This window comes from Nelumbo lutea, chromosome 6 (genome assembly GCF_056320005.1).
Source record: "Nelumbo lutea isolate HS-2025 chromosome 6, American lotus-T2T, whole genome shotgun sequence".
Lineage (NCBI taxonomy): Eukaryota > Viridiplantae > Streptophyta > Magnoliopsida > Proteales > Nelumbonaceae > Nelumbo > Nelumbo lutea.
This window is the reverse complement of record NC_142689.1, coordinates 66,226,374-66,298,462: the sequence shown is the minus strand read 5'-3', so window position 1 is coordinate 66,298,462 and position 72,089 is coordinate 66,226,374. Positions and strand designations below refer to the sequence as shown.

The window sequence follows — 72,089 nt, the reverse complement described above, 5'->3', positions numbered from 1 at the left end:
GTCACACCATAGAGATAGAGTGGCAAGGACGGAGCAATTGAGCATGAGTTAGTCCTTGACTTGTAGATCATCTGTCTAATTTATTTGTTTATTTTATTATCCTTTAAGAGGTGGAAATAGGTAAATTAAAACTGATTATCTAATTTCAACACAAGAGATTAAAAAAAATAAAATTTTGTTAATGCATCCCCACCGAATCCGATTTTCTCTTCACGGAGCGTGCCTCACCCAACCTTACAGTGCTTCTGTGCCATGGTTTTCAAATTGCCAATCATCTAAACATTCGAATCATTCAGCTCGGGAATCATTCAGGCAATTGGTTTTGTTTTATTTCAAGCCCAGTTCTTGACCAAAAATCATTGAATCAGTCAATGATCCGTTGATTTAAGAAGTTGAACCATTAATCTGTTCAACGGTTTTTTGCCATTTATTTTTTATTTTTTATCAGAATGGACTGTCCATTCAAACCAGTGGTTAAAACGGTTACACTTTTCAATCATTTCTTAAAACCATGATCTATGCACTATTGTACTTGTTTTTGTTATTCATAAGAAGATATTCTTAATGCAATATTGTGATGTGTTCTGAGGGTGGTGTGAGGGGGCTATTGTGAGGAGCAAATCCAATTTCATCCCCACTGACATATATAGTTGCCAGTTGTTTGTAAAGGGTTATATAACCAATCATGTGTTAATACTGTATAATGGAATGTTCGTATGTGATTGGTTGCGTAGGTTTTCACACACTGTGGTGAGCATCAGATCCCGAGTGAATTATAGCTGAGCCCCATTAGTAATGCACCTGGGAGCTGGGAGCATGTATTCAAAGGGTAGTCTAAGCTTGATATGAAATCAGATTTTATCCTTACAAAATTGGTCCTCACAACACTAAGCTGTGCATTGGGAATATCTCCATTCTTTATGCTTACATTCACGGGAAGATATTCCCAACACATGGCTGCAAGTGTTATGAGAACAGCGTGAGAACCAATGTTGTGAGGACAAAATCTGGATTCCCATGCTTGAAGGTGTTTTCCTATTAAGGATCCAGCTATAGATCTCACTCATAGTTAACCGGCAGATCTGAAAGTATTTCTAGATACAGCAGGACTTCAGAGATAAGGGAATTAGTAGATATATATATCGATCGGGTAGGGATCTTCTACCAACAAAACATTCCCAACATGACATTGCAGTCTACATTGGGAAAATATTCCTTGTCATTTATGCGAAGATATTCCCATGTCTGGCTGTAAATACTAGTTGGGACAGTGTTGGAAGAACTTGTTGGTAGCAGATCTGAACTACCAAAATCAAAGGTAATAACAGCCTTGAAGTTGCATTCCTACTGGGGATTCAACACAACTCAAAGGTTGCCTGTAGATCTGGGCTCTTCAATATTCCCTACTATTAAGGAAAACAAAGAAAGCACAACAAGTATTGAGATGTTCAAATTAGATGACTAATATACCCTGTCAAGGTTTGGAATCCATGATGGTGACCAACTTTTTTTTTTTTCTTTTTGGTAAAGAATGTCAATACGTCTTCCCTTCTACGTGACCGAGGGATCATAGGATGACCTTCGTTCCCTACAATTGACTCATTCAGAAAAAGTTCAATATCTCCCTCAATTCGAATTGATTCTAGTACCTAAGGTTGTGTTTAGTTTTAAGGAAAATGAAGGGAAGGGTAGTGAATCCTATACAAGGTTTGTAAAGGGTTCCTACCTTTCCCTTCCTTTCTCTACATTTTCCTTCAAATCAAACATAGCCTAAAAGAAAAAAGATTTATCCATACATGAAGAATGAACAGCTTATAATAGGTTTGCTAAAACTTGAAGAAGAGTCCTTCGAATCAAGGTTTTAAAAGGTTAAAAGGTGGAGATGAGGGATAAGCCTCAAAGAGTTTTATTTCTTTTTTTTTTTTTGAGGCATTAAAAGCCTCTATAAAAGAGATATAATTCATAAACAATAAAGACATGAAAACATAGAATTAAGATTTACACGACTTGTATGATATATTGGATTTTTGCATCTTATTAGTGTAGGATTTTTTTCCTCTTAGGCTTTGTTCACTTTTCAGTAAGTTATTTACCCGGATAAAATCACTTACCTGGGTAAGTGAATTTACCCAGCCATGTTCTTTTATTTCCTAGGTAAACAAGACAATGACCATTTTAGCCATAAAAATCCATTATTTAATGGGACAATTTTGCCCCTTCCAAGTGTTGGCAACTTTCCCCTTATGTGGGAAAGTTACTTACCCACCTAGGAGACGGGTATCGCTTACCTGGGTGGGAAAGTTACTTACCCATCTGGGAACAACTTTCCCTCTCTCAAAATCCAAAAATTTGGAGCCTAAAATCTACACACTATAAGAAAAAAAATCATATAATTCAGTTGTTCATAGACATGAACCAACAATGTTTTAAGAGCAAGTCATTCCAGCTTCATTTCTTACACCTGTATGAATGAGTTAAGGCCATGTTTGCTTTTTCGATAAGTTATTTACCTGGGTAAATGCAGTTACCTGGGTAAGTTTTTCCTTGGAAACATTTATCTGGGTAAGTGCATTTACCCATGTTTATTTCTCATGTAAATAAGGCAATGACCATTTTAGCCACAAAAATCCATTATTAAAAGGACATTTTTGTCCCGTTCAAGTGTTGGCAACTTTCCCCCTAAGTTAGCAAGTTATTTACCCACCTACGAGATGGGTATCACTTACCCAAAAAATAAATTTTCCCTGGTCCCACAAATCTGAAAATTGAACATGGGATTCTTGATCAATGGGAACCAAAACCCCATTGACCAACTTTCCCCCGTCTAAAATCCAAAAACAGAATTCCTCCTAAGAGTGACCACCCATGTTATTAATGTGTTTTAGAAGAAAATGATTATTAACTATAAGAGTAGATGGGCAAGTGGGTTAACAAAGCATGAATATATAGAACATGAACAATAGAACAAGCTATTTTCGTGCACGTTCGTATGTATTTGTTTTTTTCATATTTCTTTATTTGTTCAACATTCTAATACAAAACAAAGTATTTTTTCTATCTCAAATTTCTATTTTACTCCTATATAAACCTTTAGGCTGCATTTGGAAACGATGCAAATGGAGTGTAAATCCTGGTTCAGGGTAATTTTCCACTTTGGTTCATTTTTGCTTGTGCTTGGCAACATTACATTTATGCATTGACAATTGGCAGACCAATGCATATTTACATTGATAATAAGATGTAAAAGTACATCAATAAAAAAAGAAGTAAATTTACATTCAAATGGGCTTTTGATAAAAAAAAATGCATATGCTTTATTGGAATTCATGTTTGCATCCATTACAATTAAAAGTATGTTGGGTAAGAAGGTAAATTTGTCAATGCAAAACTAACCCAATTTTGCAATTTATATAAACCGATTTACACTCTACATATTTGCATTCATGCTTATTTGCATTGTTTTCAAACGCAGCCTTAGGCTCAGTTTGGTAGGAGTTCAAATACAAATATGTATTGTACAAATACATACAAAATAATACAAAATACAAGGTTTTGTACTCTACAAATTTGTATTTGTACTAGGCTCAGTTTGGAAGGAGTACAAATACAAATATATACAGTACAAATGCACACAATATAAAATGTAAGGTTTTGTACTCTATAAATTTGTATTTGTACTCCTTCCAATCTGAGCCTTACATTCAACATTAACATGCCAAATACTTGGTGCTCAATTTGGATAGAGTATAAGTACAAATATATAGAGTACAAAACCTTATGATTTGTATTATTTTATATGTATTTGCATTGTACATATTTATATTTGTACTCTTTCCGAATTGAGCTTGTGGCTTAAACGTTAGACATTTTAATGCCTAAAGCTTAAAGATGTAAGCTCCAAATCACTAAGGCCTAAGCCTTGCTAATGGTGGAGTCACCAGCTAAGGGGTGGCTAAATTAATATATTAGTTGGTAGATAAAACAGTAAGCAAACCAAACAAAAAGAGAAAAAGAAACTAACATACAAAACAAAGAACAATAAGAAAGACAATAGGACAAAAAAGAAAACAGAATAACTAACTAACTAAAACAACTAAGAAGGCTCTAAAACTTCAGGCACTAAGCAACTAGCTTCTATTGAAAGGAGAGGAATCAGCCATCAGGGGGACTCCTCCAAGTAGCATGCCAACCTAAACTTCCTTTAGAGGCCAACTTGTGAGTTACACCATTAACTGACCTACTAATAAAATTGAAAGCCACAAAAATATTAGAGAGGGAATGTTGATCCTACAACATAGGCCAAACCTAAGGTTTTTTAAATTGAATTGGATAATGAACCAGTTAGGGGTCCGATTCCTAGGTCAAATAGTATGACCATTTAAACTGAAAGGACGACCTGTTCTAACCAAAAAATAAAAAATAAAAAAATGACCAAAACTATTGGACGGTTTGAATGGTTTGACCACTTGAGTTAGCGGTTTGCTAACCAAATCAACGGCTTTTGGAAAAATAATGGTTCTAATGTAAAGCGGAACTGGTTTTCCAGTCCAACCGTCCAATCTGATATGGTTTTGAAAACCATGGCCAAACCATAGGAGAGAAAGCATGAGATCATTGATTTAAGACATTAACCAAACTAAGAGAGTCACTCTCTATACTAAGTGAAGATAATCCCAACTCTTTAGCAGTACAACAACATTCCAAAATAGCTACTAATTCAACATGTTCTGCAGAAACACCTCTACAACCCCCACATTTAGCAACCAAAAAAGACCTAGAGGCATCAACAATCTAACAACCATGTCCACTGGATTCAGAGGAACAAAAATTTCCATTTGTTCTAGCTTATACAAAAAGGAGGGTTTAAACTAGTAACCAAAAAGTTTTTTACATCTCAAGAATCATCTGAAGAAGAAACAATTTATTCTTGATGGGAAGCTTTCCACACTTCCCTCATCCTCCTATTCACATGAAACAAAGAGACAAACAGATTAAGCTGAATATCTTAAAAAATGAAACAATTTATTACCTTCCAAATAGGCTACAATATAATAACAGATAATTCAAAAGAATAATCGTGGCATTTAGCAAGCAAATCCTTCTATATCAACCTCCAAAACCACCACTCTGCAAAAAGAAAAACCAAAGGACTCAAAATTTGAACAAACAACAGTCAAGGAACTTCTAAACCACGTAGCCCTCACATGGTCACACAAGAAGAGAGCATGTAGGATGCATTCCTCTCTTTGAAATAAGGCATAGGTTGCATCATTTAAAATTTTTCTTCTCAAAAGAACTTGCTTTGTAGCTATACTATTGTGGCAGCATTTCCAAATGAGATGTTTTAACTTTGGAGGGACCTTTACAAACAAGAACACCAAAATCCCCATCCTTAAATATAATAGCCACATGGTATGCAAATTTGACAGAAAATCTACTATTAGAATCTGGGGTCCATATTATTTTGTCCTCCCCCCCGCCCCCAAATCTTAGAAGGTCCATCTTACTAATGGTGTTGGCAATGGCTTAATCAAACAACCTCTGAATTTTTCTAATCCCAACAGTTTTTTTGAAAGTCAATAAGATCATTAACCATACTGATAGATCCATTTCTGGGTCTAGGTTCCTAGGGTTTAAAGTTTGGCAACCCCAAGATCCATGGATCATCCCAAATCTGAATGTTTTCCCCTTTAGCTATGCTCCAACAAGCCCCTTCCTTTAGGATGTCCCTTCCAAATAATAGACTTCTAAATCCCCAAGAACACTTCCACACGACAGAAATATTCCAAAAACTCTTACCTTTGAAATACCTGCCATGCACTAATTTCACCAACAAGCTATCTTTCTCTGTGCAAAATGTCCATGCTAGCCTAGCTAACAAAGCCAAGTTAAAAAAAAAAGGTGGTCTCTAAAACCTAGCCCACCCATGGATTTACTTTGACACATCTTGGACCAACTAATTTAGGTCACTTTCTTTTGGATTTTTGAACTCCCCCACATAAAACATCTTTGGGTTATTTTTTTTTAATTGATTGTAGATGGATTTTTGGATCAAGAAACGTGACATTGCATAAGAAGGAATGGCAGTTAGCATGGCTTTTAACAATACCTCCTTCCTATAAGGGGATAAAAAATAAGTCTTCCACCCATTGGTTTTGTTACCCATTCTCTCACATAAATAATTAAAAATGTCATTTTTTTATCTAGCTAAGGATGAAGGAAGCCCAAATATTTAGAAGGGTTCTCTACTTTTTTAATGCCCATGACTTTTATTAGGATTTTTTTGAAAATTTGGGTATAAATTTGGAATAAAAAGGATATCAGATTTAGACTGAGGAAATACATTGCATAACCCCATTCTACCCAACTTGGAGGAAAATGAAGTTGTTGGGGCCTCACAACAACCACCCACAATATAAAATAACAAATACGAGAAATCTGATAGAAGCAAAAAAGATGAAATCCAAGCAAAGACAAATAAAACAAGAACCACAAAGACACAAAGATTTATGTGGTTCGGCCTTACTGCCTACGTTCATGGGAGAAATGAAATATGTTCTTCACTATGAAATAAAAAATTGAGAACAATACAAGTACCTTGCGCCTTGTAACCCAAATCAACCCTTAACCCCTGTACACCCGTTCTCCCTTTCCTCTCAACCTCAAGAACAAAAACAAGAGAAAAAACCCACTCTAACACCAAGAGCACTCTATGTTTTTCGTTTACACCTTTTCTCCTAAAAAAACTTACCCCTACATACAAAGGAAAACTTTTATATGTAAAACCTCCTTAACCTAAAGAGGGACCAAACCAACCGTTAGATTAAATTTAATCTAGCAGTTATAAAATAATACACAATCCCAACAATCTCCACCTTGGCTTATTTTTCAACCACCTTAGAGATATAATATTTGTGCCTCCACCTGTTTGCAAATACCGCAAACCTTCATTGGCCTTGTAAAACATTACCAGCTACACATAATTTGAATCATTCGGTCTTGACTCCACCTGATTCAAATAGGACGGCCAATGTACCTGTGCAACTATACCCAAGCTAACAATCCTAATTAATTTCAAAGAAGAACCTCGATCCTTCCTTTCTTCCAAAATGAATCTTCCTCTCACCATCATTTATACCTTGGAAACTTGCAGCACTTGTCTCCATTCTATCCACAAAAGAGACTCTCCGTGTGGCCACACTACCTTGTGCATTCCATTTCCAACATTCCATTGAGGTCTTGGGAACCACTGTATTCCCAACTAGATTTTTCAAACCTTTGCATTTTTCTCTCGTAATCAAGACCATACTGTCACGTGTAATTTCCATGACTCCACCTGCAGCAAAAACATTGCATCCCTTGGAGTCTAACCGACTAAGTGATATTAGATTCATGCACATTTTTTGGACATACGCTACACCACCCAAAGTGCAAACCACTCCAAACATTTTGATTTTCATTGTCCCAACACCCGTGATTTTACATGTAAATCCATCACCCAAGGGGACAACACTTGTCTTCCTCTCTTGGAACGTGTCAAAATATTCTTTTTTGGAGCTAATATGCATAGAACATCCAGAATCTAAAATCCACTCATTTGGAAAAAAATTGCACATACCTTCGGAGACTGTGAGAATGCCTCCATCATCATCAGATGCAATTGCCACGCTTCTGGATTCATCCCCACTCCTTTTTCGTGCAGGACAATCTCTCTTCATGTGACCGAATTCCTTGCATCTGTAACATTGTACCTTGCCCTTTTCCCTGGCCTTGGATATAGACCTGTTGCTCTCAAATCCCCTATCAGACAACATTCCTTTCCAATCCATTCCCACCATGACCAATGCAGTGTCTTGCCAGCTCTCATACTTGGACTTCCTCATAACCTCATTGGATAGAAGAGATGCAGTAATTTCTTATAGCTTCACTGTATCTTTCCCGTATAGAAATGTTGTCACCAAGTTTTCATACGAATTAGGAAGTGAGGTAAGAAGCAAAAGGGCCTTGTCTTCTTCCTCCACCATGACATCAACTTTCCCTAGTTGATCCAAGATACTATTGAACACATTTAGGTGTTTTAGGAGATTTCCACCTTCTTCCATCTTCAACCCATATAATTGCCGCTTTAGATATAGCTTTGTCGTTAAGTTTTTTTCGAAATAAAGCTTCTGTAGCTTATCCCACAATTCTGGTGTAGAATCTTCCTCCATAACGTTAAAATAATGTTATCAGCCAAGAGCAATCGAATCTTACTAACACAGTTTGACTCGATGTCCTCTCAATTAGCATCCTCCATGTCTTCTAGCTTCTCATCCTTTCGCTTCAACACTCTAGCCAAGCCTAGTTGAACCAGGATGTCCTTTACCCTTTTTTGTCATAGGGTAAAACTACCTTTGTCATCAAACCTCTCAATCTAGAACTGAGAACCCGTAACTTTTGCTACCATTATCTCTCAAGCAATTTCACAAACACCTTGTAAACACTAACCTGGATCTGATAATACTTTGTTAGGGCCTCACAATAACCATCTACAGTATAAAATAACAATTACGAGAAATATAATAGAAGCAAAAAAGATGAAATCCAAGCAAAGACAAATAAAACTAGTACCACAAAGACAAAAAGATTTATGTGGTTCGGCCTTACCACCTACGTCCACAGGAGAAACAAAATTTGTTCTTCACTATGAAAGGGTAAATTGAAAACAATACAAGTACCTTGCGGATTGCAGCCCAAACCAACCCTTAACTCTTGTACACCCATTCTCTCTTTCCTCTCAACTCGAAGAACAAAAACAAGAGAAAAAACCCACTCTCACACTAAGAGCACTTTATGTTTTTTTTCTCATACCTTTTCTCCCAAAAGACCTTAACCCTACATATAAAGGAAAGCTTTTATATGTAAAACCTCTTTAACCTAAAGAGGGACCATACCCAACCGTTAGATTAAAATTAATCCAGTAGTTGTAAAATAAGATAAAAAAAAAAAACAAGAAATCATGATGATGGAATCTGACGTCAAGCCTTTATTTTCCTTTCGCCTCCCTCAACAACCTTTTAAAAGATGCTTCAATTTGAACAAAGAACAATATTGGTATTATGGACATGGATCTTTGCTTAGTCATATGCCCTAACCATCGCCATTATCAACCTCTGTAATGCATATTACATCTAGATCTTAGGTAATTCGTGGGGTAGAAAGACAATGACATGACGAATTACTATGCCCACGTAATGACTCTTGATCAATCAGTCTGGGTTGGGTTCAAGTTCTTTGGTTGTTTTTAGTATAGCTGATCCATTGACATAAATAGGTAAGTTCCACTATGTTTGGTTGCAGTGCAATTTTATATGCACTAGTACAAATGCATGGGAATGCAAATGTAAAAAATGCAAATTCTTGTTTAATTTTGTTTTGGATTTTATTTTATTCTATTTCATGTATTAATTTACTTCATTTGTATTGTAATAAAACAAAAAAAAAAAGCTAAAATTTGAAACAAAAATAGGTCAGAATTTACACTCAAATCATTTGCACTACCATGGTTTTGCATCAGTGCAAATTTATTTTCATTGCAACCAAACACAGCCTAAGAGAAAGGAAAATGAAAAAAGAAATATTAATTTGTAATAAGCACAAATAACTTAAGAATAGAATGGATTGGCAAAAGGAAAAAAGAAAAACTCCTTCAAAAATGACCATTGGCACAAATAGTTAAGTTCCACTAAGAGAAAGGCAAAATTAAAAAAAAAAGTTTTTAATGAGTATAAATTTCTTAAGACTAGAATGGATTGGCTAAATAGGATTCATATAGTCAACTCCATATGGTTGGGAGACAAGGCATGAATAATGATGATGATGATGATGATGACAAGGAATAAAAATTAATAACTAAGATGATCGATCTATTCATTGCTCTTCTACATAATATGTAAGGATAAACAAACTCAATCTATTAAAAAATTAATCCTGTGTTTGGTTTGAAGGAAAAAGTAGGGAAATGAAGGGAAAGACAGGGAAATTTATATAAACTTTGTATAGATTTTCCTATCTTTTCCTTCAAACCAGACATAGCATAAAGAAAAACACAATTTTGTTCATGGTCAATCCCTTGTTTTACACCCTTGGATAATGTTTTTTTTTTTTTCAAGCCATTAACAAATGAACTCCCCTTAATAAGTTGATATTGGCTTTATTTGGCTTAGTCAATTATACCCCAAACATAAATCAACTCTTTTTTTGTTCAAACCTTGTATATTGTATTTTTAGATCTTGTATTTGTATCTGTATTCCTTCCAAATTCAGTCATGTGGAAGATTTCTTAGGCTGTATTTGGTTGCAATGTAAATAAATTTACACTTGGTTGCAATGTAAATAAATTTACACTTATGCAAAACTGTAGCAGTGCAAATGATTTTTAGTATAAATTCTGACATATTTTTGTCACAAATTTTAGTTTATCTTGTTTGATTGCAGCACAAAAGGAGTAAATTAAGACATGAAGCAGAATAAAATAAAACCCAAAACAAAATTAAACAAGAATTTTTCACTTTTTTTATTTGCACTCTCAGGCACTTGTACTAGTGCAAATAAAATTGCACTTCAACCAAACACAGCATTACGTTCACTCAGGTTTTGAATCCACACGTTACCACGTTGCATAGTTAATTGTAAAATTACCCAATGGGTTTTTCAGTTAGAAGAGCATATGTCAGTCTTTGGCATTGATTTTGCCTGTTCGGCATTATTAAGACCTGAATTAATTATAGGGTCCGTTTGGCATGTCTTTTCATACAGTCTTTTGGTTGTTTACAAGTTGGGCAGACCGATTTTCGGTTTATTCCCATTTGATTCATGGAAAATCTAGTCGCCAAAAGTCGGACCACCAAAAAGTTGTGAGAAACCCATTTTGGACTGATTTCGGGAAGCTCCAAATAAAGCTTTTCACATTTTTGCATCTTTCGCATGTTATTCTCATACGGAAAGAGACAAAAAGATGCACAGAAATATGTGTATCTACCAAACTAGTATTGAACTATTCAGATCTTCATACAAAAGTTCAATACATCTTTTGACCGTCAAAATTACCAGAAGATCTTCTCAAAAAAACTTGCCAAATGAACCCTATATAATCCTTGGGTTGATCAAGTCCAATCAGCCCTTAGCTCGAAAAATTACAGGTCTAGACATCCTGGGCGCATAAAAGCGTACGCATAAAGCCGGGGAGCCTACCATAGTCCCATAGTTAAAACCATATGCCCAAAAAACCCGGCCTCCTTAGTCCCTAAACAATATCAAACATGGGGGTGAAGAACAGGCTCAGCCCAGCCCAGTTGTTGATCATCCTTTTTCAAACTCAATAAGCCTGATTGACATAATGACATATTAGTCTAAACTTATTTTGGCGAATAAGTGATTTGAGAAACAACTATTTATTTTTAATTATTTATTACTGTTTGATAATTCTTTTGTCAAAACACTTGCATTTATTGGGGAGAGGATGTTTGACAACTCATTTGTATAAATTTTGCGGAAATAACATTTTTAAGCTCTATTTTATAAATCAATATAAATGTTGGTTTTTTAATAATATATTATTTGTTTTCAAGGAAATTACCACATTATTCCTTCAACACGCGCATCAGCCCACATGTAATGCATCTGAAATTAAACGTGGCCCATGTGGCACACACGTGGTATTATTACTATAATAATAGCATTAATAATACCAACAATAATAATAAAAATAACAATAACAATAATAATAATTCATATGCAGTAATAAAAATCCTAATAATGATAATAATGATAACAAAAATCATAACAACAACAACAAATAATAATGATAATAATATAAAAATGCTAATATTAAAATAATAATATATTAATAAATAACAAAATAAATTAATAAATAATATTAAAACTAATATGTAATACGTATAAAGAGTACTTTCAGGAAGCAATTTCATGAATTACTTTCTAAAAAAGAAAGTCCATAGAAGTACTTAAAAAAATACACTATGAAATAACTTTCAAAAAGTACTTTTACAAAGCTGTAATTGCAATAATTGATTTTCAGAAGTACTTTTAAGGAGTAATTTCTTGAAAGTACATTTAAAAAGTATTTTCAAAAAGCAACTTCTACGAAGCAATTGCATAAAAAAAATATCTGTTGACCTAAAGTACTTTCAAAAAAGCAACTTTCACAAAACTACTTTAGGAAGAACTATTATAATTGTGCTTCAAAATCTTTGTTTTCACTTAGACATTTGAAATCGCATGTCACTTGGGAGATCACATCTCCGTCCCACAATGCCCCGCCCCACAGCACATCCCCGCTGTGTATTGAGATCATCTCCCAATGATGGTATCATCGGTTCTTGTATTATCATCGGGAGATGTTCCCAATACATTGAGGGGATGTGCTGTGGGGCGGAGATGTGAACTTGTCACTTGGACATATACATCAAATCCAATGTAATCATACCAACTAGCAAAGCACACATGGACGCCTAAAAAATAAAATAATAATAATAACAACAACAACAAGAAAAATTCAGAAACTACATATTGTTCCAAAAAAAAAAGGATAGTGCATATCTGTCACTATATTATGCAAGAACATCATAAAAATGCATATTACTCAATGTATAGTGCAAAAAAAAAATAAAAAAAATCAAGAAAAACAAATAAGCACTTAAAATAAGCAGCTCAAAGATTGTTTATTTTTTTAGTACTTATTTTCGAAATAAGAACTTATTCCTTTATTTTGCCAAAGAGGAATAAGTGCTTATTTTCTACTTATTGTGTGGTCCCACTACTTATTTTAAGTATTTATTTGAATAAGTACTTATTTTAAATGATACCATTCATGGGCTAAAATAACTTGAAAAAACCTATACATTTAGGACTGGGATTGGTTTGACTATTATTTATGAGGTCAATTGATACTTCTAATCATAAATAAAATAATTTCAAAATACCTTTTATGAGACTTAAACCCATAATTATTTAGCAAATATCTTTAGATTATGTACCATTCAGCAAGTTTTTTAAGGAAGATCTTCCGACAACCTAGATGGTCAAAAAATGTAATGAGATTTTGAGGTCCTTTAATCTTGTCTTTAAATATATACTGTTTGGTAAGTATCCTAGTCTACTATGATCTACAAATCTATTGAGCGAAAGATTTTAGGTGCAGATAGACATGAAGCTTCATTTGAAGGTTCTAGATTTTTTACTACTTTGGGCTTTTATGAACTTTTTAGGATGTAGGTCTTTTTAGCTTCTTGTCTTTCACTGCCAAACCAAAAATTGGTCTTTTAAACTTTGAAAAGCTAAAAAAAACTCACACGAAAAGACTTACCAAATGCCTCCAGATTAGCAGATTGGAATATTTATCTATATTCGGCTCAATTATAAATAGATCAAATTCAGGTGAATTTAGTCTGATTCAAAATTGAATACAGACAAATGGATGAATTTGGATCTACTGACCACAATACATTGCTGGCCACATTCATCCAGCCGCGCATTGAGAATATCAATATCAATGACCACAATACAACCGATGTTTCATATGTGCAGCTGAATGAATGTGGCCAGCCAGTTCCGGACTCCAAATGGACACAACTTGCAGCCCAAACGGATGATCGTGGGCCTAGCTCGACTAGGCGTATAAGTTACAATTAGAATAGGCTTAATCTGGGCCCAGACCCAGTCCCAATTCCGGGCTGACTTCCAAGTTCCAACTCCTCGGCGTACGCTTTTGGATTTCTACTTTCTACACGAAAACAAGAGATGCCCGAGTTGAACTAGACGACGTGTTTTGCTCTCCATTCGATTCTGACCCCGAAGGCACGTCCTCTCTCTCTCTCTGTCTCTCTCTCTGTCTCTCTCTCTCTCTCTCTCTCTCTCTCTCTCTGTTGCTATTTGCAATACCGCGACTATGCATTCCGACCAGCAAAATTCTTAACTCACTTTTTGTTCATCTTTTAGGGTTTTGCTCCAGATGAAGAAAACCCATACTTTTATCATCCCATCCATTTCAATCGACGAGGAAGAAAACCTAAAACTAAATATTGGGTGCTTCTTGGTTTTCCGCCTCCTCCTTTACTGGTCCGTCTAAACCAATGAATCCTTATTTAGTATTGACCATGGCGTCTTCCCCCGCTTCACCCACCGTGGATTACGCTTTCTCTCTTCCCCCTTCTAGTTCCGGTGACGATGATGGTGAATTTGTAATGGCGTGGTACGGAAACATTCAGTACCTCTTAAACATTTCAGCCATCGGCGCATTTTGTTGCGTCTTTATCTTTCTATTTGTCAAGCTCCGAAGCGATCACCGTCGGATGCCCGGCCCCGCTGCCCTAATCACGAAGCTCCTTGCCGTCTGGCACGCCACCGGCCGGGAGATCGCCCGCCACTGCGGTGCCGACGCCGCTCAGTTCCTCCTTATCGAAGGTGGAAGCTGCGCCGTCCTTTTGTCGATCGCGGTCTTCGCCATCTCTGTCATTCTCCCTGTCAATCTTTATGCTGGGACTGCAGCGATGGCCGATCAATTTTCCAAGACCACCATCATTCACATTGAAAAAGGTTCGCCTTTGTTATGGATTCATTTTCTTTTTGTGACTGTCGTAGTTGGTTTGCTTCATTTTGGCATTTCCATGATTGAGGAAAGGCTTAGATATACTAGGTTTAGGGACGGTAATGGGAACCCTAGTAATCCCAATGCAAACTCCGTTGCGATCTTTACAATCATGATTCAGGGGATCCCCAAGACACTAGCGGCAGATAGGACTGCATTGGAGGAATATTTCCAACATAGGTATCCTGGCAAGGTTTATAGGGTTGTTGTCCCGATGGATTTGTGTGCTTTGGATGATTTGGTTACAGAACTGGTGAAGGTTCGTAATGATATTTCTTGGTTGGTGGCTCGTATAGACTCTCAAGTTCTATCTGACGAGGGTGAGAATTGCGAACCTGGGGGAGCTTCCTCTGAGGGACTTTGGAATTGGTTCCATTTTCTTAGGAGGAGATTAAAGGATCTCTGGGCTGAGGTTGTTTCTCGGTTGGGTTTTACAGACGAAGATAGGTTGAAGAGGTTACAAGATTTGAGAGCTAAACTAGAGACTGAATTGGTTGCCTACAAAGAAGGCCAAGCACAAGGTGCTGGAATTGCATTTGTGATATTTAAGGATGTCTACACAGCTAATAAGGCAGTGCAAGATTTTCGTACTGAAAAGAAGAGGCCAATTGGGAAGTTCTTCTCTGTCATGGAGCTGCGACTAGGTAGGAGCCACTGGAAAGTAGAGCGAGCCCCACCAGCCACTGACATTTACTGGAACAACTTGGGCTCAACAAAGATCTCATTGAAACTGCGTAGAGTTTTCGTGAACACGTGCCTTCTGTTGATGTTGTTGTTTTGTAGTTCTCCCCTTGCTGTCATTAGTGCTTTAAAGAGTGCTGGACGTATAATCAATGCAGAAGCAATGGATAATGCACAAATGTGGCTGGCTTGGGTCCAGAGCTCAAGCTGGGCTGCAACTGTAATTCTTCAATTCCTGCCTAATGTTCTTATATTTGTCAGCATGTATATAGTGATCCCATCAGTTCTTTCTTATATGTGCAAGTTTGAACGGCATCTGACTGTCTCTGGGGAGCAACGTGCTGCACTTTTGAAGATGGTTTGTTTCTTCCTGGTAAATCTTATCCTTCTGAGGGCTCTAGTTGAATCATCACTAGAGAGTGCAATCCTGCGGATGGGTCGGTGTTATTTGGATGGAGAAGATTGCAAAAAGATTGAGCAGTATATGAGTGCGTCGTTCTTGTCCAGATCATGTCTTTCTTCTCTTGCATTTCTCATCACAAGCACATTCTTGGGTATATCATATGATCTTTTGGCTCCCGTCCCTTGGATTAAAAAAAAGTTGCAGAGGTTTCGGAAGAATGACATGCTCCAGTTGGTCCCAGAACAAAATGAAGATTACTCGTTAGAAAACCAGGAAATAGATAGCCTTCGGATGCCTCTGGTGTCTGAAAGGGAGTTTGATGCTTCCATCCACAGTAATGGCATTCCACATGTTGCTCGATTGAATGGAATTGATCTACAGGGTCAGGACCTTTCTGTTTATCCAATCAACAGAAGCTCACCTGTTCCAAAACAAAATTTTGATTTTGCCCAGTATTATGCATTTAATCTGACTATATTTGCTCTCACCATGATCTATTCAGCATTTTCCCCACTCGTTGTCCCTGTTGGAATAGTTTATTTTGGGTATAGATACGTGGTTGACAAATATAACTTTCTATTCGTGTACAGAGTCCGTGGATTCCCTGCAGGCAATGATGGGAAGCTGATGGATAGTGTATTGTGTATCATGCGTTTCTGTGTAGACTTATTCCTTCTTTCAATGCTTCTGTTCTTTTCAGTTCAAGGAGATTCTACTAAACTGCAGGCAATATTCACATTGGGTTTGCTATTGTTGTATAAATTGTTGCCCTCAAAGAACAATGGATTTCAACCATCACTGCTGGAAGGCATACAGACTGTTGATAGTGTTGTGGATGGGCCTACTGATTATGAGGTTTTCTCACAGCCCAGGTTTGATTGGGATACCTATCAAATATGATGAGAGCTCAGGATACAACCAGACAATTTATTGACATGTAATTGTTTGTGCAACATTGTCCTTCTATCACTTGTCTTTAATCCATTTTATGGTTTTCATGTATAATTATTTGTGTTTGTAACTGGATTTCCTTGTTTAACTCATATAGTGCAAAGCTGTTCCAGAAAGGTAGGTCTTTCTAAAAACATAGATCAACAGGAGCTTTATTTGTACATGCCTTTCTAATAAGTACTACATGAACATACCAAGGCTTGGCTTACGCTGATCTTTTGCTGTTATTTTTTGTTATAACCATGTGATAGTATTGAAAATGATGATATGGATCATTGGAATGAATCCAGTATTCAGCTGCTTCTGTTTACTGGATATAGCATGATAACATTAGCATCTTTTAATGTCTATTGTCAAAATGTGTTGCTTCCAACAGTGATCCTGGAGTTAACAACTTAACATGTTAGGTATGATGTAACAATTGTATGGGTGTATTTTGTAGTTTAGGTTGTCAGTGGCTTCTGACTACTTAACCATCTGATCCACTTTAGATTAATCCGAGTTTTGCCTGAATATTTAATAATTGGCTCAGTTTTGGCCCCCTATTATAGAAGATTAGCCATTGCTAGACCTACTGTTTGACCATCAAACTGATTGGACCTTGTTGGTTCTGGAACCATTTCAGATCTCAACCAGTAATATAATGGGTTCTGGATACATTGGGTCTAGCCTTGTTAGTAGGTGCCCTATTTTGTCTATTTTACATGGATAGTTCGAAATGGATGACTGTGTCCATGAGAGACACTTCTATTTTCAGAGTCAATTCCTACTCTGAACCTTGTCCAGTGTTCTTGTGGTGTTCATGTTGCATGGTTTTATATTGCCTGTCTGCCAGAAATAAATGTTTTGAACACAATGGATACGTTTCTCTTTGTCGTGACAAGTGACAATCTATGAGCATATCAGTATTGTTGCAACTTGGGCGGGCCCAGGTTGGGATTTTGTTAAAATTTGAATAGGCCTGGCCCAGAAGCCCAGGCCTGATGTAATGTAAATTCTTCAAATCAGGTAATCCTATTTATTGGTAAAAATTCAAAAAAATTTCTGGTTTTATTCAACTCTTTTTTTCTTTTTCTTTTGTCTTCAATGTATGACTGGAAAAGGTTGGTGGATATTAGTGATGGGGAAGAACACTTGCATGGATATTTACTCCTTCCTGTTTCCCTTTATTCACTTACATTGATTTTAACACCTGGAGAAGGATCATTTTGGTTGGCAGTTGCATAAGAGGGACAAGGTTGCAGTGTTACGAAGTTTGGATGTTTCAAGCAAGGTAATATATGTATAGACTTAAGTGATCAGAAAATATATCATTGAAAGAAGATTCGATGACATCATACCTCAGGTTCTCCATAAAAAGACTGATTCTGGAGAGATGTATGATGGCTTTAGATAGCAATTTTTTGTTAATGAAAATTCTAAAAGAATAGAAAAAAGAGAAAGGTAAATTGAAGGAAAGCCTCAATATATTCTTTGTATCCTTTGTTGGCTTTAGGATTAGACAGGTCCATGATGGTGTCCTACACCAGACAATGTTAATGGCTTACATTTGTGCACTAATGAATTGTTTTTAATAGATAATTGGTGACTTTGCTCCATGCCTTTCTTTTCTAAGCCTCGGATCCACTGCTCACCCCACTGTTAAGTGCCCACATAACCAATTCCGAGTGAAGACACCACGACCCTTGAGTCACTTTCCATCATAATGCTCCAACCTCTAAATACATGAGCCAATTCATAGAGTTTACATTTGCGCCCCACAAAGCGTTCCTCACAATCGCCTCACATGCATATCTCAGTGTGCATTGGAAACATCTCCCCTAGTTGTCGGAGATGTTCTCAATACACGGTTGGGATGTACTGTGAGGTGCCAATGTGATCTCCAATTCATGATCATGGAAAGCAGCTCCACGTAGGGGTGTCAATTGGACTGGATTTGATCCGATCCAGTCCAATGTAAGTCCATTATAAATGGATCAGGTCTAATCTAGTCCAATGAATGTTTTGGACCAACTGGGAGGCAAGATCAGCCTGCACTAAACCCTAAGACCCCCTCAGGTACCATTGATCAGTTTACCATTCCCCTCACCATTCCAGGGGTATCAACGGTCCCAAGCCAGACATTTGCTACTCAGTCAATCAGCGCACCTATGCCTCATGGGAGTGCCACTCTCCCAACTGCAAAGCCCTCAGTGATTGTTGTTGGGGTAGAAGCACGGTAGCTCCACGAGCTGGTGCAAACATCCGGATCATGCAACTCTAGTACTAGTAGTTCCAACAATATCAATAGTACCAGTACCAATAGTAGCTCCCTCCACTTCACCAAACCAGTAGAACATGAACTAGCAACATGAGTGTCGGTCACCTCCTCGGGGACCGGTGACGTCTCAGGTCCCAACTCCTCCTTGGAACTAGACTCCACCTTGGGACCTAGAACTGGGTAAGTGTTCATCACCACCCCAGCAAATAGTCGACCAGAGGAACTAGCCACAGCACAGCCATCAAAGCGATCAATTGCAACAATCACGCAATGATCAGCAACACCGATGTCAGCTTGAAAGAGAAGTAACCGACAACTAGAAGGGGTGACGATCCGGTCCGGGACCTATCCAATCACCCCATCCAGCAAGATCCTGCTCGCGTTCATGAGAACATCAGTAACAAAGATCAGCTCCCTCCTCGTGACAGTGTCTGGGATCGGGAGCATACTAGAGTTGAGGTTTCGGCCAGTACCGAGGTGAACAACACCAACCACGAAGTAGCAAAGAAGCAACGTTGTCGCCGAGCACGCCGCAACTCGGGTAAGAGCAGCGCTCCTTCTACAACAACAGAGAAAAGGTGGGAAGAAGTGAGCTCGATAGCTGCACAGTCGGCTCCTATCTCACTGAGTCAGCCTTTCCCCTAGCACCCGAGATCCTTTTGGCCCCAAGACCGAAGGGCTTCAAGACACCCGCCCTGGAGACTTATGACAGAAACACAAATCCAAATGATCATGTAGATAGTTTCCAGTCTTTGATGCTACTCGCCGGGGCAGACAACGTCGGCCTCTGTATGGCCTTCTCGACAACCTTCAGAGAGACCGCCAAATCGTGGTATAGGATTTTACCTCAAGGATCGATCAGGACATGGCAGAAGTTCATCGACTTATTCACAACCCACTTCGTCACAAGTAAGAAGTGCCTGAAGTTCGTGACGAGCCTTCTGAACGTGGTCTAGCGGGAGAATGAGTCGCTAAGAGACTACACCAAGCGATTCAACTTGGAGAGGTTACAAGTACCAAACCTTGACCGCGTCGTGTAGCTCACTGTGGCCCAAAAAGGAGTCTGCCAACCAAACTTCCATTGGCATCTCGAGTTGAACCCACCTAAAAAATGGAGGCATTCCTCGATGAGGCTGACAAGTTCATCAAAGCAGAAAAGGTTCATGGGTCTCGGTTATAGCTGCACCAGGCCAGGAAAAGGAAGAGGGCAGAAGAAGAACCAAGTAGTAGCAAGCACCAGTGGCGAAAGAGCAAGTCCCCGTGCAACAAGCAAAGCAAGTCATAGAGAAAGAGACAGTCACCACCTCGAGGTTCTAGGTCAGGTCGGTGATATAGGACCCCCTCCCCCCAATCTAGAGATCTAGCTACACTGCCCTGAATGCCAAGCGGGGTGAAATCCTGATGGCAATCAAAGATACCGGCTACGTCAAGTGGCCACCCAGGATAAGAGGAGACCCAGCAAACAAGAAACCCAACATGTATTTCCATTTCCATCGAGACATTGGGCATAATACTGAAAGTTGTCGCAACCTAAAGAATGAAAATGAAGAGTTGATCCACCGCGGTTGTCTGGGGAAGTTTATCAAGTATGAAGACAGAGAAGGGGAGCACCGACCTGCCGAGCAGCGGAGAGACATGCCAGAACTGAGCAGGCAGAATGACCGTGATCAACAGCCACCTTGGCAACCGCCAGCAAAAGACAGACTGATCCGTGGGGTGGTCAACATGATTACCGATGGGTCCATTATAGTGGGTCACAGCATAGCAACGGGGAAGCTATCAGTTCAGGAGCTTGAGCATGAAGATAAGAACCCACCGAAGTGCCCTCGGGTAGAGGAGGTGATCTACTTCACCAAGGATGATGCTTGCGGGATCCAGTACCCACACGATGATGACATCGTCATCAAAATGATAATAAATTCCTTCAAGGTGAAGCGGATACTAGTAGACTCAGGCAGTTTTGTGGACATAATATTCCTGGAAGCATTCGATAAGTTGAAGTTGAAGTGAAAGGACCTTCATCCGGAAGACACCCTTGGCTAGGTTTAGTAGAGACATGGTGAAGCCCCTTGGTAGAATTATGGTAACAGTAGTAGCAGGAGCGAGGCCCAACACAGTCCGATTTGAGCACACGTTCCTGGTGATCGCCACCCCGTCCCCCTACAACGTGATCCTAGGCCAGCCCATCCTGCATGCACTACGTGCGGTAGTGTCAACCTACTACCTTATGATGAAATTCTCGACAAGCTACAGTGTGGGGGTAGTACGGCGCGACCAACTGGAGTCGCGAAAGTGCTACATCACGGCGCTGAAGGGCAAGGTGAAGCTTGTCAATGACATCGAGCTGGAACCTCCCCCCAAGCACACTGATGAGTGAGCTGCACTGATGGAGGACATAATCTAGGTCCCGATTTTTTATACTGAGCCCATGAAGACTCTCCAGATCGGCGCTCACCTAAACGAACCACTCCGCTCACAACTGGTAAGTTTTTTATTAAGTAATTTAGATGTTTTTGCTTGGTCGGCATTGAACCTAGTATTATAACTCACAAGCTTAACGTGGACCCTTTAGTAGATGAGGACGTCGGGAAGCTCCTTACAGCGAACTTTGTTAAGGAGGTCCAGTACCTGATCTAGGTAGTAAATCCTGTGCTCATGAAGAAAGCCAAAAGCAAGTGACGCATGTGCATCGACTACATCGACCTCAACAGAACCTGCCCAAAGGAGAGCTTTCCCTCCAAGGATAGATTTCCTAGTAGATGCGGCCTTGGGGCATGAGTTGCTGAGCTTCATGAACGCCTACTCCGGCTATAACCAAATCAAAATGGACTTAGCCGACCAGGAAAAGGCTGCCTTTGTAACCGATCTAGGCCTATACTGTTATAAACTAATGCCCTTTGGACTAAAAAAACGCTGGAACAACCTTCCAATGACTTGTAAATAAAGTTTTTGAGCCTTTTATAGGCAATAAAATAGAATGTTATGTTGATGACATGGTCATGAAGACCCAGTTTTCCCCTTCTTTGATTAATGATTTAGATTATGCTTTTCAAATTTTAAGAAAATTTAACATGAACCTCAACCCGAACAAATGTGTCTTCGGGGTCACGTCGAGTAAGTTCCTCGGGTATATAGTGAACTGGTGTGGCATCGAAGCCAACTCAGAAAAAATAAAGGTCATTTTAGATATAAGACCACCCCAAAACATAAAAGAAGTACAAAGGCTAACTGGCCAAATAGCTATCCTGAACCGGTTTATGTCTAAATTGGGTGGCCGATGTCTACCTTTCTTTCAGGCTATTAAAAAGAACGAGGACTTCGAATGATCTGAGGAGTGCCAGCTTGCATTCGATGAACTCAAAAAATACCTTAGTACCCCACCGGTTTTAACCCAACCTAAACCTAGAGACGAGCTTAGACTTTACCTCTCCACGAATGACGGGGTGGTCAGTTCGGTACTAATCAGAGAAGTAGAACGAGTCTAGAGGCTCATCTACTACATAAGTAAAGTTTTATAGGCAGTTGACACAAGGTACCCCAACATCGAAAAGTTGGCCTATGCCCTATTTATTGCTGCTCGAAAGCTATGCCCATACTTTCAAGCTCACACCATCGTCATCATCACCGAAAAACCACTAAGGCACGTTCTTCAGAAGCCCAAGATCTCAGTCAGATTGACAAAGTGGGCCATTGAGCTAAGCGAGTACGACATCCAGTTCTACTCCAACTATTAAAGCTCAAGTCCTGACTGATTTTGTTACATAATGTACGTTTAGCACGCCCAACCCTGAGGTGGCTGAGCTGACTAGCACTTCGGAGGCATCAACCAACACGACACCGGTTTTGATCAGGGATGCCCCAACCTGGGACAAGGAGCCCTAGATCCTCCACGTCGACGGTTCATCTAATCAGCGAGGAAGTAGAGCTAGACTCATAATGTATGGCCAAGCGGAGTGAAACTGGAGTATGCTCTCCGATTCGGATTTGAAGCGTCGAACAATGAAGCGAACTACAAGGCTCTGATAGTTAGGCTGACATTTCCGAAAGAGGTCAGAGTGAAGCACGTCGTGGTATGCAGCAACTCTCAGTTGGTCGTGAACCAGGTGCATGGCGAGTATGAGGCTTGAGAACCTGTCATGATGGCCTACTTAGCCAAAGTGAGGGAACTCCTACCCAGCTTCCACTCTTGGTTCATTTGGAAAGTACCGAGGTCCGAGATTGTTGAGGCCGATGCATTCTCAAAGTTGGCTAGAGCTAGCAACAACACATTGAAGACAGTATACATCGAAGGTCTGCCTTAACCTAGCATTGTTAGGGTGGCAGAATATGTCGCTCCTGTGTTACGAGCAAAACCGAGATGGGTCAACCCGCTTGTTGACTATCTGATCCACGAGACCCTACCAGCAGAGCATAATGCATCTCACAGGGTAGATCGTCAGTCAGCTCGGTATGTTCTTATTGATGGGCGAATATATAGGAGATCCCTTGCGCTCCCCTACCTGCGCTGCTTATGACCTTTAAAAGCCAATCGGGTGCTACACCTGAGGGGCATGGTGCTTGCCCAAAAAGCGATAAGGCAAGGATATTACCGCCCTACCATGAAAGCGAATGCAATCGAACTTGTTCGGAAGTGTGACAACTGCTAGAGGCATGCTAACATCCTTCATCAACCTGCCGCCGACCTGAAGTATCTGACTAGCATGTGGCCTTTGGCCCAATGGGGAATAGACATCCTTGATCCGTTCCTACCTACAACTGGGTAGAGAAGATTCTTGGTCGTGGCAGTTGATTATTTTACGAAGTGGGTGGAAGTCGAGCCCTTGGTAACAATCACATCCAGGAATGTGTAGAATTTCTTCTGGAGGAACATAGTATGTCGATTCGGACTACCTAAGGTGCTGATCTATGACAATGGGAAACATTTTGAAAATATCAAGTTCCAGAACCGGTGCATCGAGATGGGGATCCAGACGGTGGTGCATCCCCAAGCGAATGGATAGGCTGAGGTGATGAACAAGGCGATTCTCCATGGAGTGAAAGCTCTCCTGGCGTAAGCTGAGTTTGTGGGTCAACAAGCTGCCCAACATCCTATGGGCCTACATGGCCACCATCAAGACCGCAATCGGCGAGACAACGTTTAACTTGACCTACGGTACGGTAGTCGTCATACCAATTGAGATCAAAGTACCAACCTTGCAGCTAGCGGCGTACAACGAGGCCAGCGACGATGAGCTACGAACAAACCTCGACTTGGTTGAAGAGGTACATGACCTGGCCTACCAATAGTGAGTAGCTCGATACTACAATGCTCGAGTCAAGCGATGCTAATTCTGCATTGGTGACCTCATACTCCAGAAAGTGATGGTACTTGAGCCCGGTGTGGGTAAGCTTGGACCAAACTAGGAGGATCCGTACAGAGTAAGATGAGTATTTGGTGAAGGAATGTATGAACTCGAGACGTTGGAAAGGAGGCAGGTGCCCCATGCCTAGAACGTCGACAACCTAAGAAGATACTACCTGTGAGCTCGGGAAACAAGCATTTGCCAAAATCTTTTAAGTCTAGATGACCATCCGCTTAGGCGAATTGGTCAAGTCGTACATCGGCTAAATGATACAACAAAGAGTGGACCACTAGTTGCTCCCAAATCCTAAGGGCCACAGTGCCAAGCCAATATTGACCTTAGCGCTAAAGATGAATAAGACCCAGTCGCTTTCTAAGCACATGGGCAGCACGGGCGATCCTCACTTATGCCTCATTGGTGTATAGGCAATTCAGGTCACATACCCTATAATGCTTGTTCACTTCAATTTATAGTTACTTTGGGTTACTCCTTGTTGTGCCTAGTTGTGCTAAAATCTTGGCACCTACGGGCAACCTACACTTGGAAAAATTTTCAAGTACAAAACATTGTATGCAGGGTGACAAAAAGAGCATTTCATTTATTCCAAAAAAGGATGATTTGTACATTCAGCAAAAAGAAGGGGGAAAATTACTAAACCGAGCACGGAGGCTCGACAAAGATTGTGTTTATAGGGGGTCCAAAGAAAAGAAGCAAAAAGTTCAGTCTTCATGGGGCTCCTTGCCCCCACCTTCAACATCTTTAGCAGAATTCTTGGTCGGCTCAACCTCCATAACGTCTTCAGCAACAAAAACCTCATCAGCCTCCACGACCTCATCAATTGTGGCATCCGGGCCCTTTTTCATTGCTCCCCTGTTAAGACTATCGTCACTCTACTCGTTGGAGTATGCCTCTTGGTCAACTTCTATGACCGTCTTAGTGGTGACTCGGACCATGGTGATAGCTTCGAGGTCGAGCTCGAGGAACTTGCGCTTGGTCAACCAACGGCAAAGTTTGAAGCCCTTCTGAAAGGCATCTAAACTGACCTCCTCTCTCATTTGATTGTACTCCGGTGAGGCTTTGTCGGCAACAACAGCGGCGACCCCGATGTCCTTAATACCTTGGATAAGAGCGGCCTCACACTTGGTAGAAGCAACTTTCAACTCCTCGATTTCCTTCATCAGTTTCTCGTTCTGTTCCTTCTTCGCTAGCACCTCAGCCTCCAGTTTCTAGAGCATCAACAACCTTCAACATTCGACTCTAGCACTCTGCGAGTGCTCCCTCGGCGTGTTCAATTTTCACCTCGGCGTCCAGTGCCCTTTTTAGGTGCTGCTCAGTCTACTGCATAAGGGAGTGGATCATGGAGTTCACCTGCAAAAGTAAACGAATTTACTAAGTATGAAAGATGGAGCGAGTAGAAGCAAGGTACCGAGATCGGAGACATACCGCCATAACATGACTTATAGCCTTAGTGTCGAGTTGAGCGCCAGGCAACCCGACAAACTTAGAGACCACCTTGGGAAAAACCACATCCTTACTCTTTAAGAGGCTAGTCTGCGCATTCAAGACACTTCAGACCATCTTGGGGCCGTCACCAGAAGAACTGGCCTCGAGATTAACGGTCTGAGGTTCGGATCCTGGAACTGCCTTAGGTTGGGGAGGCGAAGACTCCTTCTCTTGGTCCTCCTCGACCAAGTTGATGATCGAAGGGTCTTCATTTGGAACAGGGGTGGCGGGCTCGACTTTAGGCTCCTGGGAACTTTCACCTCAAGATGTCTTTCTCTTCTTCATACCTACGAAGAGGTTGGTTATCAAGACACCCGTCATAACACCAAAGGAAAGCAAGCACCCTATTAGCCGAAGTGATAAAAAAGATAACAGAAAAAAAGAAAAGTGTGTGCGTGCCGAGGTGGCGACCTACTCGGAGAACTCAACCTAATTTAACAAGTTTGTCCTCAGCCAAATATTTTCCCAATTCCAAACCAAGCTCAACTAAGGACCACATCTTCTTTTTCATCTTCCTACTCAAGCAGTCTCCGGAGTTACTAATGGTGGTTCTCCATTGAGTTGTTAAGGGCCACCCCCTTCAATGATCACTATAAAATACCTAGTCTTTTAGGCCGACACCTTAGAAGGGTACCCATGGAGCAGCTTAAACCCATGTCGGTAAGCAATGTAGTAACTAAATTTGTCTACCCCCTTCAGGCCGATAGGGTTCTTTTTTATTGAGCATAGTGAGGTGAAGGTATCAATATCTAGGGGAAGGCCACGGTCATAAAACAAGGAGATGGTGCTAACCACAGTTGACCATGGTACGAACCAAGTTCGAATGAAGCTGGTCAATGGTGACACCGAAGAAGTTTAACACTTCAATAATAAAAGGGTGAAGAGGGAACCAAAGCCCAACAATCAACTACTCCTCGAAGACGATGATTTCATCGTCATCATGTTCCCAGGGAAAACTCTTCAAAGGAAGGTTATAGCCATAGTGATCGGGGAACTTATAATGGACAGCCAGAGCACTAATCCGCTTGGGCATCAAAATAGAAGGACCGAAGCAATCTGGCCCCCGAGGAGGACGAACGCGATGAGAAGATGATACCTTTTTACCAAAAGCTTGTCGCTCCTAAACCGAGGTGTTTGCCTCGACTAGGATAGACTCTGAACTATGGGTCAACATGACCATCTTGGCCAGGCCAGATTTCAAGTCTTGGACCGAGGTGCCCTCTTCGGCCTGATCCAAATCACTACTCATATTAAACAGGCTACCAGTACTACCACTTGACATATTGGAAGCAAGAAAACTAAGGCAAGGGAAGGTGACTTACCTAAGACAATAGAAGGGAAAACAACCTCAAAGACAAGACAAAGACCACCGACCGAGAAGCTAGCACACGACCTCTAGAGCACAAGAATCCGAAATGAGACAAGGCGAATGGGACCCCAAGGCCCCTATTTATAGTCGTTGTAGCCGGTCATAGATGGCTCAGATCGTCTTGATCCAATGACTCCTATAAAACCAGTCGCATGACTTCCGATCGTAAAATCAGTTGAGCATGCATTTTGACATTCGTGGAGTTTGTAATCCGAGTGGCATCCGCACATCTTCGATACACAACCTGGTTTATGGTTCAGCCTATTGGATCATTAATTTGACATCTATATCGAACCTCGGTTAGGGAAAAGACCGGGCCAAATCTGCCTAAGCTCGTCATGAACTCCCTGCACCGGGTCAGGACCCCTGGCACGAGGAGTGAGGGCAATTGATGAGGGGTGATTTGGCACGATCTACTAATGAGCAAACACATGGACATGACCTGCTAACTGGACATTGACTCGGCATTTCCTACCACCTCAGTAGGTTAGGTCACCTTGGGCACCTCGAGCACCTTGGCCAGGACCGAGGTCCAAGTAACTTGCGATGGCCCAACCTGCTGAAGTGACATGTAGCCTATTTCTAGAAGCTAGACAGGTGTCTCCAAGCTCTCTGGGATCATGCCACATGTATGTAGGTCTTATCCTCATCCTGCCCGAATCAGACGAACTCGATAAGCCTTATCAGCTAGCACGAAGTCCACCCTTTGGTGTAGAATGGACTCTTAATAGCACGGGCAGAAGATCTCGGACGTATTTCGTGAGGACCACGACAACTCACCTATATAAAGGCACCTATCTCAACAACATAAGGTACACACGATTATTTGTTCACTAGCTTGATAGCATATAAACTTTCAGTTCGCACTACAGAACACTAACTAAAGCATCGGAGCGCCCACACCGAGTAAGCCACCCCAGGTCCTCTGAGCATCCCTTTCTTGCAGTTCAACCGGCCAGCAAAGCAAACCAACATCCGAGCTACCCTCCAGGTAGGAGCTTCCAAATCGTGCACCATTACCTTGGATTTCAAAAGGTTCTACTTTTGGATTCAAGGGGTATGGTTACATGTAGAAAAAATATCCTATCCACAATCATCTTTTTCCTTCTTTCATTTTTTTTCTTTGTTCCTTTGCTCTCTATAGAATGACTCTATTGAACAAAGAGAAGTTTGATGATCAAGCCCAAGATTCCCAAGGCATATCTATGCTCTCTCCCTCGATGAACCTAAAAGCTAAGGATTTCTCCGTTCGCAAAACAACAAATCCCATTTAAGGATTCCTTTCATATGGAGTTGAACTTGTCTACTCTAATTCCCTTCTCAACCCTTCACACCGAAGTTCTTACATGAATTGCATAAACTTTAGTCCATCTCCTAAACTCAATTAGAACAAGTGAACAACAACAACCACAATATCCCCTTCGCCATTTTATTGATGATTGGCCCAAGAACCGCTCTGATTGCCCTGGCATTGCCTTGCCTGAGGTGGAAGAAATCCAATAACATCAGACACAGCTCTCTATTTTAATCCTTGTTGGCTTCCTAAGAGTTCTCATCATCCTCATCTTCACCCACCCATGAGAAACTCACTCTCTTGCATGGGAAATCAATGTTCGTGTTTTAGTTTAGAAGGAAGAGAAAGCTTAGTATATGACAGAAGGAAGGTTTTTGTCGAATTCTTTAAAAGATTTGGAGAAGCTTTGTTAAAGTGAAACTAAAGGGGAGCCTTTTATGATTGTCAGAAACTTCAGGAAAAATCTTTGTATTTTACCCTTTTTTATATATTTTTTAGGACTGAAAATGATTGAGATATTCATAACCTGGATCATACCTACGCCTTTTTATCTACATTTACCATAACGCAGGATTGCTATCTTGATGTCAACCTAACTGCCAGTTCTGGTAGAACTTCTTGTTTTCAAACATTATGTTGCAAAATCGAGTTGTGCTACCGTTTAAATTTTAAAGTACCAGCTCGGGTTTTGTTCAGGCACTTTGGTCTGAGTGGAGTTGAGTAGGAGTGAACATGAACGGAGTTTTTCACAAGCTATTTAAGCTTAGGCTCATAAAAAGGTTGACTCGGTTCAGTCTAAACTGAGTTTTAACTTTTGAGTCAAGTTCGAATCCAACATATAGACTCGTTTATTAATCAAGCCAAGTTCCAACCAATGAAATTCACGAGCCTAATCAAGTTTATATTTATATACTATTTTTACTTTTTTATAATATAATATAATAATAAATAATTATTTATATTTGTAACTTTTTTATATTTAGTCACTGTTGAACTTGACCCAAGCCGAATTCGAGTTTATATGTTTCTAATTCTAATTTGAATTCGAGTAGAAATGGGAAGGAAAATTGGAATCAGCAAGTATAGGATTTCAATCTTGAGGGGCAGGGAATGGCCATTCCCTCAAATGGGAGAATGCCATTTCAGTAGGAATGGGAATGAGATTCCAATTCCATCCAACCAAATGGTTGGAATCGGAACCAGACCCCTATTCCACAAATCAAATGGGGCCTTTCTAAGGGTCTGTTTGGTTTGTAGTTAGAATTGGAATCGAAATCGAAATCCTTCGAAATCAGAATGGGAATGAAATTCCAATTCCGCACAACCAAACAGTTAGAATCGGAATAATCCATTCCATTCCGATTCCAGACCCCTATTCCTGCAAATCAAACGGACCTTAAGGCTATGTTTGGTTTGAAGGAAAATATATGGAAAAAAAGGGAAATGTAAGAAAATCTATACAAGATTTGTAAAGATTTCCCTATATTTCCCTTCCTTTCCCTATTCTTTCCTTCAAACCAAACACAGCCTAAATGTTTTGCCTCTTTGAATCATGCAATGCACCATATTTTTTATTATTTTTTTTTTTGTATTGAACATATAGATATTTTGAAATTCAGATCTCCTACCCACTTAATTCACAGTTATGCATTGGAAACATTTCCCCAATGATAACATGGGAGATGTTCTGAATGTACAACTGTACTGAGGATGGGTGGGAGATCCAAACTCAATATTTAGCCATTGACCAAAGTAATTTTAAGAAATGAGATGCATGAATATGTGAGCACATCTTCACACCGTTCTCACAGCCACTTGCAGCCCAATCGACTAAAATATGCATATCCGCTGGTACAAATTAATATATTAAATACATCCAAAATTAAATAATATTATATACATTTGAATGAAAGAGTTATTTTAAATTAATATTATCTCCATATCTATATAATTTATACAGAGGAACAAAGATCCACAAATATCCACAAGTCAACTTTATATAATTCTTGCACTTCTTCACAAGCAACAATATATCATTTTTATTATATTTATTAAAATTTAAAAATTAAGCTTGATATAAAATTGTGTATAGGCTTGCCTCAATCTCTGCTGGCCTATACCAATCCCTATATCAATCTATATTAGTCTTTATCGCTTTGAATTGGTCCAATAAGAAACTGGTAACTGTTTATTGCGCTTTTCTGCATATGGATATTTATCCAATAAAATATTATCAGATTCCTATAAAAATGGGACACAGGTAACTAGTAACGCACCAGATTTCAGCATAAACTGCAACTCAGGAAATGTGTGTTGGGCGGGGGGATGAATGACTATCAAGATAGTCCGGATCTCCTGCCCACGTTTATCTCAGCCACTCATGGAGAACATTTCATCTTCTGTATAGTATTATGCAGGGGGAGATGTTCCCAATTCATTGGGGGCGGTGTATTGTGGGTAGGTGTGGGTAGGGTTCTCATGGGCAGGAGATTCGGAGTCCTATCAAGATTCTATCTGATATCACTTTTTTCGGGCTTTTGAGTTTATAACCGACTTCGGATCTCCTACCCACGCCTACCTACAATACACTATCCCCCGTGAATTAAGAAAATCTCCCCCACATAATATTATTCAGAGGATGAGATATTCTCCATGTGTAACTGCGATTAACATGGATAGAATTCTTGTGGGCAAGAGATCCAAACTCTTTATAACCATATCTCTTTTTATCGTAAATCAACTAGACAGTGAAGAATTCAGATCACCTCCCAATAAAATACGCTCTAACACCTTACCAATAACATCTGACACCACACATCTTATACATAACAGGTCCTACTTTTATAATGGCCCCAGTGATATGGTGAGATGTATAATGTCAGATTAAATTGGTAGGGTTCTCCCCACATGCACATCTCAGCATGCATTGAGAACATTTATTATAGTTGTCATTGGGAGATGTTCCCAACGTGAATTCTGTAATTGGTGAATAGAATTTTGGTTAGATTTGGTTTGGTAAGTTTAGGTTTTGACCTCAATTTGGGTTCAAGCTAAATTTTATGTTTAGTGTCGGTCTCTGTTAGCTCATAATCTAACCCAATTCATGTAATTTCTACCCTTATGTTATTGGAGAAGATCAAAAGGGATTCAAATAAATTTAAGAGAAAATGAGGGGTTTTAAGGGTGAGGGAAGATGTGCAAAAAATGAGAGGAAGAGAATTCAGTGTGAGCATTAAATTGAAAGCAATGTTTCTAAAACCGATCCATAGGCTGAATTGTTTTTGTCATTGTGTGTGTTTAAATATATATTTTTGCATTAATATAGAAATATGTTTTAGATATGTTATATGTATTATTTTATATTTAATTTATGTTTTTTAAATCAGTTTTTAATTTTTTTTATTTATAAAAACATTAAAATTTGCAATTACAAGCTGATGGTGCGCGATCTAAATACTCCTAATTGGAGGATGACCTAGAACTTGACTGCATGGCGAGCTGGTTCGGTCTGCAAAACAATGAAGCTCAAGGAATCCTAGGTGACTAACTCAATAGGATTGCTCTCATGCTAAAATTAGTATTGCAAGCTGAAAGTTGAAAGATAAATATATTAGTGAACAAATAATCGCGTGTACCTGGACCCTAAAGCCTTAATATAAATAAACTATCGTGTATGTCACAAAACACAGTTCGGGGACTTTGGGGCAGTTCTATCTGCGGTGTAGAGTAGGAGTTAGGACCTGCCACTGGCACTGAATCGCATCATATTAACTTATTTTTTATTTCAAACAGTGCTGTGTCCGTTTTCCATTGGAATCGCATCCCATCACAGTTGCAGCAGATGTACTCTGATCAACTGCTGCCTGTGTTGGGTCATTGTTAATATAAACTCAAATGGTCCATATGCAAGGACTCTTGGTCTTATAATTATTGCACACCGCATATCTAGTCAGTTAAAAGAAGTTGGTTTTGCATCTTTTGGAGCACTACTCATACTAGGTTGGATTTGGGATTTTATTGAATTCAGATCAGCTAAAGCTATATCTCTGTAGAGCCAGGCTTGCCGGTGAGAGAGTGGGAGTGCAATCAACGTAGTTGAGCACGAAAATTCTTTTCTTCTTTTATTTTGAAATCTAGTTTGGGAACTGGATGACCCAAAGACTTTATGTTTATATTGAGTAAGATTTAGTTGAACGTTTTAGTTGTTCAATGGCTGTGGAATCAATGATAAGATTTGATGTCAGTATTAAATACATGGAGCCTGCATCTTTTACAGTGGGGCCTATGAATTTATTATTAATGTGAAACTTTATCATTAGTTTCACAGTCCACTAAATAGCTAAGGCGTTCAACTAATCCAAATTCGTTTATATTGCATTGCATTAGCCAAAAGCCTGTAATACAACCATCCCCTAAACTATGGTCACCATAATTTGATCCCAAGTCTCCACTACAACAAATTGAACAACTTACCAACTGAACCCATCAATTTGTCTGTTGTAGTGGTTGTTAGTTTAGTTTGGTCTTGTATTGTGCTTTTTGTTCTTATCCTTGTAGTGGTTGACTGGTTGTTTCCTTGCGGAAAAAAATAAAAAGATTTTCATTACTTCCTAAAATAGTTATTATATGTAAGGGTATTTTTGTACTTTGAGTATTTTAAAATAAATATTTCTAAATAGTACCCATTATTTTGCTTAGCATTATATGAAATACCTCTGTAAAAAGGGTTCTTTAAACGTATCTATACTATGCCAAAATGCAGTTCTCCATGTCAGACTAGACTGTTTTTCAAATCCTTTAAACTTTGTATTTTTTTTAATTTTAAAAATTAATAATTAAATACCGGGCTCTTTAAACTCACCAACAACCAGTTCAGTTAAGACATTGACTGTAATACGGGTAGATTTTTAATACCCATGCATTGCACGGGTCTCTTCAAGTCTAAAACTAAAATCAAAAGTCATAAACATTATCATTGTGAGAGTTTCCCATAAATTAATCGAAAAAGTACGGACAGGCCTAATGCAGATTTCTGATTCTCACTGCAAAGTTATAAACATTCAGAATGTTCAAAAACCACACTCTATACACTCATACCAACCCGTGAATTAGCATCAATTTGTATCTGGCACCTACCCCCAATGTACTTTGAATCTACAAATTTTGACCTTGGAATTATCGGTCATTCTCCCTAAATTAATAAATTACTCGTCGATATTCATCAAAATTCACGAGGGTGTGGGGGTGGATGGTTTGATTGATCAAGCTCCCATAGGCTAGATAAGCTGCGTTTGATGGCTGTAATAGGGCCATTTTAACTAATAAGTGCGCCTTTCATGTAGCAGCTTATGATGTTTCATGTAGCGCCTTTATTTTATTTAATTAATAAAATAAAAAATTACAAAAATGTAATATAAATATATTTATACATATATTAATTTAAACATATCCTTTTATAAATAAATTTATATATATCAGACCGGATCTTTCTAAAATTGGATCTTCTAATTCTACAATCCTTATCTGACTCCGACAAAAATAAGATCAGATTTGACCCGATCCATTTGCACCCTGTTATAAGTACGGTCTAAATGGTTGTGGGCCATAAATATCTCTGGCTGGGGGCATTGTCCCTTATTAATCTACGGCCCATAATACAGAGGTCAACCTCGATTGTAAGCAAGGAAAACGACGGAATGTTATATATAAAGTTCAACGGAAAATCCGATATCTCTGCCCACGAGAAATCCGCTCTCGGTGAACCTCCCACGAGCTTCCTGTCTAGGCTGCTGCAATAACTATCGGACTATTATAAGATCGTGCTCTTCTCCACTTCCACTGAGACGAGAGAGAAGAAGAAGAAGATGAGGAGGAGCGACACCGTGAACGGCGGCGAACTGAATGAGCGGCTTTTGGAACGAGAAGCAAACATCGAGGAGATTGGGAGTTGTGTGCATTTCGTCAAGGAAGCGATAAACGAGAACAAGAAGCTCTGGTATTTGGCTGCTCCCGCCATTTTCACTTCCATCGCTCAGTATTCTCTTGGAGCCATCACTCAAGTGTTCGCTGGCCATCTCACCACTCTCGAGCTCGATGCCGTCTCCACTGAGAACATGGTCATCGCTGGCCTCGCTTTCGGCATCATGGTAATCTGCTCTCCTCGTCTTCTCCCCTTAATTTCTCTCACATATCTGCATGTAGAGCTAGAAGAATTAATAAATCTTACATCCGATGACGGACTTTAGTTTAGGTTTTGACAATCGAAAATTTCGAATGGAATGCTTCGATTTTACATTTTCTATTTTTCTTTTCTTTTGGACTTTCATTAAGTTCTTGTTGGTAGTTGTCGTCACGGCATCAAGAGATCACATTTAACCAGTAGTCTTACAAGTATCATGATCCACCATTTAATTGGTCCTACTGAAGAGATCGAGTCGTGCCAAATATCAGCATGATTAAATTGAAGAATTCATTTGATCTTCACATACAAACATAGAAAATTTTTATGTTTAGTGAGAATCGAATCCTCATTATGAGCCATTTGGGAGGGCTTAGGGCTTATGCTTTGATTAAGAGCCCTTTTGGTAGGGATTCTGCATCAGAGGTGAGTTTGGATGGTGGTTGAGCATCTGTGTTTCCATGCAGCTATTTCATATTGGGTGGGGCCTACCTCATTTAATGTTGGGTCAAGATCGACTATTTCATTTTCATATATGATATACGTGCGAGTGCGACTGTTCATCTAAGAAACCCTCGTTGAATAGAAAAAAAAAAAAAATCTGAGTGAAGTACTTGAAGCTGTAAGATGACGTTTATCATATTATAGCCTTCCTACATTTTAAATTATGTCCTATTTGTCATTATTGCCACTCATATTTTTTGTATTTATCCCCAATACTTCAATATGAACCCCTCTTCTTAGTTTGACCAAATTATCACAATATTAATGGGATTTTCCAAAGAAATCTTTTGGCCGCCCAATTCATCCAATTTCTTCCTTCATTGATTTTTGTTGCCATTCCAATTCAGATTCGATCCTTACAAAACCGTCTTCACAGCCCCTTTAATAAAAAATTATGGGATATTCCCAATGGAAGGATGCAAAAAGTTGTGAGTATCATGGTTTTGAAAATAGGATCGGACCAATTAACCCAGAAATTGGCATGATTTCGAGTCTGATTTTAGACCATAAAACCATCAGATGGTCAAAACTGTTTCATTTTCGGTCAAGTTTTCAAAACCCAAATCCGAGTTTGTCTGATTCAATCTGTCAACCCTTTCTTCAGCCACTTTTAATTTTTCTCACCGACTATAGTGAACCCAAGACAAAAGCCAGAAAGTGGATTTTGTTCCGGTTGGTTATTAGTGTGCAACAATTTTTCAATTCTATGTTGTTGTAAATTTTGACAGCAAAAATTAGCAAGCATATACCTTTCTGTACTCATCCTTCTTGTAATTTCAACAGTTGGGAATGGGGAGTGCACTGGAGACACTGTGTGGGCAAGCATTCGGAGCAAAGCAGCTACACATGCTGGGTGTCTACATGCAGCGTTCCTGGGTCATACTCAACGTAACGTGCGTCTGTCTACTCCCCATTTATATCTTTGCCACACCGATCCTGAAGCTCTTCGGCCAGAACGACCAGATCGCTGAGCTTGCTGGAAAGTTCTCGCTCTACATGATCCCACAGTTGTTCGCCTACGGCTTCAATTTCCCCATACAGAAGTTCTTACAGGCACAAAGCAAAGTAATGACGATGGCATGGGTATCTGGGGTAGCCCTTTTGTTCCATATCTTGTTGAGCTGGTTATTCATAGTTCAGTTCAAGCTCGGCTTGACCGGTGCAGCGGCCGCGCTCAATATATCATGGTGGGTGGTGGTGTTGGGCCAGTTTGCTTACATAGCCATGGGCTATTGCCCTGGTGCCTGGACCGGCTTCAGTTGGAGCGCCTTCCGTGACTTGGGAGCTTTCGCCCGCCTCTCAGTTGCTTCGGCCATCATGATGTGGTAAGAGCCAATTAATTTGGCCAAACCCCATTTTGAGACCCTTCTCTCATTGGCCCCAGCAACATTTGGTGGTGCTTGTTAGGGCCCACATTTGAACAATTTAGGGTCTGTTTGGTTCACAGTCAGAATTAGAATCAGAAACGAAATTTTTAGAAATCTGAAAGGTTGGTTCAAACAGGAATGGAAATGAGAATTGGAATCAGCAAGAATGAGATTCCATTCCCAAGTGAAGGGCAGGGAATGGCTATTCCCTCAAATGGGGGAATGCCACTCCATTGTAATGGGAATGGGATTTCGATTCTTCCAACCAAACAGTTGGTATCAGAATACCCCATTCCAATTCCAATTCTGGACCCCTATTTCTACAAATCAAACAGGGCCTTATTTGGGTTCGCAGGAATAGGGGTCTGGAATCGGCCATTCCAATTCCAACTGTTTGATCAAATGGAGTTGAAATCCCATTTTCATTCTTGGTAGAATGAAATTTCCTCATTCATCTCCCTTCCTTGCCAATGAAATCTCATTCCAGCTTATTCCAATTTCCTAATGAACCAAACAGATGGAATAGACCATTCGGATTCCCGGTGCAAACCGAACTGACCCTGAGTTGTTTTGCAGTTCTATATATTATTATTAGCTAGCACTCATATTTGTGATTAACGGGTCCTCTCTCATGACCATGTAGCCTTGAATTCTGGTACTACATGGTACTGATCGTGCTGGCCGGCCGCTTGAAGAATGCCGAAATAGCAGTAGCTGCCATATCAATATGGTAAGGCTCTAGTCTGCTAGCTATATATATAAATTAAACGGCAGACCAATTTTCAGTGACTAAAGCTTCATTATTGACATTATTGTTCTGTTTAATCTATGCAGTAACAACTTGAATGGGTGGGAGATCATGATATTCTTCGGCTTCAATGCAGCTATCAGGTAAGCATGTATTTGTACCTGTCATCCACTGTACTAGGGACAAAATGCCCCACATATGTTGGCTATGATCTGTAGATTCAGATGCTTGGCTAAAATGTGAGGACACTTTGGACCATAAATTGAGTATATTTGAAAGGGTTGATAGATCACCCATTACAGATTTACTGTTAAGAACTGTACTGTCAGTAACTTGTTTCCATGTGCTGCTGCAGTGTGAGGATCTCAAATGAACTAGGAGCTGGTCGGCCAAATGCAGCCAAATTCTCAATACTAGTGGTGGTGCTTTCTTCAGCACTGATGGGGATGGTATTCTTCGTCCTCGTCCTAGCTCTGAGAAATGTGTATGCTCTCCCCTTCACAAACAGCTCCGAGGTTGCTGATGTTGTCTCTCATCTCGCCGTCATCTTCGCCTTCACATTGTTACTTAACAGTGTTCAACCTGTTCTAACAGGTAAGTAAGAAAAATATAAAACAGGCTGCTGCATCTTCTCATTGCCACCATGGCTACAACAAGTGCCCCCCTCTTTCCAACATGACCCAGAAGTATCATTCAAATCTGGAAAGTCTTAAATCTTAAAGCTGCACATCTTCTGATTGCAGGAGTGGCCGTAGGAGCAGGATGGCAGTGGTTAGTGGCTTATGTCAATGTGGGATGTTATTACATTGTTGGCATTCCTCTTGGGTTCTGCCTCGGCTCTCTATTGAACATGGGAGTAAAGGTACACTAAATCAAACTCGTCCCCTGGGCCATCTATTGATCAGTAATCCTTGAAAATTTATGGGACCATTCTACTGGTCCTGTGATCCTAGTCAATTAACTGGATTTTGATGTATTACCTGGCATAACACTTGTCTTTGAATCATTTATTTCAAGTTCTGATCAATTTGAATGTTTTCGACATCTAATTGACAGGGAATATGGACTGGAATGATCACTGGAGTGGGCTTGCAAACCTTGATCCTTACAGGAATTACTCTTGCCACAAATTGGAACAAAGAGGTCTCTCTCTCTCTCTCTCTCTCTCTCTCTCTCTCTCTCTCTCTCGTTTAAAAGTCTCTCTTGCTCTTCGTTGCAGGCTATGCAAGCAGAATCTAGGATAAAGAAATGGGGTGGCTCTATAGACTCTCCAGTGAAAAACATAAAGGTAGTAAATCTACTTTGAAGACTGGGAGTACATACTCTTATCCTACTCGGGGAAATAAGATCAGCATTTCTCATCTATCTCTATCCTAAAGCTGTTCTTGTTTGTGGTTGGCAGGATTTCGAGAGCAAAAAGGTTTACAATGTTTAGGTTGATAAGACTACAAGTCACCAAACGAGGGGATCTAGCCAATCTCGCATGCCTATGAGCTTTCCTACTTCTCAAAATCGCCTGATGATTCACGGTTCATCGGTTCATAGTGATATTGATATATCTTTTTTTACCCGGTTACAATTAAGTGACTATTCGCACCATTTGCTTTGAAAAACAGAGACATTTTCACGGACAAAAGAAAGCAGAGTGTAAAAGCTGTACTGTATACTTGCTTAGAGGTAAACATTTTCCAAAGATAAACAAATGTCATCATTCGGTACTTTCGGTTCTGAAGATTTTGAGCTAGAGAGAGAGAGAGAGAGAGAGAGAGGGGGTTCGGATTCTTCTGAACCATGACTACCTGGTTTCACGTAAACCCAGCCTTAATCCTATCTACTTGTGGTTGTGGTGGGCTACACGAATCCTGTTTTCCCAATCTGTTTTATCAAAAATAGGAAACACCACAAAAATTCAATTTTAGGATCAAAAAAGTTATTATGTCAGTTACCAACCTAACACACAATAAAAAAACAAAAACAAAAACAACATGACGATACCGAAATTGTAGGACTAAATATCTGATTTCATATTAAAACTTTAAGGGTTAATTGTTGAAACCTTCCCTAAAGTTTATGACAGTTGAAACCAATTGCAATCACCTTCTTAGGCTTTCTAATAAGATTGGACGGATTTGGGGCAGTGATTCATATGAATAAAAATTTTGAAAAACAAACATTTTTGTTAAAAGTAATTGTATGGGTATTTTAGATATTTTAATGTTTTTTTAGAAAATTCTACTAGAGGGGTCTATTTGGTCTAATCCAATCCAATCCGATGTGAGTCCATTACAAATGGATTAGGTCCAATGCAAGCCAATGAATAATTTGTACCATTTTGGACTAGTCCAATTCAATGTCTAGACCGTCCAATTTGTTCAAATTTGTTTTAATTTGGATTGGTATCAACTCAAACCTGATCCATTGACACTTATATTCATATCTTATATCAATGACCGGATAATGGCTTAATCCAACCGAATCCAATATAAATTTATTACGGGTGGACCAGGTCTAGTCCAATCTAATATATATTTTGGACCGGATTGGTCCAATCAGATATGTCTTGTTGGTCCGTCCAAACCATTCAAATTGATTTTGGATTGGACCCGTCCAGTCCAAGACCGGTCCATTGTCACCCTTAGCCACTAGCCCTTATTTATTTGCACTAATTATAAATAAGTTCAATACTAATGAAGAATTAAATGCAATTAAGCTTATGAAGTATGAACAAATGCCTTAGAAATAAAGGGTTTTAAGAGTGTAAATCAAAATGCACTTAGACTTCACTTAGAAATACTGCAAACAAATTATGTTAAATGCAAATACAAATGCACGGTTTCATGACAAATGATGGGATTTGTATTGCATTGTACATATTTATATTTACACAATCAAGGTTCAAATTTTTGATAGGAATCATTTCGTATAAGGGGTGTTTTGGGTCAATGAGTGGTTCTGGGGGTAGATCGGCCTTAAACCAGCCTCTCTGAACCAAATTCAAAAAAAATAAAAAAAAAAATAGTACCAATACAGGCCGATACGCCCTACTAGTGTATTGCCTTGTATCGATATTTTGAACCTTGTTTAGGCTCCTCCCAAACAGAGAATTTAGGATTGGGGACCAAGAGACAACTCAATGTGAACTTACTTGGTTCAATAATTTATAACAAATGAGAGATTGAGGTAGGGGTGCAAATGACCGATCCTATTTTGTCGGATCAAATATCCCTATTTCAGATCTTTGGATCGGAATATGATCACCCCCATCCAATCCGATATAATATATATGTTATATCTATATATAATATGTTATATATATTTTATTTATAAATATGTTATTTATATTGCATATTTGTACATTTTTATATTATTTGTTTTTTATGAAAAACATGTATATATATGATAAAAATGGTTGAAAAAAATTTGTATTTTTTGTTTTTCTTTATTTTAGTTGTTATATTTTCTCTTCCTTTTAATAATTTGTTTATTTTTTAAAAAATGAAATCGGATCGGATTGGATTGGATTCAAATATTCAACATTCTGATTGGATTCAAATTCGAATCAGTATGAAATCCAATCGGATCAGATCTATAGTGTATCAGATCACATTCAAATCAGATCCAATCAGATCTTCGAATCAGACCAGATCTATAGTGTATCAAATTGAATTCGAATATACCCTAATTCGAATACGATATGATATGTTTGCATCCCTAGATTGACAATGATGTTGCCCATATAATTAGATTAGGATGGGTAAAATATACAAGTGCATTCGCAAGTTTTGTTGTAGGCATATACAAGTTAGATTAGAAGGAATATATATACCTTTATATATTTTCATAATATATGTTATAAATATAAAAAACTGAAAAACCAAAAGAACCAAACCAATCACCCAATTGGTTTTGGTTTGGTTTCAATTCACGATTTTTCAAAACAAGTGATACCGGTCTTGTTTCAAAAAATAGCTCATGGTTTAGCTAAATATACTATGAGCACCCCTACCTAACTCTAATAGATGATAAAATGAGATAATGTATACTAACCTATAAAAGGTGATTTGCTGCAAGTTAAAGAGGCTAAAAATGCTAGAGGTAGACAAAAGAGGGCATGGGTAAAATTAGCAAAAAATGATTTAAGCGCTAATAATTTATCTACATATATGACATTAAAAATATGAAATGGCAAAATAGGATTCATGTAGCAGACCCCATATAGTTGGAAAAAGGTTTGGTTGATGATGATGATTATCTTCGTGGACTCATAAGGCTTAAAAGGATTTCAAGCTTCCAAACGTAATTCTATGTTTTGTATAATTTGCTAAATCATGTAAAGTAAAGATATAAAGAAAAGAAGTGTATTGTACATTTATTAGTAAAGTAAATTTCTTAAACTACCCTTATGCTTTAACTAATTAACTAAGTGTACCCTTACTGTTTGAAAATTGACTAACCCTACCCCTATTGTTTCTGACAATTGATTAGGTCTTACTATTCTCGTTACATATGGATAGAATGGTTGAAATGTCCATTTTACCCTTTAATTCAAACTTTTTTGTCCCTCGTTTTAACACGTTTGTGCGGGTTTACTCAGTTGAACAGAACACCCGAAAGCAGAGACGGAGCACCATCGCCATCGCCTGCGACAGCGGTTGCTGCAACTTCCAAACGGGAGAACTTTGGTGAGAAATAGTATTTTTGGGATTTCTCCTTAGCAGGTTGAGCTACTGTTCATCTTCTTTCTCCACTCGACACAGATGACACAAAGCGGCAACACTCGACACAGATCTCACTTCCCCTGTTTAAGTCTGAGACGGTGAGACCAGCTCATCTCCGCTACTAATTCTAGCAGCAACAATGGTCTCTCTCTTCTTTCCGCTATCCTTCTTCTTCTCTTTCCTGCCGGAACCAGAGAGACCTATGCTTTTGTCGAACTAAAATGGAAGTTGGATGTCCAGACTGGCACTTGAGACTAGAGGAGATCCTCTGGTTCAATCTGAAAGTGGCGATGGGTTTAGAAAACTCCTCAATGTTGTCGATGCATTGATGAATCGGGAGCAAGCCTCGGGGTGTGGTGGCTGTGACTTGCGACTCGATGGACAGATGGATACTCCACTACGTCTGCCATCGATGTATACACCGTCGATTGTGCACATCAAACAAAAGTTTTTTGGTGAAGTTCTCTCTCTCTAGGGTGTAGTCGGTTGATTGTTTGAGAGAGAGAGAGAGAGTTCTGCTTGAACTAACGGTCATATTCCCTGAGCAAATAAGGAGGCAGGGAACGAATGATTTTTGGAGATTGGGAAGATGGAGGATTTAGGGAGAGATCTGTTTCAGTCCCCTTTAAATTTTTGGGTTTTGCATCAATCGATCATTTCGGTTTTCCAAGAGAAGAGAACTAACGGAAGGCTACATACCAAGAACACACACTGGGAAAAACGTTCTCTCATTTTGTTCCTTCTCGTGCTGATACATTGATGCTGATGCCGATGCCGATGCTGATGCCAGAGATAACCAACTTCGAGCCCCCTCTCTCCCTCTAGAGCTGATACCAGAATCATCTCTCCCAAACTAAAAAGGGTACTTTCAAACATAAAAGGGTAAATTGGGCATTTTCAAAATTATAACAATCACATAATGGCACATGTGAGAACATTAACGATAAAGAAAGTATTAGTCAATTGTCATAAACAATAGGGCTAGTCAATTTTCAAACACTAAGGGTACACTTAGTTAATTAGCTAAAACCATAAGGTAGTTTAAGAAACGAGTGGCCACAGGCCCGTCGCCAGTTCAAGTTCCTCTCAGAATACGTTTCTCACTACAAAATATCTTATCCGATCTGCTACTGTGTTACAAAATCAAACTCAAATGACCAGTTGAATGACTTTTTAGAGAGAGGGAGAGACCAGTTAGCTACCAAAGTCCACCAGATGTGTTTCCCAACTCATGCTCACTGTTTGGTATGTTCATAGCTTACAAGAACAGATCAAATGAGAACATAAAACGAAAAGAGACTCAAAACCATTTATCTTACAGAAATCTCTTGCAACCTCTATAACAATTAACTTTGACAAACTCATCGCCGGCGCATGCCTCGGCCGCGGCCACGGAAAGCAGCTCCACGTCCTCGACCACCCATAGCACTTGCAGCAGCCTCTCCCTGTGCACTCTCCGACTGCATTGGCAAGTTAAATGGAAGCCATAATGGTTAACAATTCAAATCTTAAAAATCCACATGGTGTATATGGTACATTAACAACTACGAAATAACACAATGAAGACCATAAGGGAACCCACTAACTGGGAAAGGGGCAATGACAAAGATAAAAAGTATTTTCGACTTTTTAGTAGCAAAAATGATGCTCAGAACTGAAGAAATGCCTTTTTACTATTGATAATGAAAGAAAAATTAAAACAAACTAAAATTCTTTAAAACTAAGTGGCTTTTCCTCTTAAAACGAAGTTAACATTACCTTAGGGTTTTTCACAGTTTCATCAACACTTAAAATAAGGCAAGCTGCCTCGGTAGCAGCATTTATAGCATTTATCTGAAATAGAAGATTCATGTGGTCAACAGAAAAGATATGATGACAAGAAAAAGAAAAGAAAAGGTGACCACAAATAAATCAACAATAAACAAGATAAAAACGAGCAGTCATACACTCATACCTTCACAACTGCAGGCTCCCAAACAAAGTTAGCAAATGAATCCGCAATTCCACCAGTATTAATATCTACCCCATAAGGTGCACCCTCACCTGAGATAAGAATTGTAAGCATCTGGCTATGTTAGTAAAAAGGGTGGTCCAACATCTAGCCAATTAAAGCAATTTTGAGGATGACATTAACCATCCTGGTAATTGCATCTATTTAGTTTACACATTGGGTGGCTATGGTCATTTAATCAAGCTGACTTTTGCACTTCTAGTTGGCCCCATTCAGCATATTCCTGAAAAAAGAACTAACCAGATGGAAGAGCGTGTTTCTGCCTAAGTTTGTTCAACACATCAGTTGCATCAAAGCCAGCATTATCACAAAGTTGCCGTGGAATAACCTGAAACAAGATGATGGCATGAGCAACGAGAATAAGTTTATCACAAGCAACTAAGCCAGGAAAGCTCAAAAACCATGATTATATAATGTTAAGCCCTATTAATGAAATTATTTAATTTAAACGTATTTTCAACTATAAATTGCAGAGGTTCACATAATGGCCCCATAATTTGGTAGGGACCCACCATCCAAATTGAAAGATAAAGTAGAACACTATGGTTGACGAAGTACCAAAGGAACACTTGGGAAAAGGTGAGCATCTTGTTGCCACAACTAGACAAGACACTCACCTAGGCATTGTCTAGGCAATGATTTTTTATATAAAAAATCCGGTTAGTTTTACTTTGTTTGCTAAGGTTTTTTTTATGAATTTGCCTAGGTTTTTTTATTATTTTTTTAGAGTTAGCTCATTGACATTAAAAGTGATCTAACATAAAGAAAATAAATCTCAAGAGTAGAATAGAAGCAACATCAGCCTATGAGAAAAAAGAACCAAGGGTAGAGGGCTTATTCTTTGATGCAAAGAGCACATTACATGGAATACACAGAATATCCATGTGCTTGTGGGCATGCTAAATCAAAGAATGCATTTATGTGCATATATGAGAGAGTTAATTGTGGACGGAAAAAAAATAAGGGGGTGGAGCCCCTATCCTTGTCTGCACGCAGTTAGAAAGGAAAAAAGGAACAACTTACACAAAGTGATTTCCGAAGGGAAAAATGAACGAATAAAGAGGTAGAGCCCCTGGTCTGACATAGAGAGAGGGGATGATGCCCTATATTGCTTATAGAACTGAGAGATATGTAGAAGAAGCCAACTTTGATGAATATCATGATTAAGGATACTAGATAAAGCCCTACTAAAGTCAACATATTACTTTCCCATCACTGTTGTGATATGGGAAGTGGTTAATATTGGCAGCAAATCCCTCAAGCACACCATGAGGACTTCTATTCATCTGTAGACCAGACTTGGCACGTAAGTGCTTTAGGCCTTCCTCAACCATAGTTGCAGAATAACTCGAGATGGAGTTGTCACAAAATTGCTAATAATATTTGTTTATTAAAATTTTAACCTGATTATTGCTAATTTTACAATGATTCTGATTAATACGGAATACTACATTTTAGCTATGCAATTGTGCAATACATTACCCTGAACTAAGATAATCATTACCCTAGGGATGTGCATGGAGAATTCTTCAAGGCTGCACCTTCGCTATGATACTATCTAAAACTGGAAACATGTCACAGTATGGATGCAATGTCACAAATAAATATACTCTTATATGCGCATTACTAAGTTTTTGGAGGCTATTTGATTTTCAACAAGACTCGTTATGGATGTGGGTTAGCTAGGCCCAGCCCACTAACGTCTGCTAACATCAGCAACAGTAGGAGGAAGCCCTGCTGCCTTCGTACGGAGCCAATCACATAACTATCTGGCATACTGCCAAGGCCTGTAGCCTGACCTCGTGCGGCTCTCATCCAAGGCGTTCATCTTCACCTACCACCAGCATGCTCAAGTATAAATAAGAAGTAACTGCCCCTTAAAAGGGACTGGAACAAAGTAATTCCAACATCACTCACTCATTTACTTCCTACGCCTACGTTGTCTACCTAGCATTAATTCAGGGAGATTTGGTGCATCCGAGGACTCTCTCCAAGAGCACTTTTACACTCTCCCCTGCTTCATACCTCATACTAACTTGAGCGTCGGAGCCTCTGCCTCGGATATCCACCCTGAGGTCTCTGACACTCCTTGTCTTGCAGTATCTCAGATCACCAAGGACTTCGCCTTGACACACAGACCTCGGCTACCATAGTTCTCGGAAGGAGTACTTCACCTCGGTTTGCTGTCCTCGCCTTCGGTCAACCTCTTCCGAGGCCTCGAGGTCCTTGGCTACCGCTCAAAACTCGGTGAGTGAAATTACCTTGTTGCCCTCAGCTAACTCATGCGACAACAATTGGCGCCGTCTGTGGGAACGTGGTTTCTAAGACGACCCCCACTCCAGGATAAACAATAATAACACTCTAGATCCAAAACCCCTTTAAGCTCGGAAGTCATGGTGAGGAGAGCTAGGAACAATCCAAACCTGGTTACCTACGAACAGTTTCAAGCCATCTTCAATCGCTTGGACCGCCTCACCCAACGAATGGAAGAAGTTCTCCCTCGAGCAGGAGGTCCCTCTCAAGGCGACCGCCCCGCTGGGGTGTCAGAGGATTAGGGCCGATGCGAGAACATCGAGGTACCGGCCCTTGGCCACGGTAATCCGTTGGCCGAACCGTCAGAATCGGGCAATAATCGCCTCACCAACTCACCTCGAAGGAATATTTGTCCTCCTAGCCGAAGGGAGAGTGTGCCCGCTCAATCCGAAGACTGTCATCAATCTTCGGAGTAGCACCACCGCCGTCGTAGGGAGGTCCCCCAGGACGATGGTAGGTAGTTCGGCCGCCCTGGAGTTTGCTCCCAAGGCGAGAGCCGATGCCATCCCACTCCACCTCCCGTCTCAGACCTCAGGGACGTTCTGAATGACCGTCGCACTCATAGAAGAGCGCGCGACCCTGTCTCAAAGTATTCGAGAGTCCGAGCCGATGCCTCAACCGGTCACGGCGACTCCGCCGGTCGCATGGACGCATTCACCCAAGAAATCATCTCAGAGCCTCTCCCCCCACACTTCAAGGCTCCCACACTGGAGACGTACGACAGAAGCACTGACCCCGATGACCACCTGGAGGGTTTCAAGGCGCTCATGATACTATATGGCCATTCCGACGCCTTGATGTGCCGCACCTTCCAGGCTACCTTCAGGGGGGCCGCTCGCCGCTAGTTCTCCAGCCTTCCTCCTCGGTCAATCAGCTCGTGGGAGCAATTTACAACTCTGTTCCTCGCCCGCTTCATCAACAACAAACGATGCCAGAAGAGCATAGTCTCTCTGCTGTCGCTCAAACAGGAGCCGGGTGAAAGTCTGCGGTCTTACATCAACCGGTTCGAGAAAAAAGAGCTCGAAGTGCAAGACCTCGACCCTATGGTCTCCATGCACGCGGCCATCAACGGACTCCGCCCCAGATCAGCTCTCAAGTGCTCGGTTACCAAGACCCCGCAGAAGACTAAACTCAAATTCCTCAAAAAAACCCAAAAATACATTGCGGTCGAAGAGGCTTCGGCCAGGGACGACCAAGAAAGAGCAACCAAGCGCCACGACGGACCCCCGGAGAAGAAGAGGAAAGGTGGAGACCAACGCCACCCTGGCAACAATGGTGGCAAAGACAACAAGAAGCTCGCCACCTTGGCCTACAAGGATTACATGCCACTTAACTCCACCTGCACCCAGATACTGATGCAAATAGGGGAAGAGAAGCTCAGGAAGTGGTCAATGAAACTAAAGCGGAACCCCAAGAGGGGGAACCCTACGAAGTACTACAAGTACCACCGCGGCACCAGGCATGACACCGAGGACTGTTACGATCTAAAGAATGAAATAGTGTCCCTCATTTGCCGAGGACGCCTCAAGGAGTTTGTCGGAGGAGAGGACAGCGCCTCGTCATCCCAACAACAACAGCACCAACACCAGCAAGTGGTAGGCGTTGTCAACGGGGGCATGGCCTCGGGTGGAGCCTCGGCCTCGACTCGAAAAAGCAGTACCCGAACTCTTCACAAAGGCCAAGTTGTCCACATGCCCTCGTGGTCGCAGCCATCATCTCCAATTTTATGGTGAAGAAGATCTTAGTGGATAGTGGATCGTCAATCGATATCATTTTTTACAACACCTATAAGAGAATGAAGCACGCGCCAAAGCGATTCCAGCCAGCTAACGCTCCCCTCGTCAGCTTCTCCGGCAACGTCACCATGCCAAAAGGAAAGATTACCCTACCCATCACAGTAGGGACAGCGCCACACTAGGTGACTTGGATGCATGAGTTCCTAGTGGCAAAGGTTGCCTCTCCCTACAACACAATAATGGGAAGACCAACCCTTCATGCACTAGGGGCAGCCATGTCCTCTTATCATTTGGCACTTATGTTTTCCACCGAGTACGGCGTCGGAGTCGTTCGTGGGAACCAACAGATCGCCCGCAAATGCTACGTGGTGGCGCTAAAAGGAAAGAATAAGGAGGCCTTATCACTAGAGGGCCTCGACCCCCAAGAAGAACCAACGAGCCGAGGCCAACCAGCTGACAACCTCGTCTCGGTTCTCCTAGATGAGTCAACCCCAAAAAGGACAGTCCGCGTCGGGTTCAACCTCCCCCTTGAATGCCTATCCAAACTAGTAAGTTTCCTCAGAACTAACGCTGACGTCTTTGCTTGGTCCGCCGCTGACATGCCCGGAATTGACCCTTCAGTCATTACTCACAGGCTGAGCGTGAACCCGAGCTCTAAGCCAGTTCGGCAAAAGAAGAGGAACTTTGCACCGGAATGATGGAAGGCCATAGGAGAGGAAGTTGATAAGCTACTCGACGTTGGCTTCATCCGTGAGGTACATTACCCCAACTTACTGTCTTATGTGGTTTTGGTAAGGAAAGCTAATGGGAAATGACGGATCTGTATTGACTTCACTGACCTTAACCGAGCCTGCCCGAAGGGCAGTTTTTCTTTGCCGAGGATAGACCACCTCGTTGACACCACTACAGGGTATGAACTACTCAGCTTCAAGGATGCCTTCTCCGGGTACAACCAGATCCAGATGCACCCCGACGACGAAGAGAAGACATCTTTCATCACCAAGCACGACATGTATTGCTACAAGGTAATGTCGTTCAGCCTTACGAATGCAGGGGCCACTTACCAGCGCCTTGTCAACAAAATTTTCAAGAATCAAATGGGGAGGAACGTCGAAGCCTACGTGGACAACATGGTGGTGAAGAGCTAGAAGGCCGAAGCGCACACCTCGGACTTGGCCGAAACCTTTGATACTCTACGTAAATTCAACATGAAGCTCAACCTGAGCAAGTGTGCCTTCGGGGTTACATCGGGGAAATTCTTAGGCTTTGTCATCACTCAAAGGGGCATTGAAGCCAACCCGAGCAAGGTACAGGCCATACTAGACATGGCAGGCCCCCGGTCAGTAAAGGAGACTCAAAGACTTACCGGCAGGATAGCCGCCCTCAACCGCTTCATGTTGAAGTTGGCAGACCGCTACCTTCCCTTCTTTCGCGCCATCAAGAAGCTGAAAGATTTCCAGTGAACGAAAGAGTGCCAACGTGCCTTCAACGAGCTCAAGCCATATCTCGCCTCACTCCCGCTCCTCACTTGGCCAGTATCAGAGGAAACCCTGTATTTGTACCTATTAGTCGGAGACGAGGCCGTCAGCTCAGTCCCAGTGAAAGATGACAGAGTTCAGAGGCATGTATACTATGTCAACAAGTACCCCGAAGTGGAAAAGCTAGCTTACGCCCTCGTCACCTCGGCCAGAAAGCTCAAGTCGTATTTCCAAGCTCACTCCATAATGATCCTGACAAACCAGCCCCTAAGGGTCGTCCTCACCAAGCCAGAGACTTTGGGACGCCTGATTAAGTGGGCAATAGAACTATCGGAGTTTGACATACAATACCAGTCGAGGCCCATGATCAAAGCGTAAGCCTTGGCTAACTTCGTAAAAGAAAGCACTTTCAATAGGCCCCTCGGCTGGGTTCGTGAAGATGAGCTAGAAGAAGCACAACCGGCCGAGGAGGTCCCCCCGGCATGAAGACTTTTTGTCAACAGTTCATCCAACGCCAAGGGGAGTGGAGCGGGCCTCATTCTCCTTACCCCCGACGATGCCGTCATAGAATATGCGCTGAGGTTCGAGTTCCCTGCATCAAACAACGAAGCCGAGTACGAAGCCCTCTTGGCGAGGTTGCAGCTCGCCCGAGACCTCGGCTCCAAGCACGTCGAAGTCCTCAGCGACTTGCAACTAGTGGTGAATCAAGTCAACGACGAGTATGAGGCCAAAGAACAAAGCACTGCTAAATATCTCGCCGAAGTTCAAGAGTTAGCCCGCCACTTCCAACGCTTCTCTCTGCAACAAGTCCCGCGAGCCGAGAACTCAAAAGCCAACACCCTCTCTAAATTGGCGAGCACCTCGGATGCGGCCCTCGGCCACACTGTGTGCGTGGAAAGATTAGCTCGGCCCTCCATAGAGGACATTCAAATCCTACCCGTAGAGGCCAAACCGTCTTGGATGGATCCTATCATCGACTTCCTACTGACAGGAAGGCTACCCGATGACAGGAACAAAGCCCGCAAACTTCGATGACAGACAACGCACTACACTTTGCTAGAAACAAATTTGTATAGGAGGTCCTTCACTTTGCCTTACCTCCGATGCCTCCGCAGGGAGGAGGGTCAGTACGTGCTCTGGGAAATTCACGAAGGCATCTACGGCAATCACCTCGACGGCCAGACCCTAGCCCAGAAAACATTAAGGCAAGGGTATTTCTGGCCGACACTTCACAAGGATGCGGCAGAGCTGGTGTGGAAATGTGATCAGAATCAAAGACATACCAACCTCTACCATCAACCAGCCACCACCCTCTCGGCCCTCAGCAGCCACTGGCCCTTCGCCAAGTGGAGGATGGACATCCTCGGCCCCTTCTCTCAGGCAACGGGAGGCAAGAAGTACCTCGTCGTTGCCGTGGATTACTTCACTAGATGGGTGGAGGCTAAACCCCTAGCCACTATCACTGCACGGGCAATTCAGAACTTCTTTTGGAATAACATTATTTGTCGCTTCAGCCTCCCCCATATGCTGGTCACGGACAACGGAAAACAGTTCGATGACGCTAAATTCCGAGAATGGTGAACCTCCTTTGGCATCAGGCAACAGTACACCTAGTGGGCTACCCCCAAACAAATGACCTGGCCAAGGTCACAAACAGAACCATCCTGGACGAATTAAAGACCAGGCTGGATAGAGCTAAAGTATTGTGGGCCGACAAACTACATAGCGCCCTCTGGGCGTACCAAGACACACCTTGGACAACAACGGGAGAAACCCCTTTTGGCCTGACCTACAACACGGAAGCAGTGATCCCAGCGGAGATTGGCCAACCAACGCTTCGGATCCAAGGGAGGAGACAACATGCACGAAACACAGAGACAACATGCACGAAATACAGTATACACAAAAATGGCTTCATTCACTATTCAATGTTGGTCTTGTACAGCCTTTACAAAATTTTATATTGCCTTCAAAAAAAATCAAAAACAACATAACAGATGGCAAGTATTACAGCAATTGAATAAAAAAGAAAAGGGGAAGTCTACGCATGTGCCTTGTCATTGGCAGGAACGGTGTCTTCGACTGGTTGGGCCTCGACAGGAGCGTCAGGGATCACTTCCAGTCCCTCAACATCAAAGTCTGGCAACACCAGCAGGAGTGCCTTCTTGGTATCTTCAGTGCCGTCGAGGTAGGATGAAGCATACTCCGCCAGCGCATCCAGGTAGTCGGAAGACTTCTTGTACACCTCCACTGCCTCGGTCGCTGCCTTCTTTGACTCCTCTACCTTGGGAGCTCTCTTTTCAGCCTCGGTGGCTCGTCTCTTCGCCTCAGTGATGATGCCCTCCAGCTGCACCCGCTCCCTTTGCTCTTTGGAGAGCCATTGCTGAGCCTCAAGACGATCCCAAAGCAATTATCGTCCAGAAGCGCCTTTCGAAATTTCTAGTGCTTCTCGGCAACGGCAACTGACTTCTGGAGCTTCTCCCTTTCCCTTTGGAACTTCTCCGCAGCCTTCTTCTCCTTCTCGGCTTTGTCGGCGCAACCCATGGCTAGCCTTGTTCGGTCCCCCAAACTAACGAAGTGCAGACAGGTCTGCCACAAAACCAGTCAGCGAAAATAAAAAATAAAAACATATACATGATGAAATATTGAATAACGTCTTACCTCGTCCAAGTGATACAGGCCCTAGCCATAAATAAACTTGGGGTCACTTTGCAGAAGGCAATAGCAATCCCTCGGCAGGATGGATCCGCTGACTAGCTCCTGGCTAACCCCCTCATCACAGATGGAGTCCCCCTCTCAAAGCTGCCATTGAGGGCGGAAAGTCTTACCAGCCCCTTCGGTCCTCTCGGAGGCGTCTTGTACCAATGGAGGGGCTGACGAAGGCCCGGATGGGCACTCCCCAGGCGCAGACCTCCGCACCACCTCCTCGGCTTGCCTATCAGTGTAGGCAAGCTTCCGCGGGGGTTCCTCCCTCGGCGTGTCAGTAGCGGACCTCTTCTTTCTCGCCTCGAGCCCCTCCATGGTCCTCCTCGACGCCTCTTCCCGGGTAGTGGGCTTCTTCGGCACCTCTCCCCCGGTGGTGGGCTTCTTCAACACCTCCACCGTCTTCTTCGATGCCACCATCGACTGCTTCCCCGTGGCGGGTAGTTACGAATCTCCCCCCTTCACCAAGGCAAGGGGTAGCTTCGTCGTCGAGCCTCTTCGGCGTCTGTCCTCCGGCCTTCTTCCTGGTCTACTTCGCCCGAGCCTTCGCCAACAAGCATTCCTTGACGTCCGTTGACACTTCTGCAAAACAGCAAAGGAAATCAGTTAGCATATCAGTAAAAAGAAAAAAAAAAGAACGTGGAAGACACACTAACCACAGAATCTCTCCTATTGAGGGAGGCTAGGCTAATCCCGCCGATGACTAGGGGGACCTCCTCCTCCACCAACGGCTTCGCCTGGAATGTCCCCGTCACAAGTAGATGAGCTACTGCAGCAGCCTCTTTGTCTCGGAGCGGTGGGGGACATCTTTTAACGATGACGCAGGCCTCCCCCCAGTCGGACCTGAAGCGCCAGCCCGCGAGATAGGAGACGTAGAACTCATCCTTCCACCCATGAATGGACGAGGGGTTGTGCACTGGCTTCCCTCTCCTCGGGTGGAAGTAGTACATGTTGAACACGGAAGCATGCTTCCTCAACACGAACATGGCATGAAACAGACTCAACGTCAGCTCCACACCCTTGAGTCGAGCCCATACCATCATCGCCACGATGGTCCGGAGGGCGTTGGGCATGAGTTGGCTGATAGTGATGACATACCACTCCAGTAGCTCCAAGATCAAGGTTGGGAGGGGAAACCTAAGGCCAGACTCTAAAAAATGCTGGTAAATACAGATTTCCCCCTCCTTGGGGGGCCACAGCCTATCGCCCACATCGGGGACCCTCGGGCTGTAAGACCAAGGTATAATATGGAATCTCTTCGCCAGAGATTTGACCTGGCACACGTCTAAGGAGATATCTCATCTCCGAACGTGGGACACCAGCATCAGCCACTCTTCGGGCAACACTCCCTCTACTGGTCCGGCGACAAGTTCCACAGCATCACCCTCGGAGAGAGGAGACCCCTCAAGCTCCCTCGGCGATGTCAAGGCGGCGCTTTCATGGGGAGAGTCATTTCCCCGATGACTGCCCTCGGCACCCCCCAAGGCTAACCTCTCCCTCAAAACGGCCACCTCCCGTCGATGGGGGACTACAACTAAAGAACCTAGAGAAGACAAGGGAGAGGGGGTTGTAGAAGAGCTCCCTCCCGAGATGTTCGGGATTTCATGGCACTCGGAACCAGAGTCTAAAAACGACATGTTAAGATTACCTAAAATAGGGTGGAATGTCCCGAAGGGAAGTAGTAAAAAAGTTCTAGAGACTTTAGAGTTGGGGAGCTGCGTTCACTCAAGAGCAAGGGCGTCTAGGTTCAAATGGAGAAGAAAGCCACTACCAGGGCCCCTATTTAAAGAAAAATGAACGGCCTAGATTTCTCTAAATTCAACAACTAAAACTAATCTACTGATACCATCCTACTATGATGTGCCACCTAGCGCAGGCCCTCGGAAGACGAAACGACACCCGAAGCAACAGTTCAAATCGGCGCAAATCCAACGGATGCGAGAGCACCCCGCTCCTGCGAACCAGCCTCACCACTCCTCCTAGCACATGCCCTAGGAAGGCGAAACGACGCCAGGTGGACCGCGAAGATTACCCGCGGAAACCCACCAAACGAACCGAAAGGACCACCGGGCAGACTGTTCAACCCGGCAAATACAAGACTCCTAAGACGATCGTCCCCCACACGAAAGCCCCGCTAGCGTGACCTGCCCGCGCGGGATACGTGACACCCCCACCAAGCCGAGGCATCCACATTGCTCGCACTTCCAAACCAAAGAGTGGCGGCACGAACGGCGAAGACGACACCATTGCATGACACCCCTTTGCTAACGAATCCGAAGGCATAATGACCACTACTCCCAATGACCGAAGTCGAAGCCTCACTTCGATTATTACCCTCATTACGGGCAAAAGTCGAGGCCTCACCTCGGTCTCGGGTGTGGGGGGGCAAGTGATGTGGGTTAGCTTGGCCTAGCCCACATAGGGTTGGGAGGCCCAGCCCACTAACGTCTGGTAACGTCAGCGACAGTAGGAGGAAACCTTGCTGCCTTCGTATGGAGCCAATCACATAACTATCTGGCATACCACCAGGGCCTGCAGCCTGACCTCGTACGGCTCTCATCCGAGGCGTTCATTTTCACCTACCACCAGCATGCTCAAGTATAAATAAGAGGTACTGCCCCTTAAAAGGGGCTAGAACAGAGTAACTCCAACATCACTCACTCATTTACTTCTTGTACCTACGTTGTCTACCTAGCATTAATTAAGGGAGATTTGGTGCATCCGAAGACTCTCTCCAGGAGCACTTTTACACTCTCCCCTGCTTCATACCTCGTACTAACTTGAGCGTCGAAGCCTCTGCCTCGGGTATCCACCCCGAGGTCTCTGACACTCCCTGTCTTGCAGTATCTCAGATCACCAAGGACTTCGCCTCAACCCGCAGACCTCGGCTACCATAGTCCTCTCGGTTTGCTGTCCTCGCCTTCAGTCAACCTCTTCCGAGGCCCCGAGGTCATCGGCTACCGCTCAAAACTCGACGAGTGAATTTACCTTGTTGCCCTCGGCTAACCCGCGCAGCAACAATATGCATCATAATCATGAAAATGAGAAAAATGAAGCATCTAGGAAATTAAGGCATGATGGTAACCATATTCCAAAATCCAAATATTTAGGTAGGTCAAAAAAAGAGATATTTATCAGCTGCCCATTACTTTTCAAGTATTCAAAGCTCAGCCTTAGAGCATGTATCCAACAAGATGGAATGATTTACAACTTGAGAAGTGTGTCATACTTTTTCTTTCTCTCTTTAGTTTATTTGTTTCTTTTTAATAATCAACAAAATGAACTTGTCAGTTACTATTTAAAAAATGTGCAATCATTTTTTTGAGACAAGGTTAACCAAAATTTGCAGTCATTTTAAAGGAAGCCTTGCCATCCAAAGTTGGATAGCAGGTGCAAAACAAATATGGAAGCAAGCTGACCAGGCTTTCTCAAGTGTAGTCAGTAAAAAGCTTTTACAATGTGATCCCAAGTCCCAGACAACCCCAGTCTAAAGATTGCCTTGTTGTTCCTGATTTGTCTAGGTCATCAGCCATCTCATAAGCACTCCTCAGAGTCCATCCAAACAAGCAAATTTCTTCCCAAGGGTTGAGCCTCCCTAACTGAGAATCTGAATTTCCATAGTACCTCCTTTCCCGTGCAAAGCCAAGAGGTTACCACTTTTCAGTCTCCTTCTACAATTAAATTCTTCCAGTTAACCACTTGCAAGCTTTAACCCTTGTATTCCACCACCAATTCTGCCCCTAGGGAGTTACCAAGCCCTACTGGACAAGAGAAGTTAAGCCTTAAATGGCCTTATTCATCCCTAATCACCCCACTGATGCCTGAAACACCGTGAGATTACCAATGATACATCTATCATAATTTAATTTTAGTCCACCAACTTATGGAGGAATCAAATTTTCACCTTTTTTTTGTCTTCTCGACACTTCTGCTGTAATCGGGCCATCTTCTCATTAAATCATTCGTTCTGACCCCTTTAAAGCTCATCAATAACCAGGGCCAAATGTGCTATTTTCAATTTTACCCTTTCTGGAACTACTCTCACATTCAAATAGACTTGGTAATCCTCTTTGAAAGCCATTACACATAATTCATACCAGCACTATAAGTGAAAACTATGAAACTGAAATGGTTATAACTTGGCAAAGTCTCTTACACTTCACCAAGCTAGATGTTCTAATTAAAAGAACAGAAAAGTGAACAATGAGAGTTGAAGTAATGTATTGGTTGACATAATGGGTATTAAAATCTCTCCTCACAGGTGGGAGTAAGGACAATACCAGATTCACAAGGAGTCACATTAAAGCACCATAGCACCTACCTCAAGTGCTTTCGCATAGGAATTTATAAAAAGCTGAGCCTTTCCGGCTATTGTCCGTGCATGCTGCCTCAAGTACCGACTTAACTCCATCTGCCAAAAGAATAAAAGATTCAATCTGTAAGTCCTCAATCATCCACATAACTACCAAACTAAGTGCCTAAAAAGTAATGGAATGTTATATACATCTATGGCGCCGCCACCAGGAACAACAGTAGAGTTCTTTATAGCCCTTCTTACTATCATAATGGCATCATGTAGACTCCGCTCAGCTTCCTCAATGAACTGGAAAATGATGAAAATCAGATATCTCAATCAACATCAACAAGGTGGAGACTGCAGGCACTATAAGGTGTTGTTTCAAAAATATTAACAGACCTGATCAGCTCCACCACGAAGAACAATAGTCGCTGTCTGACCAGATGGGCATCCACTGAATATATTAAATCGTTCATTTCCAACTTGTCTTTCCTCAAAGAGCTCGCAGGACCCCAGAACCTTTACAATCAATTCTCACACTTCAGTTGGAATGAAATGAAAGAAAAATAAGATGCTTAGAAAACCTAGTAGAAAAAAAATGTTCAATTTGAAGCCCAAAAGTGATACATTTTACTTTCATATATTCATGCCGTTACTGAAAACATAGCTTGGGGATTAAAATAATAATATCAAGGTCAAGGAAAGACAAGACAGAAACCTCATCAATGATGTTGTTAACAGAAGTCTGTACAGTTCCACCAGTTGCTGCAGCAACACGTTGCAGATCCTCCTCAGTTACACGACCGGCACAGAAAATATCTCGGTCTGCAAAATACTGCAAAGAAAACCAACATGATATTTTCACCTGACATGACACCTATCCTTTGCACGTTTTTAGGATGCTTACAAATCAACCTCTGTTAACTTGGAAAATTAGCTAAATATTTCAATCCTGATTCAGTTTACCGCAATATTTATCAGCAATCAAAAAATGAAAAGTAAATAAATAAATTAGGGAAGAGATCAAATGAAAGCATAAACTGAAAATAAAGCATGTCCATTGTTAAATTTAGTTTCAAAGATTCCTGACAACTATTTAAGATTGTTACAAATAAGTTGCAAAATATTGATATACTTACCTTTTTGCAAATAATAATAATAATAATAACAACAACATTTCTATTGTTTTTTTAATCTCAAAAACAAATATTGGAATTCAACTGCACATGAGATACTTCGCAGAGTCAGAAAAAGTTACCTGTGTTGCCAAATCACCAATTGCCAGCCTTGAGAGTACAATTTTAGCCCCACTCTGCACACACTTATCCAACTTGTCATAGATTATATTCCATTCAGCATCAACAATTGATTGATACTGTAAAGGGTCTGAGAGTCTGCAAGATGCAAGAACAATCCAGAACAATTAGATAGAAACAATTCCTTGGATCAAATGCAACCGGAGAGGAACCACAAAACCCCACCTTATCTCTGCATTTTCTTTCTCAGACTTTAGCTCCAATTCAACATTCAACAACAGTATCTTTGGATTTAGAAACTTCTTTGGTTGCTGCTCAAAACCAGCATAAGAAAACGTCTTCTTGAAGGCAACACCTTTTACAAGAAAAGAGTCTCGCATGTTACCCCCTGGAACCTACAGCAGAAAACAAAATCAGTAAATGCTTTGACTCCAAATCAACTTTTTCAAGTCAGTAAAGACACTTCCAGAATCTCATCAATTACAAGAGAACATATAAACATTAAAAAGTCACCCTCAGAAACAAAAAAAAAGGAACCACCTGTCAGCCAACTAGGCAGATGGATGAAAACTTAAAAACCTAAATAACCAGTCCCCCACAATTGAACCAATAAACTATGCAAACCAAGTGCTCCAATAAATTTTATTATATACACATGTGTTTCTTTCAAGAGTTGCAACCCCCCCTCCGCCTGATTTTTTATCAGTAATGGTTAGTTTATTGCTTAATGAAAAAAAAAATGATATTTGTACAAGAATGTGCCTAACACCCTTAAAATACATTTTGCTGCTACTCATCATCAATTTCACTTTATTTCAAATAGTCACAAACTTCCCCCTTGGGAACCCCCCCCCCCAATAGATTTGTTTTCGATTAGCTCATCTTGCCAGCATGTCCGCCAAACCTATCAGTTCATCTATGTTTCCATATGAAAGATGTTCCCAGCTCCAACAAAAGCCTCTTAACTTCTCTTGTATCATGTCTGTAAAGCCATTGACCTGTAATGGCTTATTTGAACCATCCCACTACTACTTTAGAGTCATTTCCCACCACCAGATTGCTTAACTATAAGAGCTTCTCCAACCTCAGTCTTTGCAGACCCACCAAATTCTGCCCAAAGGGAATCCCCAATTCCATTAGGGATAGATAATAACACTAGGATACTACCCTCCATGTCTTTAAACACACCACTGTTTCCAAATATCCCCAGATTGCCCAAACTAAAAAAGGTCAAAGTGTAGCTTAATGCAACTCATGGCTGAGGGACCAAGATCTGATTATAGAGATTGGCAATTGTTGTCAAATTTGGATACAATACACTATATTTTGACAGTTCCATAAGATATTGTCAGTAGAAAAGTGCTGAAATACCTCCAAGGTCTTCACTCAATGAGCTACCTTCACAGATATGCTTTTCTATTAGTGCTTCCTTTGACTGAATGTTGTCATTAAAGTTTTTATTAGTTGTTTCTTCCCATATCATCTAAAGTAAGGCAGCTATTGTACATCCCCACAAGGTGAGTGTCAAAAAAAATGATCAGTAATGGCTAGATTATTGCTTAATGAAAAAAAAAAAAAAAAGAATGACAATTGTACAAGGATGTGCCTAACACCCCTTAAAATGGGTTATTCCTGCTACTCATCATCATTTTCGTTTTGTTTCAAATAATCACAAACTTCCCCCCTTGGGAAATCCCCACCCCCCCATAAATTTGTTTTCTATTAGCTTGTCTTGTCAGCATGTCCGCCAAACCTATTGGCTGATTTATTGATAGGAATCGATCAGCACCCTTGAAGACTTGTTCTAGAAAGAAGGCCTTACAACAGGTCCCGATATGGCAGAAAGATGGTCTTTGGATTTGGACTGAATTGGACATCAAGGGTATTTTTGTTTACAATTTTTCTGTAGGGTACAATAGTAGGGTTTGGTTGTCTTTAAGATTCTATTAACTGTTTCCTCCCATATCATCTAAAGTAAGGCATCTCTTGTACATCCCAACAAGGTGTGTCAAAAAAGTGATTCTGTAAGTAACCCCCCCCCTTGAAATACAAGGAGTTACTGCTGCATTATTGTTTTTGCACAAAACAGACATTAGTAATAGTTGTCAAGGTCATATAAGCGGGTGGCTAGTCGACAAGGAACTCTTGTTGGGTTGCCTTGGATGGACTCCTGGACATATATAATATCAACTTGAGGATTCGAAGGGAAAACACATAAAAGAGGAAGGACTGTTAATCACTGAAGGTTTAATAAGGAAACAGATATCAAGAAATTTAGCTTCTCTAGCCTATGTGCCTCTGTCATCTGCCTCTAGCCTCTCCCTCCCCCTTCCCCCCCACCCCAACTCCTCTCTCATCTGCCTATGTGAACAGAAACAGGTTCCCCCATTGCAAACGAAAACAGGGGCTCTGCCCCCTTCATATCTGTCTATGAGGTTCATATATTTTGATTCTTTGAGATATTCTGCGGCTTCTGTCATTTGTAATGATTTCACTGATACTTCTCTTTGTAGCCAATTATATTAAAGAAATAATTGTCATAGTCTCTATGGAAAACTGGAAAGCATTTCTTGCAGGTGATTGATGATGAAGTGTGCTTGATATGAAAATTACTGTTGTTTGGTTATTGGTGAAACCATTGATAATTTTTTAATCTTGATTCTTGCTTATTGCTGTTTCAACTAGGGACATAACACGAAAAATCTTCGCCTTTTTATCAAAATTGTTCTATACACGGACCTAAGCACCTATGCACAATACTTTCATAGATTGATCTGTAAAGGCATAAAAAAAGAAAGCAACCATGTACACAACAATCTGTGCACTGGGACTGTATAGTCATTAACTATTAGCCTATAAAAAGATTCTGTACATTGTGACTGTACAATCAGTAAAAATAGTGATTTTAGAGGGAAGAAGCCTACACTTCAAGGATGTATCAGGCAGTGCAGAGAGAGAGAGAGAGATGTACCTTCTTTATTCCAATTAAATTTAGTCTATCGTCACTTCCAATAGCAATGACAGCATCAACAACCATGGATGCAAAAAACTCCTTTTCACCACCAATGAGCTTTGAGGAGAGTGTAGTAGCTGCACATTTGGCCAATAAGCTTTTCTTTTCTTCCAGGCTTTTTCCCTCTATACTTGCAGCAAGTTCTTTGACCTTGTTCATTGCCTGTTACAAAAATTGCAAAGCTCAATACAAAGTCAGCAGTTTAGCTTGAAAATGCACTTGATCAAGGAAGAGCAAACACTGGTATACCAGAGAGCATGCAGTCCTGTAACTCCTTATGAGATTCTGAGGGTGAACTCCATCCTCAATAAACGGTTTGGCCTCTTTTAGAAACTCCCCTGCAAGAAGGACCACTGTAGTGGTTCCATCACCTACCTGCATACAAACCAAAGGTTGAACGCTTCAACCCCATACTTTCTCTTTACCAAAACAAATCCCATAGGTTCGTGCATTGTCATTCATAACATTGACAAGTGAGAACCGCCCTTAGAGGCGTTGGCACAACGTGATGAACCCCATGGAGCTAGGTTGCACCAGTAGAACGTGCTTCAAGTATAAGCCAACAGTTTGTCATAGACCTTACGACGGACCAGGTTAGCATTAAAGTCGTATCTCTCCGTAGAGGAAAGAGCAATCATATGTAACCCAAGCTCAGAAAAACTTGCAGTAGCCTAATATGAGATACCCAACTTGAACAACGAATAATCATGATGGTAGTAATAAGCAACTGGAAGAAATCCATCTCAACAAATGAGCCTATAATAGCCAATCGACCTAAGAACAATAGTAACTGTAAACACTCCAGGTGTTTGAAAATGAGCAATTAGGGATTTTCTTAGTGATTATACCTCTGAGTCTTGAGATCTGGCGATATCGACAAGAATCTTCGCGGCTGGATGAACGATGTCAAGCAGTTTCATGATGGTTGCTCCATCATTAGAAATGGTAGTGTTACCTTTGTCATCGTGGATCAGTTTATCCATCCCTCTCGGACCCAGCGTAGTTCGCACCACGTCCGCCACCACCATGCACGCATTGATGTTGCTCACCAGTTGTGGCTTCCCTTGCGACGTATCCGTCCCTTCCTTCAACAGTATGATCTGGGGTTGCTGTTTATTCCAAAACAACACAAACACCAACATACATAAGCACAGAGAAATACAAACATAAAAATCAGAGACGAATATTTAGAATCTGAAGTTGAAATCCACGCAGAACATATTCTTCTCCCTCATTTTAGAGAAAAATGCGAGATATGTAGAAGGTGGAGATTACCAGCATCGCCGCCATTGAAACTGAAGCTTGGGATCGAATACGAGAGAGAAAGTTGTAGGGTTAGGGGTTTGCAGTTGCAGAGCCTCAGCCGTAAGTGTGGAAATGTGAACTCGGAGGTTTTATTGGGGTTTCTTTGAGCTTTTGGGAAGCGCTATTGCCACTACCTCGCTTTTTGCTCAGACCACTCCCCTTCCCCTCCCTCTTCTACGAAGATCATTGGACTAAACTACCCTCCAGCTCATATCTCACTCTCAGGTCGCAAACTTCCAATTAATTCTCAAATTAATCTTTTTAATTAGATCATTAACTAAAACACCCCTGTAGTTTCACAAATTTATCAAAAACTACCATATAGTTTGTATTTTACTAAAACATCCCCTTAATTTGAAATCAATTTACTTGATCGACCTTCTACTAGATGAAAGTGGAAAATGATAGTTTTAACCTTAACATCTTTCAAATAGATTTAATCAAAAGAAAATAAAAACAAAAATACCACTTTTGCCCCTAATAAACACAAACAAGCATTCTATTTTTCTCTATTTGGTCATTTTTTTCTATACAAAAAAGTGTTAGGGGTACTTCTGGAATAAACAATTATGGATCCTATGGGGTGGATATGGCCCTACAAGATTCGAACACGTGGTGGTCATCAAGGCTTACCTCAGAGAGCCAGCATCACCTCATAGCCACGAGGTCTACCTCAGGCAGCAAGAACCACATTACCTCAGTTTGTTGGTGACAAGTTGGGGACTTGACAAGCTACTTCAGTAAGACCGACGAGACACTAGGTAATGGCCCGATGTTTGACTCGAAAGATCGGCATGCAACCTAAGCTCTTAGCACGAGGAAGCACAACCTCTCCAACCGAGCTACTCCAATGGATGCATGGCCAAGCTCCACCACGTGTACATCATAAGGCTACCTAGTGGCCCATCAAGCAGGACTACCGTCGTTGTCCGCCACATCTAGCAACTCCACCTAGTAGGGCCATTATCGTCATCAAGCCATCAATCAATGTCTAGTAAGAGCCCTCATCACGCATGCCTGGCATGTCAATCAGTGAGCTCTCGAGGCCTCACCATGCAAAAGTAGTGTGGCATCATAGAAATAGCTTGTGTCTTGACCAAGCTCTAGGTGTTTTACTTTGAGCAACATGTGTCCTTTAGAGAGCTCTAGGTGTCCCATGCTACTCTGACACGTCTCATTTGGCACAAGCGTCCTTTAAATATATAAAGGTTAGTTGAACATTCATTAAGGACTTTTTGGCCTCATTTATTGCTCAGTCCTACAATTTAACTTTTCTAACTTTATCGTTAGAGATCTAAGCACGGAATCTCACCTCGGACCCTCTAACCTCCTTTTCCCTTGCACGTGTCTTCTAAGTTGTCCCTATGACCTCAGCGGCTTTGATCTTTATCAATTGGCATCATCTGTGGGAACTAAAATGAAAGGTCATCCCATCCACAAACCATCCTTCTACCAACATGTTTCAATCCCACCTTGCCTCTCATCATTCGATAAGGGAGACTTTTGAGGAGCCTTCCTTGGCGTTCTTTGTCCCAGAGGAGTGTCTCGATGAGAATTTGAAGACCTGGCCCAGATAGTCCGCGATATGAACCTCCAAGTGCATGTGCATGACGAGTTGATACAAGCCATGAGGGAAGTGGCACGAGACGCCATGTTGGAGACCGCGGTGTGGCAACCCCTAGCACAGAGGAATCTCTTTCCACGGTAAGAACTTCTCGCCCAGCATGTCTAGCAAACACAACAGCAGAATTAATCTATCCCATCAGCCCAGTAAGTGCAATCGGTTGTACCACAAGATCAGTAACAAGTCCCTCCTACGTCCTTTCATAAGATGGAGTTCCCTAAAGACCAAGTCCCTTTCTCATCACAACCCACGTTGGAGCAAACATCACGACCGCCAACTTAAGGAGAGGAGCCAACACGAGACGTCGCACCGACAACTTGCAATATCCGCCTAAGGTTCGTACGTCATGAAGGAGGTGAGCAGATCAAACTTATCCCCTAGAACGGATCACTTTGGGGCATCAAAAGCTCGTAGAAGATGACGACATTGGTCACGTGTTGAAGACTGGGCAGAACAGCGAGAATGCCATAGTGAGAGACATAACTCTGTTGCCCAAGAAGTTGTAAGTAAACATACCTCGAGTGTGCCCAATCTAGCCACGGCATCACCTCTCTTTCAAGACATTTTGTTAGAACCTTAGGCACTAGTGTTTAAGACCCCAACATTTAGATCTATGATGGGACCACAAATCTGATGGATCATGTGGAAAGCTTCCAAGCATTAATGTTGTTCTACAGTACCTTGGAAACTAGCATATGTTTAGCCTTTCCAATCGCTTTTCGGAAAGTAATCTTACTCTTGTATTTTGGCTCCCACCTAACTCCATGGCAAACTAAGCCTAGTTCATTGATTTTTTACGACTCATTTCACTACTAACCACAGGTGCTAGAAGACTCATTTCGCTAAAGCCTAGCAAGAGCCTCGGAGATTATGTGCAGAGGTTCAAATCTAAGGCTCTCAAAGTCAAGGACCTCGATCCTGTAGTGGAGGTGGCAACAACGATCTACGATGTCAAGGATAGACACTTTGGGTTCTTCTTAGTGAAGAACTGAGGTGACAAGAAGAAGAGGAAGCGAGATGGCGAAGATTGAGAAGGCCACAAAAAGACAAGAGGTGGGGAGTCGTCATCACAATCCCGAACTCCACCCAGGAAGTTCGAGTCATACACTCCATTGAATGTCACATGAGGTGAGATCTTGATGTAGGTGAAAAGCAAGGACTTCTTCAAGTGGCCACCCCGCTTAAAAGGGAACCCTACCAAGAGAGACCATAAGAAGTATTGTAAGTTTCACATGATAGTTGGTCGTGACATAGAGAATTATCGCAACCTGAAGAACGAGATAGAAGAGTTGATCAAACGAGGTCACCTGAAGTAGTATGTAAAAGACTGACTTGCAAAGCACTAGAGATAGGACGATGACATGAAAGAGGTGCCAAAAGGGTTAGCAGGCATCACCAATGTGATTGCGGATGGTTCAGTAATTGTGGGGTGCAGTCACACTACTAGGAGAACTTTGGTTACGAAGTTGCGAACTAACTTAGGAGGCCGACCCACAAAGAAGACAAAGGCCAAAGAACCCATAGTGTTCACTAATGACAACTTGAGGGACATTAGATTGCTCCATGATGACGCATTGGTTGTCCATATGACAATAGCTAACTACATGGTAAAGCATATCCTTATAGACTCTAATAGTTCAACTAGTATCCTATTTGTTGCAACATTTGAACAGATGAAGTTGGATAAGAAGAAGCTTGTCCTAACTGACATACCACTTGTTTGGTTCTCAGGGGATGTCGTGAGACCCATTGGGGAAGATATGCTTGTAAGTTAGAAGATCGGGTTCATTAAAAATTTGGCAAAATCCCAACCCAAAATGGCCCATGAATAGGTCTAAGTGTGCTATTGAATTAACAACCATGCAAATGTGCTTCATCTCATGCCCATTGAACTTAAAAGAATAGCCATGCAGTCATCCACGAGCAAATGGATATGCCATACTACAAGAAAAAATAACTTTAGTAGTAATCAAAATTGATGCTAAAAGTAAAAAAAAAAAATGTCAGTAAAACCTTTACCAATAATTGGCAAACTACTACTAAAGCATATAATTGCAGTTTTAGCAACTATCGATAAAGAGTAGAAAACTACCGCTAGAAATAAAAAAATAGGAGACAATTATATCTTTTAGCAGTAGTGGCAACTGTTGCTAAAGGGGTAGACCAATTGCCTTTATAGGTTTATAGTGACAACCACAATTTTTTTTTTTTTTTTTTAGCAACAGTCGTAACTGACACTAAATCTCTATTTTTTTTACACTTGCCAAAATAATATGGGATTTGTTAAAAATAACCTATAATTTAATTGTAATTGGTTACAAATATCAATTATTAAATAAACTTGTAATTTTGTTCATCCAAATTAAAGTTAAATACAAAATGATTTGTTTCTGTTGTTGACAACCTTTGGACCTTTAGTCTTATAGGGATAAATAAAGAAAATATATTTTAATTAATGTACATGCACAATATACTATAATCTTCAAACCTCTTCCTCTTCTCATATTCTCATCTTGTGCCTCAATAACATTAAAACATACATATTATAACATTGGTGCATGGTAAACCTTTGAGCGGATGTATGTAGAGGCAATTGTAGAACTATGGTCACTACATTAGAATGTCATGCATAAAGGAATGCTTCATATGCATGCGTGCCAATTCAAATAACAAGCATCAACTCACCATTTGTTTCTAGGAACTTGAAACTCACATGCTAAACATGAATTTATAATTAGTTGATCATGTGTAAAGGTTTTTAGGCTACTTTAGGTTCTTTTTCCCGAAGCAAAGGAATCATGTTCTCATTTTCTTCTTCTTTCACTTGTTTTTAAAGCTTCTCTACGGCTGAATTCAAAATTATGCAAATTTTCTTGGATTATTTGATTATGTGTCAAAACATGGTTTCTAATCTGTTGACATTAAAATGAAAAAAAAAATCATAAACTTCTAGCTTAAAAATTCTATTAACACGAGAAACTTGTGAATCATGATAGAAGTTAAATGTTTCCATATAGATCAAATCATGGAGGAAATATATGATTAAACTTATTAGAGGAACACGAATAATTTTTATCACTTGTAGAAAGTGCATGGCAATGTTTTTCAATGTAAGTTGTCTAGAAGAAAAAATAATAGATCAACTAAAATAGGTCAAAAACAATAGTTTCATCTTCATTATGTGACAAAGTCCAATTAATTCTAAAATATAGCAAAGAAGAAAAAGAAAAACTAACAATAATAACCACTCACATCTTCACAAGGGTATCCAATCTGTGGCTAATCCAATGCAATATGAATAGTAAATAACCATATCAAGAATAATCATTCAACAATGAATCATGTTATAATCAAAATAGTTGATATCTTAAATAATTATGATCACAAAAATCCTACATGTGAAAAGCCAAACATGCTTTTCTCCCTTCATATATTTGATTAATTTATAATTATAAAGTATGTGAAGCCAAATCTAAATAAGACAAAAAAAATTCTAAGACATAGAAAATATACAATTCTATACCATTGAATCAATTGTGTGAGTTGATGTTGCAATTCCTTATCTCGTAACTTATGTATTATGAGCAACTTCCTATCAAAGCTTGAATTGCATCAATCTTATTGGACCCTGCACCATTTTCATCCAAAAATTTTATCACCTTGCACTTCTCTTAATAGACATCTCAAAATCTTTCTTCATCCTAAAATTAGTTCAATCACCTAAACAAATTAAATGAAAAAAAAAACTTAAGGACAAACAAAATGAAAATCAAAGTATTACATGAACTTGAGCATTAAGACGTTCAATTTGACATTATACATTCTAAAAGCATGAGTTCCAAACAAGACTTTTAAAGTACCAAAGTCTGAGAGGACAAGATCATGATAATACAAGTTTGAAAGACCAAGATACAAAAGTTTTCCTAATTTAACTAACAAAACATTAATTCTTATTAAAACGGAGGATATAGGTTATAAAGACAAGTGAATTGTTTATTTGAGGGCAATACTCCGAAACTTCTGATTTGTGTATATTGAGAGAAAAAAGCATAAATGAGATCTGACCAATGATGCAATGAAATGGTAAGACTAGGGTTATCAATGGGTCGGAATCAAGTAAAACTGGTTTCGGAACCAACAAGAGAACCCGTGGACCCGAAACTGACCCATACCCTATAGGGTCCATAATTTTACACCCATAACCAAACCGATCGATTCTTGGGACAATTGGGTCCTCCCCGGTGGACTTGATTATGAAAACTCTACAATGAAAGCCCTACTAAAAGTAAATAAAAAAAAACTACTAAAAAAATCCCAGATACAACCTGCTAAAAACATGTTATAATAAAGCAATTAAAACCCTCTTACAAAGGCAACAAAACTTGCTAAAATTATATCACAATAAACCATTAAACCTGTTATAATAATAACAAGCATGATAATAACAAATCTAATATAATAATAGAAAACTTGTTATTAAGTGAAACCTGTTAAATGTTAATAACAATAAAAATATGTTAAAATCTAATAATAACCATAAAAAGTGATAAAAAAACAATAATAATCTTGTTAAAAGAGTTCTCAAACCATTAACAAGTTTTCAAAATGTCTTAAATGTCTTAAACTATTTAACAAGTCTTCAAAACCATTCATGAAATCCTAATAAATTTATAAATTATAACTCATTCAATCATAAAATCCAATAAAAAGTATAATCCAACTTTGAATTCTCTAATTCTTCATTAATATAAGAACCATCACAAGTGACAAGCAATTTTCAAATGCAATCTCTCAAGCTAATCTTCTCATCCATCAAATCCTATAAAAAATCAAAGATACATTCACTTACTTAAATTCAAAAACAAAATAAATGGTTTAATTTATTGAGTCATTGTCAAATTTTTACAATTTTCTAATGACCAACTAAACTCCACTGAATCTTGTTTTTATTGGTGAAAGCATTTTTTGATATATACGTTGTAAAAAAATTAACATGTTGATTAAAAAATAAAGTAAGAAATAACAATATTTTACTTACTCATATCTAAATGTAGCAACCAACCTTGTCCACATATTAAAGCTTCAACAATATCAGGAAGAAGGAAACTGTGTCTTGAATCAATTACTTTACTATCTATAGAAAATGTTGATTATGATGTAACTATGGAAATTAGAATCGTAAATATATTGCATGCCATCTTAAAAAGTATTGGAAACATTAGACTATTCACTTTCCACCAATCTAATATATTGAAATCTTGATTTTTAGGAAAAAATGAATCATTCAAATATTGATCCAAATATGAATTTTAGTGTTGCTTATCACCACTAAGACATTCATTATCACACTAACTATTAAAAAATCTGAATGCTTAGTCATTTTCCTCACTACCATTTTCATCTTCATATGATTTAGTATTGGAACAACTCTCTTTTAACATTTGAAAAACCATTACAACCTACAAGTGAACTTATGTTATCAGTTTCATATTCAGAAAAAAAAAAAAAAAAAGATCAACCAATGCATGTTGAAACTTATTAATGTAATAAGAAGCAATATCACCATAAATTTGAGTGTAATAAAATTTCATCAATTATATTTTAAATCGTGGGTCAAGAATCAAAGCAATAGTTAATATTAAGCTACACTCATGCCAGTATTTATTAAAAATTGCATTTATTTCATTTGTTATCATCCTTATTTCAACATGATCACTCTTAACCCACACAAGCAACCTCAAATGGATTTTTTATCTATAAAATAAAGGTTTAGTGTTGGATATTTAGAACCCTAGAATTTATTAGTGGCATTATAAAACCCTACAACTTACTTGATTAATTGCACTTTGAATCTTTTGATCCCTTAAATGATACGCATTTACATACTTGGCAGAATCCCTAATTTTTTGGAGGGCATGTCTAATGTTGATAAACTTAATCTACACTTCATAGTACCATATCCATTCCCAAACAGGCCTATGTATCCCTAATTCCAAATCCGTCCCAAACCCATTTAATTTTTTTTCTCAATTTCCTAGACCCATCCCATTCCAAACCCGTTAAACCCATTGACCAAATGTTTTCTGCTTAAAAAAAGTTTCTTAATGCTTATAATGTGACTTGAACCTAGATCAATTAATGATAGCATCAAATCTCTTAACACTATTTTAAGCCACTAAGTCATTTCGCATTTTGTGTTATTTAATGAAATAAAATAGATTTTATTAACTTTTGTGTTCATCAAAACAACCAATACATGTATATAATTAACAATTCCAATTAAAATTTAAAAGAAATAATATTTAAAAATAGCATTTTATAGCTAAATAATCTATCAAATCCATATTTACATCAAATGATGATTTTAATTCCAAAAAATTTATACAAATAAAATATCAATAATAGAATAATTATCTTAGTACTTAAAATTTATAAATTTGTGTGTGATATGTAATATAATAGATTAAAATGTTCATACTTATGCATCCCAGGTATCAAGTACCCTAAAGTCAAAACTCAAACCCTATAGAATTTTGACAATGGATTTTATTAAGGTCGAGACGAGTCGGATACCCGAAAATTCCCACGAAATTGTCATCACTAAGATCAATTTTAAAAAATGGGCATAAAAAAAAATTCTAAAAGTTTTTCTTTCTCCTTTTGGTACACTGCCATAATGTCGGCCCTAATTGTATTACGAGAAACCAATCTGAACAATGGTTGAAGATTGTTGCAAAACTTATGAAAATATACATGCTTAACCATATTGAAAGGGTATTCATGCTTCACAATCATTTATGCAAAATTTTTACAACTTATTTCTTAATCAAATTTAAAACCTTTCAATCTTGTTTTTTCATTTGTACCCTTAGTCACTTTTAAAGTTTGTTGTTTTGAACATTTACACTTTTTCCAAACACAATGATTAAAATGTTTCCTCATGTGGCTAATACCATTGCTACTAGAACCATTAAGTTTTTTTTTATTACAATGATTACAAGTAGAAACTATTTCATTAGATGGATTCTTGCTAATTGAAAAGTCATTCCATACATCCAATGTTCTCTTCCTACTACTTGTACTTATGGCTTCATTATCATTTGATTGAGAGACTTGTATTGATGGATAATCTTCAATAGAAGGTTTATTTGATCAAAGTTCAGCCATGGTAATGCAACTTGCAATTAAATAAATAGACTTATATATACAAAGCAATGAAACCAGATATTATATTTTTATTTAACCAATACTATTTATTGTAAAAAACAAAACTAATATATAAGAACAAGAGCTAGTACATAGTTCCTTATCTCTTAGAAAACTTGAGTACAATAGAGAGTGAACAATAAGTAGGGCACAAGAGTATAATCCGAAGTTCAAAACTTGATTCATATTTTTTTTTCAAAAGAAAGATATTTGGATAATCATATTTAATAAACTAAACTAGATATTAGATATTAGAAGAATTGTAGTAAAGATTTGAGTGGGTAAATAATTATGATACTGTATTAATCACTTATAATAAAGATTTGCAATAAGACAGTGCATACTTTATTATTTAATAAAATTTTCCACTAAAAAGAAAAGTGATAAGATATTCTGTTCAGCCACTTATGAGTGTTGGAAAAACTGGCTCACTTGCCACTTGGGTTGGAAATGGAGTCACCACCCATCAAATAAGGAAATGGAGGTGATGGGGCCTCCGAGAATTACTTAAACTACTTTATTTGAATAATGACTCCATAACCCAAGGCAACGGTTCAAACCAGTTCGGGTAAGACTCAGAAGGAAGAGGGAAGGGGTTAAGCATCCCTCTCCCGGGTCCAATAGGTGGGGCCCACATGGTATACCAACAAGTAAATGGTCAAATACAAATAACCAAATCTATATAAGAAACTAACTAAAAACAAACAAAGAAATAAAAAAAAACATAAAAGAAATTCCTCCTTATTTTTACTTATCTATTTTTTTTTCTATTAGTTAATCTTTATTGTTTTTTTTTACATTTTTATGAATTTTAATTTTCTCGCTTCTCTTTACTTTTTTCATTTTTTTATTTTCTTATGGAACTCTATTGATGTATTTATTTATTAACTGCTCACCAAAGCCTATTTTCTTTGTTCCATCCCTTCCTAACTTGCTGGTATCCCTTATTTACCAAGCTATTCAATTAAATCCATTGTCACAGTTTTTCTTATTATTATTTTTTTAATATTTATTTTTCTTAACATGACACGGTCCTCTATAACCTAGCTTCCTCTTCATTCTCCCAATTTTCAAGAGATTGCAGTATCTTGGTTCAGTTGTTCAGTTGTCTTCCCTGACCATCATCCTTTACCTTCCTTGTCTATCCCCGAAGTTCCACTGGGTTCATTATGGGAATTCCCT

The 72,089-nt window shown here is 40.2% G+C and overlaps 4 protein-coding genes and 2 long non-coding RNA genes across 6 annotated transcripts; 4 read left to right on the top strand and 2 right to left on the bottom strand.

Moving 5' to 3' along the window:
- The first annotated feature begins 13,775 nt into the window (after window positions 1-13,775).
- Window positions 13,776-16,798, top strand: LOC148849342 (early-responsive to dehydration stress protein (ERD4)). Its single transcript, XM_088951867.1, has one exon. The coding sequence runs from the start codon at window positions 14,133-14,135 to the stop codon at window positions 16,629-16,631; it is 2,499 nt and encodes an 832-aa protein (XP_088807993.1). The 5' UTR covers window positions 13,776-14,132; the 3' UTR covers window positions 16,632-16,798.
- A 3,545-nt stretch (window positions 16,799-20,343) lies between these two features.
- On the top strand, window positions 20,344-20,952 carry LOC148849341 (uncharacterized). Its single transcript, XM_088951404.1, has one exon. The coding sequence runs from the start codon at window positions 20,344-20,346 to the stop codon at window positions 20,950-20,952; it is 609 nt and encodes a 202-aa protein (XP_088807530.1).
- A 13,137-nt stretch (window positions 20,953-34,089) lies between these two features.
- On the top strand, window positions 34,090-38,965 carry LOC148849340 (protein DETOXIFICATION 33-like). The gene is made up of 9 exons (XM_088950410.1): window positions 34,090-34,596; window positions 35,916-36,457; window positions 37,143-37,229; window positions 37,334-37,390; window positions 37,603-37,841; window positions 37,991-38,109; window positions 38,304-38,390; window positions 38,467-38,535; window positions 38,650-38,965. The coding sequence occupies exons 1-9, from the start codon at window positions 34,315-34,317 to the stop codon at window positions 38,680-38,682; spliced, it is 1,515 nt and encodes a 504-aa protein (XP_088806536.1). The 5' UTR covers window positions 34,090-34,314; the 3' UTR covers window positions 38,683-38,965.
- A 2,874-nt stretch (window positions 38,966-41,839) lies between these two features.
- Window positions 41,840-42,938, top strand: LOC148849339 (uncharacterized). Its single transcript, XR_016100892.1, has 2 exons — window positions 41,840-41,929; window positions 42,005-42,938. It is a non-coding gene; the product is annotated as an uncharacterized LOC148849339 (long non-coding RNA).
- Window positions 42,939-42,954: 16 nt separating this feature from the next.
- LOC148849337 (T-complex protein 1 subunit eta-like) lies at window positions 42,955-62,265 on the bottom strand. Its single transcript, XM_088950409.1, has 14 exons — window positions 62,048-62,265; window positions 61,621-61,881; window positions 61,022-61,147; window positions 60,731-60,934; window positions 57,985-58,154; window positions 57,762-57,897; window positions 57,222-57,338; window positions 56,903-57,022; window positions 56,711-56,809; window positions 56,528-56,617; window positions 44,217-44,304; window positions 43,920-44,008; window positions 43,724-43,798; window positions 42,955-43,425 (listed from the first exon to the last, which is right to left on the bottom strand). Exons 1-14 carry the CDS (start codon window positions 62,060-62,062, stop codon window positions 43,327-43,329), a joined length of 1,689 nt encoding a protein of 562 aa, XP_088806535.1. The 5' UTR covers window positions 62,063-62,265; the 3' UTR covers window positions 42,955-43,326.
- On the bottom strand, window positions 51,403-52,788 carry LOC148849338 (uncharacterized). The gene is made up of 2 exons (XR_016100891.1): window positions 52,165-52,788; window positions 51,403-52,092 (listed from the first exon to the last, which is right to left on the bottom strand). It is a non-coding gene; the product is annotated as an uncharacterized LOC148849338 (long non-coding RNA).
- Window positions 62,266-72,089: the final 9,824 nt, after the last annotated feature.

What these genes read in the sequence shown, in the direction of transcription:
- LOC148849337 (XM_088950409.1), bottom strand. An exon ending in CCTATGCGAAAGCACTTGAG is followed by an intron (nt 44,305 to 56,527) that starts GTAGGTGCTATG and finishes ATCTTGTTTCAG; the next exon opens with GTTATTCCACGGCAACTTTG. An exon ending in GGGAGCCTGCAGTTGTGAAG is followed by an intron (nt 43,799 to 43,919) that starts GTATGAGTGTAT and finishes CTTCTATTTCAG; the next exon opens with ATAAATGCTATAAATGCTGC.
- LOC148849341 (XM_088951404.1), top strand. Translation starts at nt 20,344, where the DNA reads ATGGCAATCAAAGATACCGGCTACGTCAAGTGGCCACCCAGGATAAGA.
- LOC148849342 (XM_088951867.1), top strand. Translation starts at nt 14,133, where the DNA reads ATGAATCCTTATTTAGTATTGACCATGGCGTCTTCCCCCGCTTCACCC.
- LOC148849340 (XM_088950410.1), top strand. Translation starts at nt 34,315, where the DNA reads ATGAGGAGGAGCGACACCGTGAACGGCGGCGAACTGAATGAGCGGCTT. An exon ending in GCCTCGCTTTCGGCATCATG is followed by an intron (nt 34,597 to 35,915) that starts GTAATCTGCTCT and finishes TAATTTCAACAG; the next exon opens with TTGGGAATGGGGAGTGCACT. An exon ending in CTCCAGTGAAAAACATAAAG is followed by an intron (nt 38,536 to 38,649) that starts GTAGTAAATCTA and finishes TGTGGTTGGCAG; the next exon opens with GATTTCGAGAGCAAAAAGGT.